This window comes from Pinus tabuliformis, chromosome 5_1 (assembly GCF_031772625.1).
Source record: "Pinus tabuliformis cultivar Carrire ecotype Pingquan chromosome 5_1, CPIR1, whole genome shotgun sequence".
Lineage (NCBI taxonomy): Eukaryota > Viridiplantae > Streptophyta > Pinopsida > Pinales > Pinaceae > Pinus > Pinus tabuliformis.
In genome coordinates, this window is record NC_142305.1 from 352,196,710 (window position 1) to 352,268,798 (window position 72,089).

General features: G+C 35.4%; 1 protein-coding gene and 1 pseudogene across 1 annotated transcript; both read left to right on the forward strand.

The window, feature by feature from the left end:
* The first annotated feature begins 4,903 nt into the window (after positions 1 to 4,903).
* On the forward strand, positions 4,904 to 7,573 carry LOC149164909 (protein kinase STUNTED-like). Its single transcript, XM_089429641.1, has 7 exons — positions 4,904 to 5,077; positions 5,188 to 5,269; positions 5,624 to 5,874; positions 5,993 to 6,142; positions 6,294 to 6,373; positions 6,473 to 6,602; positions 7,325 to 7,573. Exons 1-7 carry the CDS (start codon positions 4,904 to 4,906, stop codon positions 7,571 to 7,573), a joined length of 1,116 nt encoding a protein of 371 aa, XP_089285767.1.
* Positions 7,574 to 10,003: 2,430 nt separating this feature from the next.
* On the forward strand, positions 10,004 to 27,545 carry LOC149164910 (laccase-12-like; annotated as a pseudogene).
* The last annotated feature ends 44,544 nt before the right edge of the window (positions 27,546 to 72,089 follow it).

Sequence of the window (72,089 nt, forward strand, 5' to 3'; positions counted from 1 at the left end):
AGACTTGCCAACAGACGGGAAGCTTCATCCATAAGTGGACAAAGGCGAAGGAGATGATTACCTTCACAAAGTCGACAAGGGAAACGAACCTTCCCTTTTTTGTTACCAACTAGTAAGGTATCGTCGATTTGCGACAGTAAGGGGCGAGTCGGGTCACGGGACCATATGTCTAGGATCCTGGGAATGCCAGGACAATCAGAAAGAAAATGGTCCCCTTTGCATAATCGACAAGGAGACCGAAGCTTCCGGGGAGGAGCAGAAGGTGGTTCCACTTCTGATAGCTTCGTGGTAGAAACGACCTTTCCCTTAGGAGACTTCTTCTTTTTGGTCTTCTTCTTCTTCTTCTTAGCCACCTGGTTAGTGAAATCCAAGGTTTCACCAGGCGAAGTAGAAGATGAGGACGCAGCAATAGGCGAAGAAGGGAAGGGGTCCACCTTAGAATCAACATGGTGTTGTTCGGGTGGAGGAGGTGGTGGTGGGACAGGAGTCATCACACTTGAGACCACCGAGTTTGAAAACAACCATACGGGTAAACCAATGGTCAACCCAGGCAAAGACAATGTTGCGATATACTGAACACCAACATTTCCAACAGAAGGAAATGGGCGAGGGTACCCATCAGGAGGAACACCTTGGCCGGTGGGCACCGGAAAGGCTGCCATTGAACGAGAAATAACCCTACTCAAGCTAACGCAAACAAAAATCTAATTGGGTAATATTATCGTGGCCAATAAATTTTAAGACACTGAACTTAACCTTTTCATTTTTTAAGAGTCGAGAAAAGGATAAAAGATGACTCTAGTCTCCTTCGAATATTTAATGAGCACGAAGTGACAAGACGCTCATAGGCACCTTTTCGTTTAGGGAGTCCGAAAAGGATCAAAAGTGACTGCTCTGGAATTCTAGGTAGAGGGTATGCCGAACTTTTCTCAAAACCACAGAATACTTTTTAGGGTACGGGTGGTCGATCTTCGTGAATGCTGTGTTCACTGCATTGCGAATCGTAGGGCGGCTGACACGGCTTCCTATGGATAAAGGCTTTATTCCTATAGGGGTCTCCCAATATATACTCGACGGTACGTGGGAGCACAGTCCGTATTGGCACCTATCGTTTCACCGTGGAGGAATCACCCAACCACTCGACGATAAACTACCAGGTTTAAAGACGCCGGAACACGTCTCTAACCTAGACCTCTAGAGTGTTTGCGTTATGTTCCAATGCATTGTTATGTTCATTGAGTTCATTTTAAAGTTTATCTTTGATTATGTTTCAGTTTTTTGGTCCTACCGTATGTGATATCTCAAAAACTTTTTACATGCAAACTATATGCCAAAATTAAATCATTTGATTCGATGAATTCTATCTACAGGAGGGTTGAGATCTTTTCACAAACGAAATGATCACTTCAACAAACAACAAAGATCCTAATGCAGCTAATAACAAGAAATGAAATTTTGTCTTTTTCTTTTTAATAGCAACGAATAACAATAAATGCTAACTACTATGATGCAAGAGATTTTTTTATTTTTCTTTCCTTTAAGATGGCATGATGCACGTAAACAAATTCTAAGAGATATGCACAATCCAAATGAAATAGAACCAATTCTGAAACACTAAAATGAACCATGCAAGCAAGGAAAAACACAAAGACTAGTGAACTTCAAAGAGGCTAGAAGTGAAGTATTCAGAGTATAGAAGATCAAGCTTTAACAAAGCACTGGATAGGTGCAGAACACAACCAACAAGTTGACTGGATAATCAAGAGATCGAAACTTCCCACAGAAGGCTAGTCATGCAAAGCCCCTAGATATCCCAGGGCTGAGACGAAAATCAATAGAAATGAGCAAACAGCTGAGGGATACAGGCTAAGACCAGTCAAGCAGAGGTTCAACACAGTTCCAGAGGCTGAGAGAGATATATAAAGAGACTGAAAGAGCTTTCCACCCACACACAGGCAAAATTTACAGAGCTGGCGCGACTGTCATCTTGCAACTTGCGCTACCACAGGATTGGCGCGAGTTGCTTTTGAGCAACATGCGCCAACTGGCGCGACTGTCAAAGAAATAACCGCGCCAATTAAGCTTGCCAACTAGAAAAATAAATGATACGACCTCAGGTCGGGTTGACAGTGCTCAGATGGGTCAAACAGTAAAGAATAATCTCAAAACTGACTCAGGAAGCTCATTCACTCAAGCAAGCAGAAGAAAATTAACATGCAAGACAAAAATCAAATAGTTCCTCCCCAGTGGAGTCGCCAATTTGTTGGTCAGGTAAATCCCCTCTGCGGACAGAGGCGATCCCACTAGCCTATAACAGAACTAGCCACAAACAAACCACGCTGCTACGCAAGTTCCTAGTTATGCATCAAAGGTGAATCAAGAAGACTAACCTGGAGTCCAACGCTATGATTGAAGCAGAGTTGATATCCTCGCTCCCTTGCTCCAACAGATCACAAACGAACACCTGCACATGAAAAGGAAGAGACAGATACCAACATAAAAACTACCAAGGCACAACTATATTTCAGTCAGAAAGGAAATAAATCAACACATCACCATGATAGATAATGAGATTGGAACTATAATAGCAGTCGCTTATCAATTAATAAACAGGAAAAGTTACAACCATTGTTCTGACGTCGACCCTTCTCCTGGCTGGGCGAATAACTATATGTTTCTTGCCATGTATCTCCTCTCCGGCAGCATAACCTCTCTAGCACTCACTAGCATTCCTCCAAGAACTCAAGAACTCAACATCTAACACTCCATGACCAATAATCATCACTACTATCACTCAATCACTAAATCACTAGCACTAACACTAGCTTGTCCAATGCATAATGACAAGCTTATATAGATGAAGAAGGGAGGAGGATACGATGAACCGGGACACCTTTTGCGGATTAGCATTATCCTCAAAAGCCATAAAGATGGATAAAGCTCGACAAAAGACTGATTTTTTATCCTCAGAAAAGCTCCATGTAATGAAGGAAAAAACAGTCGGATGTGCGTTAAGGCAAAAAGCACGACTAAATTTGGTTGGCGTGACTGTTGCTCTAAGACAGAGCGCCAATGGTCGCGCCCTCTTTTGAGGATCTCCACCATTGGCGCGGGTAGAATACTGTGGACTTGCGCCAATGGAAAAAGATCACTTTTCAGGGATAATCTGCAGAAGATGTCTTCAGGGAACATGGAGTACATACTCAGGGGAACATAATGCAAGTGTTTTTAGACTTTGTCACTTCTTATAACTCCCGGGATGGGTCCTCCAAGGTACGACAAGAGGAGTAACAGGGATGGTGACAAATTACTGTGTAACAATCATCATCATCATTTATTTGTTTATTTATTATTATTATTTTTTTTAAAGAAGTTTCTTGAATAGAAATAAATATGTTTGTATGTATTTTAAAAATATTTTCTCATACTTAATTTTATCTTCAATAAAAAGATCAAGCGAGATGAACTATTCCGTTTATGGCGATAGCCTTTGCCATGAGAATTATGATATATTGAAATTTATTGTGAACTAATATTCTCAATCAATAAGGAATAATTTTCAATATATTATTATAATGATTGATAAATGAATATTTATTGTTTTCCACATATGTATGAAATGCATATATTTTTTTCCCACATTTTTTCTTTTGTATTGTGTAATAAATTATTTATATTAAATAAGAAAAAAATTCTAACACATGCTTTAAAGTTGTACTTTCTATAGCATAAGACCATTTTCCCATTCTGTTTAAAAGTTTATGTAGACCACTGCAAAAAGATGGATAGTTTTTGGCTTTCCAAAAAGTTTATGTAGACCACTGCAAAAAGATGGATAGTTTTTGGCTTTCCAAACAACTACAACAACTATTTTCCCATTCTATTTAAAATATGATGTAGACTATTATTAAAAGGATGGATTGATTTTCATATTCAAGATAACTATAAGAAGAGAAAGATGGATAAGATCACTATGATATAAAACTGTTGGGAAACATAAAAATATTTTGTGAATTTTTGTCCCTTTTTTGTGTTGAATTATATAGGGAAAATTAAAGCATATTTCTATACATTTATGAAATATATCTTTAATAAATTTATTAATGTAAATTAATATGCCTCATCTAAAAAAATTCAAATGAAATACTTATTAATATAAAATTAACTAAATATCCAACAACATTAACCATAAAAATATAAATTAACTTTATAAAAATGAAAAAAATATAAATAATTTGAATTATATAATTCAAATAATAATAAACATACAAATACTTTAAAAACCTTAACAAAAATATCCATAACAAAACTTAATATTGTAAAAGTACGGTTTTCTCATACGTCATCTCTTTCTCATTTCTTTCTCGTCATGACTTAATAAACCTTTCTAGGATTTTCTTTTCTAATTACGTCATTAGGCATGTATTAATAAACCTTTCTAGGATTTTCTTTTCTAATTACGTCATTAGGCATGTATTTTCTGTAATGTAATTTTTAGAATTTCAAATTAATTATTAATAATATTTGGTAGGAGATTAAGATTTACCCTATATGAAATATTTTTAATAGTAATAAAAAATAAAAGTTGAAATATATATTTCATTATTTAGGCCGATAAGCTTTTCTATCCATCAACAATCCTCAACCCATTTATCTTTCTCCATTCGATCAGGTGAGACACTTTCAATCTTTGGTTTAAAGTGTGGTTTCTGCTACCAATTTTATAGCCAGTTGTTATGCATTTTACGTTGGAGTTCCAAGACACCACTTGGGTGCAGCACAATCCCAAGTCCAAGTGCATGCACCTGTCTGCACAAACTCCTCCCTCTACATTCGAAACTACCCTCACTCCCTTCATTGCTTTTCCAACCTCCCAAACCCTCCTCATAGGCGGTCCAGGAAAATGGGAAGCACTGATGCCAATAATCCTCTCAAGATCATTGCAGGAGCTGATGAATTCATCTGCGTGCTCAAAGATTCCCTTATCGAACACCTCCAATCGATGCCTCGATCGACACCCCTTTCAAGGCCCCTTGCCCTGCCAGTGAAGGGAATCCATGGCTGCCTGAGATCGCTGGCTTTTTAGAAAATTTCTTGCAAGAAATGCCTAAAATACTCGAACACAGCAAGCCTCAATCTGAATCCTCCTGTGCTCTCTGTTCATTAAGTAAAACGAGAAACTTCTAGGATGTGGATATCATGCCCGGGGGATCCATGAGCATCGTGCAAGAAAGCCCTACTACTACCATTGTCAAATTCAAGGCTGGAAGTATTGAGCGAGCCCATCACCATACCTTTGGGCATGATCTTCTTGTTGTGTCTGGGTCGAAGAGAGTGTGGAATCTCACTAAGAATCAGTGCTTCGATTTGGGCCACGTGGATTATCTCTATACTCCTGCGCCATTTATTGCACTACAAGAACCATAGAGGTGATTTCATCCTCTCCAACTTGTCTGGGTCGCCTTCTATGAGTCAGGACATATAATGAATGTATATGAATCAACACATATCATGAATGTCTACGAAGGTGGCATGCAGGTTTTATAAGGGCTGCCTTTTATGATTCAGAGAGATGTTTGAATATCTTGCTCACCTACCCTCATCATTGCCCTCTGCCATGCAGAGAACCTCATAGGAAAGGGAGGCTGCAACGAAGTGTTCAAAGGGGTTCTTCCTGATGGGCAATTTGTGGTAGTTAAATCACTAAAATATTCTAGAGAAGTAGAGCAAGAACTTCTTTTGGAAGTTGAAATTACTGCTACCTTGCAGCACAAGCACATTGTTTCATTAATTGGTTACTGTGTTGAAGAGAAGGAGTACTTTTTGGTCTACAACTTGTTACTGAGAGGAAGTCTGGAAGAAACTCTTTATGGTATGTAGTATGCCAATTTTCATGCATTTATCATGTTACGTCCTTGGAGATTTTTATTATTTTTTAGTGTTAAGTGTTGTTCCCAGTTCTCAGAAAAAGTTGGGTTACAGGAGGAAGGACAAGCCACAGGCTCATTGGAAAGATAGGCTGAAAGTGGCCATTGGAATTGCTGAAGCTTTGACTTATCTGCATGAAGGTTGTTCTCATCCTATCATCCATAGAGATGTGAAATCATCTAATATTTTTCTTTCTGAAGACTTTGAACCTCAGGTATCTTGATCTTTGTGAGAGAAACAAGTTCTCAAGCTTCTGTTGAATTGTTTGTATTTTTTGGTTGGAGATGTTATAATAAGATTTGCTTGATCATTAACTAGCAAATCATCTTTCGATGGATCGTTAACTAAAGATATTCTGTGAATAGTTGTCAGATTTTGGGCTGGCCAAATGGGCTTCAACAACATCTGCATATATCACATGTAGTGATGTTGTAGGTACATTTGGGTAAATATCCATTTCTTTCTTTACACCAACTCTTTCCTTAGGAAAATAAATGTCATTTATAATCAAGACTTCATAAAACTAGCTGCTATCATATTTCAGGTATCTGGCTCCAGAATATTTCATGTATGGCAAGGTTAATGAGAAGACGGACGTGTATTCCTTTGGAGTAGTTCTTCTAGAGCTAATAACTGGAAGAAAACCAATCAATGACAAGAATCCTAAAGGCCAAGTACAACATGTTGTCTAAGACAGGGAACTCAGTTTCGACCTCGAATGAACATAGTAATTACTCTTATTCTCTTTAGTTGCGTATATATGTTTCAGTTTCTGATCTTATGTCAAATTTAGTTGCTTGAAGAGGTTTCCTTTCCTGTGAGGAGTTAGTGCTAGACTTGTTTTTGCCCATAACGAAGAATGGCACATGAATTATCGAGTTGATATCCTTCTCACATAGAGTTAAGGGTGTTTAGATCTAGTGTTTAGGGTAGTAATCTAAACATTTGTTCAGTAGTTCAATTTTTAAAATCATCACCCTTAAACACGTTAGCCCTGAATGCTGATGGTGGATTATGGCAAAATATTATAAGCCTCAATTGCCAATAATCTCTTTTTCCATTAATGAAATATAATATTCTTTGAATATTAGCAAAAGAGATTATCATATCTCAAACCAAAGCTTCAGTATGCAAATTACCCCTCCCTGAATAGGCAAGAAGAGCCAGCATATCTGCTTTCACTCTAATATCAAGAGAGTATATATCTTTCTTGAGAATCACTATCCTAGCTGAAATCTGGATTGCAAGATTTGAATTAAAAGCTTTTGTTTCCCCAAAAAAAGTGGCTTACCTTTGCATTAAACTGGCTTTGTCAAATTTCAAACAATGGATAAATGTTAATGAAAGAATGTGAACTTATTCTTCCTTATTGTTTGTCTGTAACTTATTATTGCAGATTTTGAAATTACTACGAGGAGAAGGAGATGACCTACCTTATTGGACCAAGAGGCAATTGACAATGTCCATGGAATTAGATGAATTGATTGACGATGAATCTAGAAAAAACTCTCGGAGTTGTGACATCCAAACTCATCTATCACTTGCAATGCTTGGAGTTGATGATGATTTGGTATCAAACAGTAGTCTAAATCAAAGTGTAGATCTTGTACATGAGAGAAGAACCTTGGAAGATTATTTCTATTGACATTATAGCCGTTCAGCAAGCTTTGATTGATTTAAATATACTTCTCTGAGCTTCATAATTTTTCTTACTCCTTGCTTCTTTTTATACTTGGTGTATTGCTGTGAGCCAATGTCACTACTTAGCTGTGTTCAATTTCAATCACTCTGCATATTGGCTGAAGTTGTGTCTGAAGTTGAGTGGAGTCCGTCTAAAATCCCTTGCCATTCCTTGTATAAATGTGAAAGCCATTAGTGGTCACTCATTTTAGTGACCCACTGGTGCTCACTAGAGCTGAAAATTTTCTTGTCCTTGCCTTTGGAGCAATTTTATGTATGTGGAAGGAAAAGCAATTATGATATCGCTATTGATTTGCCAAACCATTGTTATGTACTTTTTCAGGCTTGAAGATGTGTAGCTTGTGGTTTAGCTTGGTACATTCTCTTGTATACCAGTTTACTTTGAATTTGTCAATATCATAAGCCCAGTAGCGATTTAAGTGTATGTCTGCATGGTAGAACTGCATTGGGCTTGAACTTTTCTAAAAAATTAAGTTGTATTTAAAGAAATATGGTGTCCAAAAAGCAGAGAATTCCAAACATCAATTCTTTTTGCTCCTTGTAGGCTTGAACCAACATCTCTTCTAGAGAAATTCAACAATTCTAATTTAATAATCCTATCGGCCTTTCTTTGTACCTTTTGAGACAATTGCTAGTTTTAATAGTAATAAAAAATAAAAGTTGAAATATATGTGAAAAATAATTATGTCTTTTTGCTTTCCAATTGAATTAATTTTTTTTTATATATATAAATATTTTACCAACTATTTAATTTATATAACTTTATTAATATAGAAAAATAAAAAATAAAAAATAATTATATTTTTTTATTTTTATTTTTTTTATAATTTTATTAATTTTTTTTATAATCTTATTATTATAAAAACAACCATTATTTAATTGTTAAAAGGAAACGACTCCTGAGATAAAAAGAGAAAAATATTGTAAACAATATCGAGCAAAACATAAAAGCTTGGGTAAAGGATGATTCAAGAAAACAATGATATCCTAGGTATCTCCCTAGGTATCTACAAAACCCTAGGTATCCTTTCTAGATATATATTTTTGTGAGGATGCTCTGGCTACGGGATCCTTCAACCAAAATTAGAAATGTCAACCACTTTTGTAAATCAATAGTTAGTCATCCATTCATCTCTTTACTTTGTGATGTTTGATGTTTAGTTAAAATAAAGGTGATATTATTTAGGGAAAAATGGAAAATGATGTTGAATTTTAAGGCGGCTTATAGATGTTGTAAATTTGTCTGACAGCATATTTTTTTTAAATGTGGGAAAAAATTCAAAAAATAAGAATGTTGCCGCGTTTGAATTATTTTTATTCTAAAAATCAATTTAAAATTATTAAAAACTTCTAAACACGCAGAATTTTTAAGTTTAATTTCTATAACTTAAATTTTCAAAAAATTCTACCAAATTTTATCCTAATCTTTCCAAAATTTCCATTACTTTTTAAATAATTTGTAGATTTTTTATACCAGGCTAACTTTGACAGGCACATAGACATAATTATTCCTTTTGCTGCTCATTGGTGAATGGCTGACTACGCAGCAAAATTCAACGTACATCCCGACAGCGCCCCTAACTAAACCTCATTGACCTTGCTTTGAGTTCAGTGCTTACCTCATCATTCAAAATTGAAAATTTAGCTGACGCTTTGCGTGCATGTTATTTCGCCCTCGGGCGTTTTGTATTTGGATGCCTCTGTCACTGAACTTTCACATTTTCCCGTCTTGAAATCGTATTAAACCATACAATATTGCGGGCAGTTCTGGAATACACAGGGGTTACAGCTATAGATATCACTACCAGTACGAGTAGCTGAAGAGGTTGCCTTTTGACTCACCTGCACCATCATTGCAACCTTACTGAAAACTGCTTCCAATACAGTACACTATCATCCAAACTCCACCGGCTGTTTGTCAACTGCTTTTCCAAACCCAGCACTATCAGTATTCAGCGTTAGTGGGGCGCGTCATCCTTCAATCTAATCCCGTCCCGCAGTGGCACATTCAGTATATTAAGGACAGAATAATCCTGCATTCTCATTGCAGTTGACAGTGAAAAATCACATCAGATTTTTTTTTTTTTTGAAAAAGCTGGCTTGAAAACTCCATGAGTTTGGAAAATTTTGATGGAGAATATTGCAGATTCTGATCTGCAGTAAGGTGGAGAAATTGGTCCTTGGCCGAACTGTGCTCCAATCACAAACAAGTGGGAGATTTCACACACTGCCTAAGTTTCAATTTCCATCCGATAGTGATCTCGCATTTTATCTTCGAGTTTTCAAATCAACATCTCCCCGTAATGCAGTTCTGGTGATTTATTTGATTATGATTGAAGTCTAGCTGGTTTCTGAGAAAGAGACCATCAAATATATGGCTCCATATTGTTTGAGGACTGCTCTAGCAGCGATTTCCAGATTTGTCATTATTCTGATCAGTGTTATGACGATAGGATCCAGTGCTACAAACGGAGGAATCGCAAGAAATTATAAATTCAATGTATGTTTACCAGTCCTATGGTCCATCATCTCCTGTGAAAGTTCTTTGCAAATCATTTGTCAGATAGCATCTTTGATGGTTCTTTGCGTTGCAGGTGGTTTACAAGTCAGTCACAATGTTGTGTCACACGAAAGACATTGTCACAGTAAATAGAGAATACCCGGGACCTACAATCTATGCAAGGGAAGGAGACAGGCTGTTTATCAAAGTGACTAATCACGTTGAGTACAACGTTACGATTCACTGGTAAATTTTCTTATGGTTTGTTAAATGATAACTTAACTGTGTTAAATCTCGTTTTCTTTCGTAGTTACCATGTTTGAATTCAAAATTTTATTTTATCGGAATATTATAGGATATGGAAATAATTTGATTCAAATATATTTAATTGGAAAAAATATTGTCAATATACTTACAAAATTTATTTATATATTTTATAATTTATCAAGTCTACTTATATGCAATGTAAGGGGTGAGACAACTAATCTTAGGGATTAAGTTTGTGTTACTTTAAGTGGTTATTAAAGTCCCAAAAAAACCTTTAAATCTTGATGTGTTTGTATAATAATAATAATAATAATATCCATTTTTAAGGTCACAGCCAAGCCAGACACCAAATTGGTGTATGAGACCCCCTTGTTTGTGGGACAAGGGACCCACCTCCGCGCAGCGATTTGACTGCTAAGTCTACGAAGGCATACATACTCTACCCCCCTCTAGTTTTGAACCTGTGACCTCTTAGGAGGAAACACATGCTCTTAACCATTAGGCCCACTCAAGCTGTATACATTGTGTACATTCATTGAGATCAAATCTTAATATATTTTTGAGTTTGGTTTTCAGATTTGCGTGTTTATATTTTTGAGTTTGGTTTTCAGATTTGTGTGTTTATAGTGGTACTAGAGAAATAGTTTATCCACCGAATTCATTAAATTGAATCAACACTTTTGTGGCCTTTCAAAATTCAACCACTAATTTTGTGGCTTGGGAAGCATTGTAACTTTCCTGAACTATGTTCTCGATAAATGAGTTTTGATCTCTTGTCCTCAACTTTGATGCCTTCGATAAATGAGTTTTGATCTCTTGTCCTCAACTTTGATGCCTTCTTCTGAGTATTGATGCCTTCTTCTGAGTATGTAATCCTTCTGAGTATGTGATCTTTGTGTATAGTCATTAATTCAGATTTTTTAAATTAGTAATTATTTTTGAATTTGGTAACTATGGTTTTGTTTGTCTGGAGAAATCAATTCCTCAAATCAAATACCTTAGAATATGTAATCTTTTTGTATAGTAATTAATTGGAATTTTTAAAAATTGGTAATTCTAATTGAATTTCATAAGAAATCAATTCCTCGAGTCAAACACCTTTTTTTCCGGATTTGATCTTAAATTTACTTCAATGTAGCCCAAAGTAAGTGTTAAGCTTATTATAATCGCAAATTCTAGAAATATTTTAAAATTTTATACCCGGAAAAAGTCAATTATTTGATGTAACTTTTTTCACATATGATCTTAAATTACTTCAATATAACGCAAGTAATTGTCAAGCTTATTATAATTACAAATTCTAAGAAATATTTTAAAATTTTATGCAGTAAGAAAGGTCAATTGTTTGACCTAACTGTTTCACATGGATTGGTTGACTTCACTGCTGAGATGCCCCATCTCGACTACTAAGTCATAGAAGAATATTAAACAAAACACTGAAACTAATTTAAAGTCATTTTCGTTCCTCCGAATATTTTTTTGAAATTATCGCACTTTTTGTGTTTTTTCCAAGTTGAATATCTCTTTGTGGAGTTTTCGCAAATTTAATGACCTTGCCGATTCAACCCTCTTAATTAGAATCAAGACTATTAAAAAATCTCAAAGCAACTCACTTCTAATTGTCACTTGCCAATATTGCAGGCATGGGATAAGACAACTACGCACTGGTTGGAGTGATGGACCATCTTATATTACACAGTGCCCCATTCAGCCAGGGCAGTCTTATGTTTACAGGTTTACCATTACGGGACAGGAGGGAACTCTGTGGTGGCACGCTCATATATCATGGCTCAGAGCAAATCTACATGGAGCGATTATTGTTTATCCAAAACTTGGCCTGCCCTATCCATTTCCTCACCCAGAAGCCGAGATTCCTATTACTTTAGGTTTGGATACAATTAATGATTTTTTTATAAAAAAAATTAACTGAATCGTGCACTCAACTGTGAGGGAAATAATACAACATATAACGTGTAATATACGAATTGTTTTGTTTCAGGAGAATGGTGCAGAGCAGACGTGCTGCAGGTTTTTGGTCAATCAAATATTACTGGGACATTACCCAACATCTTTGATGCTTTCACTATAAATGGGCTCCCAGGAGCTCTCTACAATTGCTCAGGGGAAGGTATCGCCGTTAAACAATAGTAAGAGAAATATAATCCATGTTTCGATCATATAATTTAAAACATTGGTGTAATTTTACCGTATTTACACATTCGATATTACAGGCGAGTTTAATTGCTGGATTATTTTTTTGGTAAAATTCCAAAAACAATTATTGAACAGAGAGACAATGTTCTTTTTAACCCAGGAAATAACACTCTGTTTTAGCACAGGGTAGCAAAAAAAGTTTGTTTGCTGAGGAACAGAGTTTCAGCAAAAAAAAACTTCAGTTCATTAACAGGAAACCAACCATTACATAAATCATCTTCCTCACATAGAGGGATTTTCACAACCGCGGTTACAAAAACATCTTCCTCACACAGAGGGATTCACCATAGATTATGCTGAAGAGCATCTTCCTCTTAACCAGAGGGATTCACCAGTCTATGCTGAAAAGCATCTTCCTCTTGACATAGGGATTCACCAAAGACAACAGATCTTCCTTTTAACAAAGGGATTAATCTGACACTGCGCTGAAAAGCATCTCCCTCTTTAATAGAGGGATTCACAAGAGCTTCCAAAAAAACAAAATTACTCTGCCTCCATTTAAAAGGATTTACACTGCTGTGTAAATTTTTTTTATTTACATTTACTAATGTAAATAAAAAAAATTCTTACATAGATTTACTGCTGTAAAAAATTACATCATACCCTCATGCGTATTACAAAAAAATTTTATGTCTCTCTTGGAGAGATCAACACACTGCTGTGTGGAAATTACACATTCACCAAACCAAAAAAACTTACATTATCCTTTTCACTGCTGTGTGAAAGATTTCAAGATTTGCACTGATGTGTGCTTCCCTTCTCCTCATTACATTCCGTTTCTTCAATAAAAAAATATCTTCATGCTGCTGCATTATAAAATAAAACTTTTGTCTCTGCTGGAAAGATCAACACAGTGTTGTGTGGAAATTACACATACCCACTGCCATGTGCTTCCCCTTTTGTTTTCACAACAAAACAACTCCTCCGCACTACGTGCTCCCCCTTGGATTTCATATGTGTTTTCAAAACAATACACTCGTGCTGCTGCACATTTCACATTTTTTTCAACAACAAAAAACTACCTCACACTGCTGCGTGGATTTTTCTTTTCTTCAACGAACTACACTGTTGTGTATATTTACTGCACGCTTCCCTCACATTACATTACACTTCATATGCCATAACAAAAGACATTCCATTTTTTAACAAAAAAAAACTACACAAAAAAATTACCATATTACATGTCGTGTAAAAACAAATAAACTTAAGAACTTTACCAATAACTCTACGACCATAATAAATTCATTTACTACTTTGGCATGGTGAGGAATTAATTCAGTCAGGTTTACATACGGTTTTACCAGACATATGGAGGTCAAACAAAAATTTCACTCCACGCAATCTCCATGCCCTGCAGACCTGTACACAGCTTTGAATTTGATCAACGACTTCAAACCTTCACTTTAATCCAATGATCATCGCTCGATCAAGTCACCCAAACATTATGTCCCGATAAAAAGTGGTTTTGAAAAATGCACTGCGGACGCGTGTCAAGTTTTGATTGTATTGGGGGCGTTTGAGGGAATACCAGTCCTTTAGCAAAAGCGGTCTGATGGAGGTTGATGATTTTCCTGAATGGTTTTGCTGGAAATAAAATAGCGGCAGATGAAATTACATTTTTAACACTCCCCTTTAATTTCAACTGCTGGGCGTTCAGTCATACCCAAACACTTCCTCAAAAACTCAAAACTTTTCTTCCTATTCGTATCAGCTTTCCTTTCAACGCTTTCACTGCTGTGCTCAGGCGCTCCAGTCATGTAATATCCTCTTTCTCTCTGCCTCAGACAAGATTTCCAATCTTTTCATCTCCAAGCTATCCTGCAACCTTTTCTTCTCTGCTCTTATGGCATATTTAATTCCATATCTCTCCCCTATAAGAAGATCTTCAAGGGACTTCAATTCCTTTCTCCCATTCATGGGAAGAATCACTCTTAATATAGTTCAGCAATAATGATCAAGAATTACAGGCTTCCCCTAAGTGTATACATTGTCTCCTTTTGGCAGAGTCTTCTCAAAAGAAACTTAGATTGACTGGGGAGCTCGAAGGACTTTCGGACTGTATTTCCTTCCTTCTCCATACTTGTATAACTTTTTTCTTTTGCATGGGTCTAGCTTCTGTAAGAGCCCATGTTAAGCTACAATCACGTGCCATATGCCCAATGTTATGACACTTGAAACATTCTACATTGTTCATGAATAATTTCATGATTTCTTCCTGTAAAATTGTTTCTTGGAGGTTGTCGGAGACCATAACATCTATCTCTATGAAATGCTCTACAGTATTTTGCCATATGACCAAAGTTTGAACAAGAATAACAATAACCAAAAAATGAACTTTGGTACCTGGGAGATGGAGGTTTCATTGATGTACTTTTGAAGCCTTTTTGCCTTGAGATCCTTTGATGATAACCATTACCTCTTGCCTCTTTGACATCATCTACATTTCTTTTTGGCGTTGGTTTTCTACTTGGAGTAGGATTTCTTCTATTGTAGCCTTGATTTTTCTCCTTGCCTTTGCTGGAACTAGGAGCATCACAATTTCTTTCTGCCTTCTTCACATCTCCTTTGCTTAAAGCATTTTCATTCTTGTCTGAGGGTTCACCTACATACCCGAGTCCTGATTTATCAGATGGAGATCTGTTATAGCTGAGCATGTCATCCAAGGTTTGAGAGCTCTTCATGATTTTGTTCATCCCTTCAACCTTTTTCTGAGGAGGACAATCTCTTCTTCCAATGTTTCACACTCATTATTCTTCTTTGTAAGTTGTTCCTCAGTTTCTTCCTTGCTACAAGTAGCTTCAGCTGCTACTGTTTTAAGGGCGATGATATCTAACTTCATTTTGAAGATTTCTTCATTCTTTGCTTGACTTCTCTCCATTTTCTTTTCAGCTCCTTGTGCCTGCTTCCTGGGTTCTTGTAAATCAGACTTAAGGGAGGAGACCTCTACCTTGTATTGTCTAATCTCTTCTACAAGTTTGTTCACTTTCTTGTGCCTTTGTTCAAGTTGACTTGACAAGGTATCTTCCTGCTTCTTTTCTTTATTCAATTGATTTGTCATGGATATGACTTCTTCATGATGTTTTCTTTTGCTTTGATCAAGTTCCTTCTTAAGCTTGGCGAGCTCTTCATCCCTTTCTTGTACTTGAAGCTTGATGAGGTCAACCTTCTCATTTTCAGCTTCTATGATGGGTTCAAAATTTCCTTCTTGACTGATGGTCATGGTCAGTGCTCCCTTTGAGTGAAGGTCACGAAGTCTGTCCCATACATCCTTTGCTGATGAATATTTTCCTAGATTCTTCTTTACAGAATCAGGTAGTCCATCCAAGATTGTCTTTATTGCTTTTGCATTGTACTCTTTGGATTCTCTATCCATCTTGCTATCATCAATCACTGATTCCCAAATTTCAATCCCTTGAGACTGTAAGAAGGTCCTCATTTTTACTTCCCATATATAAAAGTTCCCATTGAACCTTGGAGCCTCAAATAGAATGCTTTCAAATTGATTGTCTTCTATTTTAGTAGTAGAGGGAGACACATTTTTAAGAGGATTGGAGACTTTCTTCTTTGACCTCGCCATTTGACTCTGTTTCTAAAATAACTGACTGTCTTGAACAGTGACACAGAAAAAAAAATCTTTGAGAAATACCTTGATTGAGTCTTCACTCTGCTGGAGAAGCTGCTGCAGCCAGAAACCTTCCTTCAGCTTCTTTGACACCTTCAAAGAGCCTGGATAAGCTCTGATACCACTGTTGGCAATTTTTCTGGTAAAATTCAAAAAACAGTTACTGAATAGAGAGACAATGCTCTGTTTTAACCTAGGAAATAACACTCTGTTTTAGCACAGGGAAGCAAACAAAATTTGTTTGCTGAGGAATAGAGTTTCAGCAAAAAAAACTTCAGTTCATTAACAGGAAACCAACCATTACATAAATCATCTTCCTCACATAGAGGGATTTTCAAAACTGCTGTTACAAAAGCATCTTCCTCATACAGATGGATCCACCAGAGATTATGCTAAAGAGCATCTTCCTCTTAACTAGAGGGATTCACCAGTCTATGCTGAAAAGCATCTTCCTCTTGACAGAGGGATTCACCAAAGACAACATATCTTCCTTTTAACAGAGGGATTCACCGGAGACTGTGCTGAAAAGCATCTTCCTCTTTAATAGAGGGATTCACCAAGAGCTTCCACAAAAACAAAATTACTCTGCCTCCATTTAAAAGGATTTACACTACTGTGTGTAAATTTTTTTATTTACATTTACTACTGTAAATAAAAAAAATTCTTACATAGATTTACTGCTGTAAAAATTTCATCATACGCTCATGCGTATTACAAAAAAAAATTTTGTCTCTATTGGAGAGATCAACACACTGTTGTGTGGAAATTACACATTCACCAAACAAAAAAAACTTACATTATCCTTTTCACTGCTGTGTGAAAGATTTCAAGATTTGCACTGATGCGTGCTTCCCTTCTCCTCATTACATTCCGTTTCTACAACAAAAAAAATATCTTCATGCTGCTGTATTACAAAATAAAACTTTTGTCTCTGCTGAAAAGATCAACACACTGCTGTGTGGAAATTACACATACACACTGCCGCGTGCTTCCCCTTTTTTTTCACAACAAAACAACTCCTTCGCACTACATGCTCCCCCTTGGATTTCATATGTGTTCTCAAAACAATACATTCTTGCTGCTGCACATTTCACTTTTTTTCCAACAACAAAAAACTACCTCACGCTGCTGCGTGGATTTTTCATTTCTTCAACGAACTACACTACTGTGTATATTCACTGCATGCTTCCCTCACATTACATTACACTTCATATGCCATAACAAAAGGCATTCCATTTTTTAACAAAAAAAACTACACAAAAAAAATTACCATATTACACGCCGTGTAAAAACAAACAAACTTAAGAACTTTATCAATAACTCTACGACCATAATAAATTCATTTACTACTTCGGCATGGTGAGGGGTTAATTCAGTCAGGTTTACATACGGTTTTACCAGACATACGGAGGTCAAACAAAAATTTCACTCCACGCAATCTCCATGCCCTGCAGACCTGTACACAGCTTTGACTTTGATCAACGGCTTCAAACCTTCACTTTAATCCAACGATCATCGCTCGATCAAGTCACCCGAACATTATGTCCCGATAAAAAGTGGTTTTGAAAAATGCACTGCGGACGCGTGTCAAGTTTTGATTGTATCGGGGGCGTTTGAGGGAATACCAGTCCTTTAGCAAAAGTGGTCCAATGGAGGTTGGCGGTTTTCCTGAATGGTTTTGCTGGAAATAAATTACGCGGCAGGTGAAATTACATTTTTAACAGATTATAGCCATTTTTCAAGGTCTAAAATTCTTATGAAGATAATAATTTGTAGAACGTTGATGTTTCAGTCTCAACATTGAAATTACGTTGTTTTTTGAGCGGCTGTAATAATAATAATTTAAGAGAATTATAATAATTTTTTTATAAGTTTACTCTGAAGTTAGACATTAAATTGGTATATAGGAAGTTAGAAAGAAAATTTGTTTTAGCTTGGTTATTTGATTACAAAAATCAATAAAAAATCTAGATTATATTAGTGTTTTATTGTGTTTTTTTCATGTGTATTACAGATTTTGGGAATATTTCTAAATCTAATTGTTTGGAGAGATGTCAAATAATTGGCCTCTCTGCTGACAGTCACATTCTAGAATATTCCCAAAATTTGCAATCGGATTGGAGATACCTGGAATAATTATAATACTTTATTTTTAAGTTATTGGTGAAGATGGACATTGAATTTGTATATAGAAAATGAGAAAAAAGACTTGCTTTAGCTTAGCTATTTGATTACAAAAATCAACTAAAATGTCTAAAAATCTTATAGATAATTTAGTTTTGGCATCCTTATGTCTATTGCACATTCAGGAATATCTGGGATGTCAGGAGAGAGGTCAAACAATTGGCCTCTCTACTAACTGTCTGATGGTATAATAGTCCTGGAATCTACAATCCACATAAGTTTTGTTGATTGCAGATTCCAAGAATATCTTGAAATTTGAGAGTCACGAGAGGGGTCAAATAATTGACTTCCCTCTTGACCATCAAATTTCAGGGGTCAAACAATTGGCTTCTCTCCATCAAATTCTAAAATATTCCCAAAATCAATTGAAAAATGTTTAAATTTGAAAAGATTTACCGACAAGTGTTGGTAAACTTTCCAAACAGGTAACTAGGATTCAAATGGTGGAAATTAAGGATTCCATAAAGGTACAGTGATTCCTCCAACACGCCCTAAGATTCCAATGCTGGAAATTACGGATTCCATAGAGGTGCAGTAATTCCTCGATCACCCCATAGGATTCTAATGGTGGAAATTACGGATTCCATAGAGGTGCAGTGATTCATCCAACACCCCATTCCAATAATAGAAATTACAAATTCCATAGAAGTACAGTGATTCCCCAACACCTCCCTCAAAAGTAAATTCCCCAACACCCCTCAAAAATAAATCAGGAAATCCAACCTAGATTCAAACTCAGATGCCATAAAATGGTACCCTAAAGTGTGGGTGAACTTTCCAAACTAGTCACTCACATCCCAAAATAGAAATTACAAATTCCTTAAAGTGCGATAATTCCTCCAACAAAATTTCACACCTCCCACTACCTCAAAAAAAAGCGCACATTGCTGATCAAACCTATACCTTGCCATCATCAACTAGGAAACCAATTATTTCATTAACAATTATACATATAGCTAGCAATCATCAATTAACAGAGCAATTATTTCATCAATGGGCAGACCAATTCTTTCGCTTTTCTTATTAGACAACTCCCATAACACAATTTCTGCCAGCTGGATGCTATGATCAATTAGCAGACCTGGCATACCAATTATTCACTTTTTCTGATTTAACAATTTCTACAACATAATTTCTGTGTGTTTGAGTTGATTGGCTGGACTGCATTTCGTTTATATTTCGGTCTATTTGCTTAAAAGGAAGATTATTGGTATAGTTTTCCGCTTAAACTGAAGATCTCAGCACCAGATGAGGCCATTTCTGAGAATATTTTTAATTAAAAATAGCTATCATATCTCCTGTAATATAAACACATTTTACCTCAAATGTTTTTGGTTTGGTGTGTATTTTATGTTATACTGGTTTATCGTTCATTTAATATTTAATTAAGAAAAATATTAAAACCCGTGCGACCGAGAGCACTGTAATCTCTGTGCATCTTTCAGTATATGCAGTTTTTAAAATATAATAGTTTATAGATTAAAAACAGAAAGTATCTTAAAGTAGTAACAATATTATTTTCTAAAATTGGAAACTTTTTTGGCCAATCAACTTCGGAAGTGTTCTCGGCCTCTGTAGCTGCCAAGCCGCCTTCTTCTACGAAAATAGAAGATTGGGATTTCAGGATTGAGCTTAAGATTATCTCCAGTGAATTCCATCTTCTCTTTTTATGGCTTCCTGGATTTTCTCCTTTTCCAGAATTCAAACATTTAGCTTTAGCTCATAGCTTCTGCAATATTAAGATAACTCTGTCTTGTCACATTGAGAACTCTCTGGCATGCATGTACTCTATGTACTCCATGTTATTCTAAACAGTGAAACTGGAGAGAACTAGTTAAGATAGGTTTGTTAGCCAATCTGCAATTCTTATTTGTCTAGTCTCACGTTTATAGAAACACTTCTTTGCTTGTTCAATCCATTTAATGATTTCCCAAGAGGGTTTTATCAAAGAAAACCATTACAAATATCATGACCATCTGACCGTTTAAATTGAATTTAACTTGGCACTGAGAAACTGAACTCCAAGTCTAGGTGCATGCTGCCTCTGTTTGCCCTTGAGAGACAAAATTATTTATCTTCTCTTTTCTTATTACTTAACCCTTTTATTGGTTATTCAGTTCTGGTATATATCCAACTTTTTCTTTCTATTGGTAGTATAAATTATATCTGTATTCTTATGACAATGGTAGATATTAGGATTTTGAAATTCATTATTAAAACTTACTCTAACTAAAATATTCTCAAAATCTGCCATCAATATCTCCCAATCTCATATCTCCCTATATTTCCCTATATGGTCATACATATATGACCATATATTCTCGTTAGTGTTCAAAAACTTCACATACCGCTTCCATAGGTGTAGAAATCCCATACAGAATTCATATTATAAAATTCATTGCAGGGTTTCAGATTCAATATTCAGAGTACAAGTCAACTGGGGAAAAACATATCTCCTGCGGATCGTCAATGCTGCACTCAATCACGAGCTTTTCTTCTCTGTGGCCCATCACATTCTCATAGTTGTTGCTATAGATGCTACACAAAACCATATAAAACAAATGTCCTCTTGATTACTCTTGGACAGACAACTGATGTATTACTAACAACAGATAAACCACAGGGCCAATACTTCATGGCAGCAAAGGCATACTTCTCAGCAACAGGAGTTCCCTTCGATAAGACGACCATAATAGCTATACTTGAATACCAGGATAGTCCAGCTGAATCATATCCAGCGCCCATCATGCCATTCCTTCCTGTTTTCAACGACTCTCACACTGCAAATGATTTCTCTGCAAGTCTCAAAAGCTTAGCAAAAGCCAAGGTCCCACAAACTGTAGACAGAGATCTCTTGTTCATTCTAAGAATGGCTCTGCAACGTTGCCCACATGGGCAGTTCTGCAATGGATTCCATGGTCAAAGGTTTCTAGCTACATTCAGTAACATCTCCTTCATACGCCCCAGCACTGCGATACTACAGGCTTACTACTATGGAAACCATGGCACATTTACTACAGGTTTTCCAGATAAACCAATAATTGAGTTTGATTACAATGGAAAGGGTCTGCCTATGAGTTACTGGGATGCAGATATCGGAACAAAAGTCAATATTATCCCTTTCAACTCCAATGTACACTTAGTCCTGCAGGGCACTAACATTGTAGGGACTGAAATGTTGTATGAATAACTGAAACAATGAAGAAAACAAGAAAGCTCAACAGAATAACCAAGACAAGAAACTGAATGGATTGGAATTTGTTATTCAACAATGATTCTCCGCACATTACATTTCATGGGCATTTGTTAGTTTTATATCATCGACCGTCGTTACATAACTAATATTTCGGTATAAAACTATCTAGTTACATTTTACCCAAAGTTACTAATTCGTTGTCAAACTAACAAAATCCACCTTGACAACAATTTTTATAATCCCTTGCCCATGCCCATTCATCATCTTTTCTGCAAGCCAAGAGAAGCTAAACACCACCACAGCTTCTCTACTGTAACTGGCTTTGTGAACATGTCTGCACATTTCTCTCACGTGTGGACCTTTTGAAGAGCTACTTTTCCGCCATCGATCACATGTCTCAGAAAATGATACCTTACATCAATGTGCTTGGTTCTGCTGTGATAAGCAGGATTTGTAGCCAAGTGAATAGCACTTTGACTGTCGGCACTTTGACTGTCAGAAAGTACATTCACTTTCTCCTGCGTCCTTCCAATCTCATCAAGCAAACCCTTTAACCAGATTGCTTCTTGACTGGGATCTGAAGCAACTATATATTCAGCTTCGGTAGTGGACAACGCAACTGTTTCTTGAAGCTTTGACATCCAACTAATTGCTCCACCTGCAAGAGTAAAGAAATAACTTGTAGTAGATCTTCTTTTGTCCAAATCACCTGCATAGTCAGCATCTACATATCCACAGACTGATCCTTCACTACCATTAAAGATGATGCAATGGTCACTTATGCCTCTTAGATATCGAAGCACCCATTTCACTGCTTGCCAATGTTCTTTACCTGGATTTGCCATGAACCTACTGACAACTCCAACTGCATGTGAAATGTCAGGTCTTGTAGATACCATCGCATACATTAAGTTGCCTACAACATTTTCATATGGTACATGAGACATATGCTGCTTTTCTTCATCAGCTCTAGGACTCAAAACCGAAGAAAGCTTAAAATGGGAAGCTAGTGGAACATTAACATGTTTCACATTGTTCATAGAGAACTTTTCAAGTACTTTCTCCACATACTTCTGCTGTGATAACCAAAGCTTACCATTTTTCCTGTCTCTGTGTATCTCCATGCCCAAGATATGTTTTGCTACTCCAAGATCTTTCATATCAAACATCCTAGAGAGTTGAGCCTTTAACTTGTTGATCTCTTCCATGCTTTTGCTTGCAATAAGCATATCGTCAACATACAAAGCTAAGATAATGAATATGCCATTGAAACTTTTGAAGTACACACAATGATCATACTCACTTCTTATAAAGTTCTCGCTCACCATGAAGGAATCAAACTTCTTGTACCATTGTCTGGGAGACTGCCTCAGACCATACAATGATTTCCCGAGCTTGCAAACTAATCTTTTGCTGCGACCTCGTACAAAACCTTCTGGTTGTTCCATATATATCTCTTCGTTCAAATCACCATGTAGAAAAGTTGTTTTAACATCTAACTGTTCTAACTCAAGATTAAGCAACGTAGTTAGTGCCAACACAGTACGTATAGAAACAAGTTTTACAAATGGAGAAAAAATCTCATGAAAGTCTATACCTTCAACCTGAGAATACCCTTTTGCTACCAGTCACACCTTATACCTTTCGATACTTCCATCAATTTTCTGTTTCAGCTTGAAGACCCATTTACATCCAACAACACTTCTCCCTTTAGGAAGCTCTACAAGATCCCAGTTATTTTTCTTGGCTAAGGAGTCCATTTCTTCTTCCATAGCAGTTTTCCATTTCTCGCTATCTGTATCATCTACTGCTTCCTGATAACAAGAAGGTTCCCCATCTTCAGTAATCAAAGCAAAAGATGAAGCAAAATGTTCATACCTTTTGGGAGTTTTCATTTCCCTTGTAGACCTTCTTAGAGCGACGTGTTACTGAACTGGTTCAGAAACTTGCACTGGTTCAGAAGCTTCAACGACTTCCTTTGTGTCGTCAACACCTTTTTCTCCAGAAGTCTCTCCTTCCTTTCTACTGTCACTGAAAGGTCTAGCCTCCAACTGAACTTTTTGATTCAGCGATACCTGTTCCTGTTCAATTCTTTCAACATTTGATTTTAACAGAGATGATTAATCAAATGTTACATCTCTACTAATGACTATCTTTCGCAATGTAGGATCCCACAACCTATATCCTTTCACTGCATAGCCATACCCAACAAAGACATAACATTTCGACTTTGGATCTAATTTTGAACGCTGATTTTTCGGAATGAGAGAATAAGCATCACAGCCAAATATCCTCAAATGTGAATAGTCACAACACTGACCTGTCCAAACTTCTTCAGGAATTTTACAATCAATTGCTACTGAAGGTGATCCGTTAACTAAATAACAAGCAGTAGATACTGCTTCTGCCCACAACTCCTTTTGCAGGTTAGCATTGCTGATCATGCTTCTGGCTCTTTCCATAAGAGTCTGATTCATACGCTTAGCAACACCATTTTTCTGAGGAGTATAAACAACAGTTTTGTGTCTAACAATTCCCTCATCCTTACAGTATTGTTCAAATTCAAGTGAAGTGAACTCACCACCATTGTCAGTTCTTAGACATTTAATAGATTTGCCTATTCTTTTCTCTACCATTACTTTAAATTGTTTAAAGACATTTAATACATCAGCTTTCCTTTTTAGCATATAGACCCAAACTTTATGAGAGTAATCATCAATAAACGTTACAAAATACAATGCACCTCCATATGACACAACAGGGGCTGGACCCCACAGATGAGAGTGAATATAGTCTAAAACATCTTTACTATTATGATTTCCAACTTTAAATCTCTGTTTACACTGTTTTCCATACACACAATGTTTACAGAAATCTAACTTCAAGGATTTCAGATCAGGAAGAGATTTATGTTTCATCAGTATCTGAAGACCTTTCTCGCTCATATGACCTAATTGCTGATGCCACAGATGAGTACCTGCTTCTTCCTTTTCTGACGCAACCGCTGCTTCACTGACCTGAGTACTTCCTTTTAACCTGTAAAGATTTCCGAACTTTTCTACTTTCATAACCACAAGGGCTCCTTTAAAGACTTTAAAGACACCATCCTGACCTGTAAACTTATAAACATCTGAATCCAACACTCCCAAAGAATTCAAAATTTTCTTCAAATTAGGCACATGTCTAACACTAGTTAATGTCTTCGCTGTGTTATCATACATCTTAATCTTGATATCTCCCATCCCAACAGTCTGACATGACACATTGTTACCCATAAACACAGAACTACCGTTTACATTTTTATACAAAGTAAACCAATTTCTATGTGGACACATGTGATGCAAAGCACCAGAGTCTAACAGCCAGCTATCAAAACCCTAAGAGACATTACATTCATGTGAAGTTTCATCTATCATACATAATTCTTCAGCAGATAAAACTTCGTCTATCATACTTGAATTGACCTGATTCGCTTCGTTCTTTGGGTTTTCGGATTCCTTTCGTTTCCAACAGTCCTTCTTCAAGTGTCCAACTTTACCGCAGTTCCAACATTTTTCCTTACACTTCTTTCCCTTCGATTTCGATCTGGAAGACCCCCTTGGTTTTTCTCCTCTTTCCTTTGAGTGTCCTCTAGCGACCATGGCTTCTGATGCAGCTGTTTCAGTGCTGGATTTCCTTCGTACTTCTTCAGACAGGAGAGCTCCCACGACTGATTCAAACTTCAAAGAATCAGCAGTGCTCAAGCTGATTGAAGTTACGAAGTGATCCCATGATTCAGGCAGAGAACACAACAAGGTTATGGCTTTATCTTCTTCCTGTATTTTGACTTCCAAATCTGTTAATTGATATATTAGTGTATTAAAAACATTCAAATGTTCTGCAACGTTTGAACCTTCTTTCATTCGAACACTATATAACTGTCGTTTCAGATAAATTCTATTGGTTAATGATTTTTTCATATAGAGATTTTCAAGTTTTTCCCACAATCCTGACGCTGTAGTCTCTTCAACAATATTGAAGAGAACTTCATCTGCTAGGCATAACCGGATGGTATTGAGAGCTCGGGCATCCAAGTCCTCCCAGTCTGAAGTAGTCATGGTTGCAGGTTTTTTAGTTGCCCCATCCAATGCCTTGTGCAACCCTTGTTGCACAAGCAGATCCCTAACCTTCAGTTTCCAAAGAGCAAAATTGCTCTTTCCGGTGAATTTCTCCACCTCGAATTTTGCATTCGACATCTTGGCCATTTTCTAAGACTTTCAATCTTCAGTCTAGGGTTTTAAAAAAAATATTTCAATTGTCTTCTTTCAAAAATTTTTTTCCAATGCCAACAAAGGATTTCCAAGTTTTAACTCTCCCTAGTTCAGTTACAAATAAATAAAAAAATTTGCTGAATATTTTTCAGGGAAAAACCTTTGTTTTTTTTTCAATTCAAAGAAAAACCCCTTTAAAAAAGACTTCTTTTCTCCTTTGCTTTAAAAAAAAACTGCCTTCTTTTTCCTCATTTTCTCACATTCACCACTTTATTCAAAAAAATTTTTGAAACAAAAGTTTCTCTCAAATTTGACCACAAAAAAAAATACCTGGATTGAACACGCAGGTCTAGTAGCAATGCTGGCAGCAACTGTGGCAGCAAACAGATCAAACAGGCTGAGTATGCACTTCCTCTGTAGACTCTGCACGCAGACAGCACACGCTCTTCACGAACCTTTGTGCAAACACGTAGGGTTTTCTTTGCACGTAGATTCTGGACAGTATTCCACATCGCTCTGGTCTTAACCTCACGCAGATCAGGTCCTCACACAGCGGTTTTCTTTACACGCAGATTCTGGACAGTATTCCATAGCGCTCTAGTCTTCACCTCACGCACATTAGGTCCTCACACAGCTGCCGATTCTCACCTCACGCAGATCAGGTCCTCACACAGCCGCTGGTTCTGGATTCACGCAGGCTGGATTTTCTGGACTCTCACGCAGGCTGGATTGCCTGGACCCTCACGCAGGCTGGATTCCCTCTTCTTCAACACCGGCTCTGGACGCTTCAACCTCGACTCACGCCGATACAACCACCACGCCTGTTCTTCAACGCACAGCCGCCTTTTCCTCAACGCCCATGCTCAGAGCTCTCATCCAACGCAGGGATTCACGCTGAGGCAGATACACGCTCTGATCACGCTCAGGGAGATTCACGCTCTGATCAAATGCAGGTTGCCTTTTTTTTTTTTCTCAAAGGCAGATTGCTCACTCAGATTCAACTACCTCGCTCTAATACCACTTGTTGTATGAATAACTGAAGTAAGGAAGAAAACAAAAAAGCTCAACAAAATAACCAAGACAAGAAACTGAATGGATTGGAATTTGTTATTCAACAATGATTCTCAGCACATTACATTTCATGGGCATTTGTTAGTTTTATATCATCGACCGTCATTACATAACTAATATTTCGGTATAAAACTATCTAGCTACATTTTACCCAAAGTTACTAATTCATTGTCAAACTAACATAAAAACCATCCCATTCATCTTCATGGATACAATTTTTATATTGTTGGACAGGGACATGGAAACTATGATCCAAGACAAGATCCTACTAAGTTTAACCTTGAAGATCCTCGAGAGCGCAATACTGTAGCTGTGCCAGCAGGTGGTTGGGCTGCCATCAGATTGAAAGCTGACAATCCTGGTAAATAAAACTATTTCAATTTTTTTTTTGAGTCAATTCATAAGTTTTACAGATAGCAAACACTTAATTCCCATAAAAAGTGTGGTTTTAGTAACCCTTGACTTATTTTTCCAATTTCGGGAATCTGGTTCATGCACTGCCATTTAGAATTTCATTTGTCTTGGGGTTTGGCAATGGCTTTCTTGGTGGAGAACGGAATTGGACCACTCGAAACTGTTGAACCTCCTCCGTATGATCTGCCACAGTGCTGATAAATAAATGAATAATTAATCCCATGTGCATAAACTGACTGTACTAGGTCCTTCCATTGTTAAATTAAAATAAGGGAGACCATTCCAAATTCGTATCAGGTCCCTTAATTGAATGAAGGTTTTTCTTTATGTGGAAAGAAGGGGAATTGGATGTAATCCTCAGATTTTCTCTGAATGAAACTTTTTGTGTGGATGCACAAATTGCACCTATAAAGTTCTAGCATTTGTGTATTTTTTCTAACTAATCAAATTGACAATCCATTCCGAAACAACGTCACTGGTCTCTGGCTTCCTTTCCTTTTGACCTTTTAAGCCTATGTCTAGGTAGCTTTTCTAGGCTATGATATAGTTGCAAATCCATGGGAGTTTATCACAAGTGGTAAAGGTTCAAGATACCTTTAAGAGATTAATGGCACTGTTCTCAAAAGAATGACAGTTTTATGTTTGATTACTTTGGGGTGTTTATTTTGAGTTTCAGCTTTAATTACTTTACAGTGTCTGTTACAGTATTATTATGAGTTGAATTGTTACAAGGTTATCAATAGGATCTCTACCCATAATATATTAATACTTTCCAGATACCTCAACTTCAATATATTTATCAAAAACTCAAAGTGAACCACCAGGCTCACGAGTTACAAATTATTGACCTTCCACCAATCAATGGGGCAACATTCTGGAGTTGCCTTCTGCATATACAAATATCCAAAGACGGGAGGATACTGATCCCACTCTGTCCCCAAAAAGAATAATCCATAAACGTAACGTAAGCATACCGACAGCTTTGCTTATCGAGTTTTGGAGGAATTTTTTATTTAAAATCATTGCGCCAGAGCTTGATTGCGACAAGGTAGTGTGAGCTCCACTTATGCATTGTGAAGATTTCATCACTTTTCCCCATCAAACAGTTTCATTTGCGCGATGTACTATTTTGAAGATTTGAAGAAGAGAGTTAGCAGTGTTAATAGTGATCAGCACGGCCCATGTCAGACCACAAAGCGTTCAGTGGGGCTGCCTTGGAGCGTTAAGCTTATTGTGCCTTTTGATACCAGAAGAAAAAAATAAAAAATTCACAAAATTCCTCTACATTTTCATAGGTTTGATATATTTAAATTCATTTTGTGAAATTTGTATATCCACTTTCTCTCGAATTAGAAGAGCCGGCCAGGTGGCAATGTGACTAGCGGTTGTTGAGGCTTAAATAATTCAGCATTTTCAAGTGATTTTCGAGCCGATTAGGTGGCAATGTGACTAGCGGTCGTTGAGGCTCAAATAATTCAGCATTTTCCAGTGATTTTTGTTTGGGCTGGGGTATTAGTGGGAATGTGTTTGTTTCTGGTTGGTGTATTATTGGAAATTTTTAGGTAATTTTATTAAGTGGTTGGAAAAAATGCAATTTAGTGTAATGTATATATATAGTACTAGTACAATTACATTTATCAATAATAATAATAATAATATTATTATTATTATATTGTAGTGTGATTACAAAATATTATAATAATAATAATAATAATATTATATTATTGTAATAATTATATTATATTTTTATAATAATAATAATAATAATAGTAATATTAATTAACAATAATAATTTTAATAACAATAATTATTTTAGTAAATGTGATTGATATACACATAAGGCTTCATTTCCGGCTATGACAAAAACTATTGATAAATATATAATAAAAATAAAAATAATAATAATTTATTACTCATTTTTCATAACAAGTAAATAAATAATTACTTATTTTATTTTATCATTGCTTTTAGAAAAAATATATACATATTTTTATTTTATAAGTTATAATAAAAATAATAATATTAACAATAATAACAACAATATTAGTAATTTACTAAAAAAATGAATAAATAATAGTAGAATAGTTAGTTATTGTTAACAATATTAATATTTATTTAATTTAATATTGGTAAATAATAATAATATGCTTATTAATTAATTGAATAATAATAATAATAATGATAATTAATTCATTTTTACATAATAATAATTAATAATGATAATAATTAATTCTTTGTCACAATGTGACATTGGATCATGGTTGACCGTGGTTGAATTTCATACGGAGACAATCTTTGTCACAAAGTGACATTTGAGCATGCTTGCCCATGGTTGACTATGATTCACCATGTTTGACCCAAAGGAATAAGAAACCATTGGGATTAATACTAAAAACCCAAGATTGACCATGTTTGATTTTCTAAAACATGGTTGGAAATGATCAATAAACCCAATAGATTTATATTGTAAACCCAAGGTAATAATAAACCTAAGGGATAACAATTATAAACTCAAGGGATATAAACCCTAACATCAATATTATAAACCCTAAAATAAGCATGGTTGACCATGGTTGATTTCCATATAGAGACAATACTTGTCACAATCCAACAATTGGGCCATGGTTAACCATGGTCATAGAAAATTTTAGGGGCGAATGTTCGCCCTTTGGCGAAATTAAAGGGTTTTAAATTTTTAGTGGGCAAATATTTTGTATCATAGCACATTTTTACAAATCACCTCAAATAGCCCACCTTATTTTAAGGTAGAGGGTAAAAAAGGTAAATTTAGCCCTTGAAACTAGGAGTTACAACCTTCCATTCGCCCATTTTCAATAATAGGTTTTATTTAAGTGAATCCATTTGCCCATTTTCAAGGATAGGTTTTATTTAAGTGAATCCTATTGGCCAAATACCATATTTATAAAAGAGGTATGGTAAATTAATAAAAATACAAATAAATGAGAGGTATGGTAAATAAATAAAACATTTTTTATATTTACTCCATAAGTCACCTTATATACATGCAAGGGTGTAAACAAATAAAAATATAAGTAAAGTGGAGGTATGGTAAATAAATAAAACGTCTTTTTATACTTACTCAAAAGGTATGGTAAATAAACAAAAATATAAATAAACTAGACGTATAGTAAATAAATAAAACCTCTTTTTATATTTAGTCCATAACCCTCATTCTATTTATGAAGGCTCAAGAAAGAGGTTTTATTTAAGTGAATCCTATGGGCCAAATACCATATTTGTAAAAAAGGTATGGTAAATTAATAAAAATATAAATAAACGAGAGGTATGGTAAACAAATAAAACATTTTTTTATATTTACTCCATAAGTCACCTTATATTTACGAACACAAAAATGCGTTATATTTAGGTGAAACCTATGGGAAAAATACTATGGGACAAATACCATGGACTAGATTGTTATTAATACCATGCAAAAAAACATTATTAACCCTAATATTAGTATAATAAAAATAAAAATGGCACATGGTATTGACCCATGGTATTCAACTCGAATGTAGCCTATTTAAATGGGGGAAATAAACCAGCATAGATCCATCTTTACTTTGGATCTACTAACCCCCGAGAGGTATCAAATATCATGATATGCAAACTAGCATAGAGTGAAAAAATATTTGATCCCTCTCGGGGTTTGGTGGATCAAGAGTAAAAATGGATGTTGTAATTTAATGTATGTTAAACATTTTAGCTTGGTTAAAATAGAAAATAAAATAAATTCAACTATTAATATTATTAATTTTTATAAATTACTAATAGTAATTTTTAAGCTCCATGTTTATGATAACCCATGGTATTGACCCATGGTAATACCATGGTATTCATGTGAGCATAGACTATTTAAAGGGGAAATTCTATCATCTTAGATCCATCTTAATTCTGGGTCTACCAAGTGCTCATAGGGATAAATAGATTTCATCCCCCTAAGAGTGGTAGATGTGGAGTTAAGATGGATATAGGTTGGTTTTTATGATAATGAAGATATTAAATAGACTTAGGAAATTATATTGTAAAAACATCTTAAGGTGAATGGTTAAAGCATATACATTGGACAAGTATATTTGTATACTTATGTTTTAAACTAAAACAAATCCAGGGCTAAAAGGAATGGATTGGTTGCACTAGTCATCCTTCTATAAATTTCCAACATATGCTGGAGTAAACAGATTGTAATTTGGGTAATTTTTCTAACTGCAAACAGGAACATACTTGTGTATTGGCAGGGTGGTTACGAGGTCCTTAGAAGTGATGAATTTGAATTTTTCTTGGTTTTATATATAGTATTAGGTTTTTTCTCATGCTTTCTGTGAATGACACAAGTGAATTTTATCCTACACCCACTAAGTTATCGATAAGTAATTTCAGTAATTTTGATTTCAAAAGATATTTTGAAGAAATGCAATGATTTCATTTGTGTATTCAATAAACAAAATATTCTAATGGAATTCTGCATTTGTGGTTTACCTATATAGATTCCATGGAGAGGTGTTAGTGGTGTGACATCAATTCTCCTCAAGCAGAGGCTTTAGTTTTACTCTTTTTGGAAGCAAATACTTTCTTCCAACATTTTTGAGTTCCATGAAAAATTTGAAAGTCCTAATAGTATTCAATTATGGGTTCAAGAGAGACATAGTATTCAATTATGGGTTAAATAGATCCACACTGAATGATCTATCAGCCTTATCTTCACTTAGTTTAAGACTATTCACTTGGAGAGCCTGCATGTGCCCCCACTTCAAGAGCATAGTAAAATCATGTAGAACTTAGAGAAGCTATCTTTAAGCTTTTAGTGAAGAATGGAAAAATGTCTTGGTTCAATAACCAGTCGAGCATTAAGCTTCCAATAATGCTAGATTTTAACCTGGAGGACTTTTGTGATTTGGAGGAGATGCCGCCTCGTATTTGTGACACATCTTCAGTTGTGAATTGGACTATTACTAATTTTCATTTCCTTCGAAAGTTACCTGATGATTTGGGGAACATCAACTCTTTAAGAATGTTAAGGAAGGAAAGAAAGTACATTATGCTAAGTTCTCTTATGATTTTCAAGTTTTTCTTGGATATCTACAATGTTTCAGGTAGGAAAGTACATTCTGTTAATGAAAATTTGTCTTGATAGAAAGGCCCAATTTCAAATTCTAATGCTTTCAAAAAACACTGTATAACTGTAATGTTTCTAAAAGGAAAGCATATTTTTTCAATTTAAGTATCATGATCCCATATTCCAACTTATTTTTTAGTAACCCATTAGGATTTGTAGCTTTGAATAAATCCATGTCTTTTAATAAGATCCTCTTCCAAATTAGAACGCAGTTTCCTTTTGGCAATAACCACATACAATGTCTTGATTTTGTTATTGATAAAATAGAGGTTGTGAAACAAGCTTGTGCCATACAAGGACTTGATTCATTGATTATGTATCAATTATGGCTCTTGATGTAACAATGTCTTGATTTTGTTGCTTGAAAATAGAGGTTACGCTTTACTATTTCACAGAATTTCTTACAATCTTTCCATAAGTATTGATTTGTAATCATAGTCACCGAGGGATGATAGTAATGACAAAGGTAATATTCCATGGTTTGAAGTTACCCTCTTACTAAATATTTAAATATATCACCACAATTTAACTGTTAGTTAAAGGAATTGTATTTGATTTGTAAACAATTCATTGCTTGATTTATAGATTTTGATTTTTTCCCTTTTTAATTTTTTTCTCAGATTTGGTATGAGATATCTTCCAATATTTGGGTTCCCTAGTTTCCCCACCATAGCTATGAGGTTCAGATGCTATCATTAAATATTCTCAGAACGTTACAACTTTTCTAGTAAGTGTACTTCGAAACATTGTTGTTGCTTTTCCATGGTGTTAATGCAAATAAGCACTACAACTAGTGCCATTATTTAGATTAAGTGCCGAAATCTAGGTGGTCTTGTAATGATGGAGTGATTGTTTTCTAGATACTAAGGCCGTATGCATTTTTATCTCTTATGTTGTCCTGAGATATTCAAATTCAAAATAAGAATTGAGGTCTCATTTCCACTGTAGATTGCAGTCAGTTTCTTGAACATAATATATAGGAGATTATATTTTACTAATCAACTGTGGATGTGATCCCTCGCAGGAAAGGAAATTCAAAGTGACTTTGATTTCACATTGATTTGTCAAAACATCCACACAGTAAAGGAGATTCAAAGTGACACTGATTTCACATTGATTTGTCAAAATGGAGGCAAGAGAAAAGGAACTTTGTATTCAACAATGCTCTTAACTTCATATGTACATGCACAGACATATTAGTAGAAAATATTGAAGGGTTGCCTAAGTAATATTTTCCATTCCACTACATTCTTTACAGCTTGTAAATAAATAACTCGGAACAATTCATTACACTACTTGTTATTCTTTATTAATCAGTGGTTAAGATTTTGATATTGAACTGGCTAAGATTTTTCTTCCTTATGTGAAATTGTGTGTTCTATAATTCTTCTTTTCCATTCACTATGTATACCATATAAAGTGTGTCTAATGGAGTAGGAAGATTGGAAAGTCTTGTGATCCTTGAACTATGTTACAAGGTAGAAACCCAACGGGGCAGGGTAGGTGCATCCCCACAAAGGGTTCACAAATACCAAAGTTGGTATTGGCTAGTGCCTTGAGCTAGAAAATTTCCTTTACCCTTGTATTAACAGTGAATTCGGAGAGGATTCTAATATTATCTTTATAAGATTTATATTAGTTAAGATTTATGAATAAAATTCATGAGACATGAGCTAGGATGTCCTTGCAAGGTAGTTGTTGATTATTGGAAGCTATGATGGCCATTATGTGAGGCTAGGTGGTCGCACTCCCTTGATCGTGAGCGCGATTGTGATCAAGATGGAAGACTTCATAGTCTGGATTGATTGTTTAGAGTGATAATTAGTGGGCTCATTCACAAAAGCTTCTATTTCACTAATCCTTTTCATAGAGTTGTCAAATTCAATTTCCAAAGGTTTTAATTACACTATAGAGTTGAGTTCTGAGAGAGTTGTGATTCACAATGTTAAGTATAGTAGTTATGACACTTGAATGAAGACAAACATTGTAGATGTATCAGTCTGTGTTATAAGCTTACCTGCATATTATAAGGGACTTGGTTGGCTTTTTTATAATTTTATAAACAAGTTCCATTTCGTGGAAATGTGAAAAAAACAGTGATATTGCTACCATGTGGCTCTTGTCATATATGGTTTTATACTTTTTCAAAAAATTCTCTAAGAGTTCACAATGCTAAGATTCACTAGGACCTTACAAAGTTTTATTATTTAGTGAAAGACTCACCAAGATCTTACTAGATTTTATAACTGAGTAAAATATTCGCCATGCCTGGTGAGAGATTCACCAAAAAATTATATATACATATTATATTATTGATAAAATTGCCTTCCACTTTTCCTATATACCATGGAGATTCGCCCATTTATTATACATATAAATTTGGGGGGGTCCTTAAAATTTTCCCTGACCATGGTTGACCATGATTCATTTTCATATTGAGACAATATTTGTCAGAACACAACGTTAGGCCATGGTTGACCATGGTTGATTTTCATATCCAGACTTGCTTGGGCATGGTTGAACATGGTTGAAAATGATTAATATTATAAACCCAATGGATTGATATTATAAACCGAAGGGATCAATACTAAAACCCCAAGGGATTATGAACCCAAGGGAATAATATTAAACCCAAGGGACTAATATTATAAACCCAATGTATATAAACGTTAAGATAAATATTATAAACACTAAAATAAACATGATTGACCATCGTTGATTTTCATATTGAGATAATCCTTATCATAATTCAATGTTGGACCATGGTTGACATCATAATAAACCGTGGTTGAGTGGGGAATAATAAACCCAAGCGATTGGTATTATAAACCCAAAGGAAGAATAAACCTAAGGGATTAATACTAGAACCCTAAGGGTTGATTTCCATATAGAGACAATCCTTGTCACAATGCAACGTTGGACCATGGTTGACCATGATTGATTTTCATATCGAGACAATCTTTGTTAGAACACAACGTTGGACCATGGTTGAGCATGGTTGATTTCCATATCCATATGGTTTGACCATGGTTGAACATGGTTGGCTATGATTTACCATGGTTTACCATGATTAATATTAATAAACCCAATTGATTGATATTATAAACCCAAGGGAATAACAAACCCAAGGGATTAATACTAAAATCCCAAGGGGTTATGAACCCAAGGGACTAATATTATAAAATTAATGTTTATAAACACCAAGATAAATATTATAAACACAAAAATAGACATGATTGACCATGGTTGATTTTCATATCGAGACAATCCTTATCATATTGCCATGTTGGACCATGGTTGACCATGGTTAATTTTCATATCCACGTAGTCTTTCTCAAAATGCAACATTGGACCATGGTTGATCATGGTTGATTTTCATATTGAGACAATCCTTATCACAATGCCATGTTCGACCATGGTTAATTTTCATATCCAGACAATATTTTTCACAATTCGACATTAGACCATGGTTGATCATGGTTGATTTTCATATCAAGACAAATTTTGTCAGAATGCAATGTTCAAACATGTTTGACCACGATTGACCATGGTTGACCATGTTTGATTATATAAAACATGTTTGACCATCATCAACCATGCCTGACCATGGTTGATCATGATTATCCATGATTGTCCTTGACTTTTATATGGAGAAGTTTTTTGTCATAATGCGAGATCCGAGTATGATTAACCATAGTTGACCATTATTGGTTATGGTTGACCATGGTTGACCATGATTGATATTACAAACATTATAATTTAATACTAAACCGAAGGGGTTGATATTATCAACCCAAGGGAAACATAAACCACGGGGATTAATACTAAAACCCTAAGAGATTCTGACCCGAAGGGAATGATATTAAACCCAAGGGACTAATATTATAAACCAACATTGGTAAACCCTAATGTAAATATTACAAACACTAAAATAAACATGGTTTATTTTCACAGTGAGACAATCCTTATCATAATGTGACATTTAACCATGGTTGATCATGGTTGGCTATGATTGGGAGTGGATGGCCATGATTGATATTATAAACCTAAGAGAATAATAAACCTAAGGGATTGATATTATAAAACCAAAGGAGTAATAAGCCCAAGGGATTAATACTAAAACCCAAATGATTTTGAACCCAAGGGAATAATATTAAACCCAAGGGAGTAAGATTATAAACCCAAGGTGTAAACACCCTTAAATAAATATTAAAAATACTAAAATAAACATGGTTGAGCATGGTTGATTTTCATATTGAGACAATCCTTGTCACAATGCGATGTTGCACCATGGTTGATCATGGTCGAACATGGTTGTTTATTGTTGACCATTGTTGAATAATATTAAACCCTAGGAATATGAACCATTAGATCAATAAACTGAAAGGATTGATATTATAAACTCAAGGGAATAATAAACCTAAGGGATAAAAATTATAAACCCAACACATATAAACCCTAACATGACTATTATAAACCCTAAAAAAACATGGTTGACCATGGTTGATTTCCATATTAGATTAATCTATTGTGATATTGACATAATCATAAATAGTTGGAAAAATATTTAACCCTTAATATTGGTGTTTTATAAAACCAAGGGATTACAAACCCAAGGCATTAATATTATAAAACCAAATGATTAATAAATGCAAGGGATCAATATACCCAAGGAATCAATAAACCCAACGAACTAATATTAAAAACCCAAATGATTAATAAACCTTAGGAATTAATATTTTAAGTTGTGGGAATTAATAAAACCAAGGGATTAAATTATAAACCAAAGCAATTATTAATATTAAAAACTTGAAGAACAAAAAAGCCCAAGCATTTGATATTATAAACCCAAGGGAAAAATATTAGAAACCCAAGGGATCAAAAATTGCAAGGGATCAATATTAAAAACAGAAGGGATTAATAAAGCTTAGGAATTAATATTTTAAACCCAAAGGATTGATCAACCCACATAACTATGAATATTATAAACCGAAGGGATGAATAGCCCCTAGGGATTTGTTAATATTTTAAAACCAACAGGTTAATAGATTGAAGGGATTAACATTGTAAACCTAAGGGGTTAATATTAAACCATATGACTATTATTTAAACCTTAATATTGGGGATTAATAAACCCAAGGGATTAAATGATAAACCCAAGGAATTATTAATATTATAAACTTAAAGGAAAAATAAACCTAATAATTTAATATTATAAACCCAAGGCAATAGTAAACCCAACAAAATAATATTATAAACACAAAGGATTAATAACTCCAAGCGATTAATAAACCCGAGGAAACAATAAATCCAACAAACCAATATAAAAAATCAAGGGCGTTATAAATCCTAAGAATTAATATTCTAAACTCAATGGATTAACAAACCAAAGGGATTATTAGTATTATAAATGTAAGGAACTAGTAAACCGAACCGTTTAATATTATAAACCCAATGAATTATTGAACCCAAGCGATAAATATTAAAAACCTAAGGTATCGATAAGCACAAGGTATCAATATTATGAACATAAGAGATTAATAAAGCCTAGGAAATAATATTCTAAGAGCAAATGATTGATAAACCTGTATGATTATTAATATTATAAGCCCAAGTGATCAATAAAACTTAGAGATTGTTAGTATTATAAACCCAAAGAATAAATAAACTAAAAGGATAAACATTATAAAACTAATGGATTAAACCATTAATATTGGGGTTTAATAAATAGAAGGGATTATTATTATTGTAAATCCAAGGGATTATTACTATTATAAATAAAAGGGATGAATAAACCCAATGCATTTTTAATTTTATAAACCCAAGGCATTAATATTATAAAAGAAATGATTAATAAACCCAAGAAATCAATAAACCCAAGGAATAAATAAACCCAACAAACTAATATTAAAAACCTAAACGATTAATAAACCCTAGAATTGCACCCGGATGCGGGTGTTTTCCAAGAGAATTAATGGGCTCATTAAGTTTCGCCGGCGCAAGGACCAGCCAGGTGATGAATGGGGTCTGGATCAAGGCTCACAATAGCCGATATCTATCCTGCATGCAGATGGCAATAAAGAACTCCTCAGACCGAGAGATGGATATCAGAATGGCGCCTCCTGCTCCCATTGTTCGTCCCCCGATCCGCAGCTCTTGTCCGCTGCAGGAAAAGTTGGCTGGTAGCAGAACAACCATTGGAAAACGTTGTTGGCACCTTAGTTGCATAGACTTGGGAAATGGCCTCCATTTCTCCCACTCCATGCTTTGCCCTCTAAATTCTGCTCAAAAACCCTGTTTCTGCAATCAATCCCCATCCCCTGCTAATTCTCCGGCTGATCTGCTTCCGGTTCTCACCAGGATGGTTAGGGAGCGTATGAGGAGTCATTATGGAGGCTCTCGGGGAGGCAGAGCGAGACCTCAAACTGTGCGAAGCTTGACTCCCCCTTCCTCTCCACAGAATCAGGAAGATGAGCCTCAACCCAGACCTCGGCTCAGACACTATTCTTATGCAAGCAGAAGGCGCGGGCGTGGAATGGCGTCAAGGGATTCGCACAGAGATGTTGGGCTCCATTCTGTAATTTCACAGCAACGTCCCGGCTCTGCCTCTCACGCCACCCATTTCAGGTTCCATAGTCGGTTGAACAAACCCACTATCACTGCCAAGGTAACCATCGTCTTCACTGAAGAAGAAAGGTCGGATAGTGATCAAGGGACAAGTTCTGAGGAGCATTCTCCGGACATGAGTGACCAGGATCTAAGTGATGCGCAGGGGGAAAATTCAAGGGAAGCTAGTCAGGAAACCAAGCTTCGGAGACTGTATGGTGACGATGAGCATGCAGACGACTCTCAACGGGCGGGTGGCAGCTCTGCAGGTGTGGCTTTAACGGTGGAGTGCGCTGGCAGCACAAGAGACACTCAGAAGGTAGAGGGGCCTACAGGCGATGCTGAGAAGAGAGCAGTGGAAAACACGGAAGATGATTGGGAACTGTATGCGTGTCCCGTGGTCGAGGAACCTCCTGAGGAGGAGCCAAACAACTGAAGCCTTCTGGCATCTGCAGCCACACATGAACCAAATCGGCTTCAGGCAGATCACGGGTTGGTCCAATCGCTTGATATTTTTGCGTATGATTAGTAGTATAGTAGTTATGTTAGTTTGCTGTTATGTCCAGTATAGCTGAGAAGCACCATCTTGCTGGGTCACATGGTTGAATTTTGGTGTCTGTTATGTTAGTACAAAGTAATATGGTAACTGTTTTTGTAAACTCAAGCTGGTTTCCCCAATCTGGGGCAGTTTCAACTGTTTCGATGAACACCAGAAACAGAGTTTGAGGCGGAGCCTCGGTGTATTATATTTTTACTTTTTAATAGAATTAGTCTTACTTAGAAAAAAAAATAAACCCTAGAATTGAATATTTTAAAGTCAAGGGATTAATGAACTCAAGGTATAAAATGATAAACAAAAGGAAATGTTAATATTGTAAACTCAAAGAATAAATAAACCCAATCCTTTGATATTATAATCCCAACATAAAATATTATAAACCTAAGGGATCAAAAAATACAAAGGATCAATATTAAAAACAAGAAGGGTTGATATTATAAACCCAATGGATTAAAATTAAGAATTCAAATTGTTTAAACCCTGCGATAAATATTATAAATCAAAAAATAAATATCAATAACCTTCCTTAACCATCGTTGATTTTCATATTGTGACAAAACAAACATGGCTTATTTTCATGGTAAGACAATCCTTCTCACAATGCGACATTCAACCATGGTTGATCATGGTTGGCTCTGATTGATAGTGGTTGACCATGATTGATATTATAAACCTATGACAACAATAAACCAAAGAGATTGATATTATAAAACCAAAAGAATAATAAACCCAAGGGATTAATACTAAAAATCCAAGGGATTTTGAACCTAAGGGAATACTATTAAAACCAAGGGAGTAATATTATAAACCCAAGGTATAAAAACCATTAGATAAATATCAAGAATATTAAAATAAACATGGTTGAGCACGATTTATTTTCACATTGAGTCAATCCTTGTCACAATGTGATGTTGGACCATGGTTGATCATGGTCGTACATGGTTGTTTATTGTTGACCATTTTTGAATAATATTAAACCCTAAGAATATGAACCCTTAGATCAAAAAACCGAATGATTTGATATTATAAACCAAAGTGAATAAAAAACCTAAGGGATAAAAATTATAAACCCAGCACATATAAACCATGACATGACTATTATAAAACCTAAAATAAACATGGTTAACCATGGATGATTTCCATATTAGATTAATTTATTGTGATATTTACATAATCATAAATAGTTGCACAAATATTTAACCCTTAATATATGGGGTTTTATAAAGCCACGGGATTATTAATATTACAAATAGAGGAGATCAATAAACCCAAAGCATTCTTAATATTACAATCCCAAGGGATTAATATTATAAAAATAAATCATTAATAAATGAAAGGGATCAATATACCCAAAGAATCAATAAACCCAACGAGCTAATATTAAAAACCCAAACGATTAATAAACCTTAGGAACTAATATTTTAAACCCAAAGGATTTATCAACCCACATGGTTTGAATATTATCAATAAACCCTAGGTATTGTTAATATTATAAAACCAACATCTTAATAAATTGAAGGGGTTAAACATTATAACCCTAAGGGATTAATATCAAACCTTAGGACTATTATTTAAAGCTTAGCATTGGGGATTAATAAAACGAGGGGTTCAAATGATAAATCCAAGGGATTAAATGATAGACCCAAGGAATTATTAATATTATAAACTTAGAGGACAATAAACCTAATAATTTAATATTATAAACCCAAGGAAATAGTAAACCCAACAAAATAATATTATAAACACAAAGTAGTAATAAATCTGAGCGATTAATGAACCTGAGGAATTCTATGTGATAATACAAGTGCCATCAATATTTCAAAGAATCTTGTCATGCACTCCAAGACCAAGAACATACCCATCAAATATCATTTCCTACATGAGCAAGTGCTTGAACAAAAGGTCAAATTGGAGTATGTTCCCTCTAAAGAATAGGTTGCTAATATATTCACTAAACCACTGCCTAGAGAGACATTTGAATATCTCAGACAAAATCTTGGAGTAGTTTCTACATCATCCTACTATTAAATCCTATTCTTCAGAGAAATTTGGTTATACGCGAGTTTCATGAAGCGTAGTCACGTATATACGTGAGTTTCTGTGGGAACAGTCGCGTATATGTTGGTTTAAAGAAAAGTAGTAGGCCAGACTCAAGAAAAATGGATCTGTTATGGTTCTGTCAATTACCTACTTTGTTTGATGATGGTTTTAATCTACTGATAACATGTGGAAATATATTGGTCCTCATAAAGTTGTTGATAACTTGATGTATATCTAATTGATGATGATGCTTTGATATCTCTTACTGACATATGCAATGATCAGATCTGATAGTGAATAGGTGGAACAGGTTCAGGGGGAGAAAATGGTTGATGATATTTTGGGAACTAATGATAGACATATACAGGTTCTGGTCTGGATGCTATTGACAAATGCTACTGGTGGTGCAGATCGTATGACTGTTGCTGATGACTATAATTCTCTTGTTTAAGATATTTTGTCTCTGTTATATATGTCATGTATATCTTTTAATGTAATGGTAATGAAAAGACCTAATTTGTAACCCCACTATGCACGGGATGGATGAGGTAATTTTTCTTGTTTTTGACATGTATAAACAATTGATATATCCCCACTTGGTTTGGTGGATGAGTCAAATTTGGTATATCCCCACTTGGTTGGGAGGTGGATGCATGTATGAGTCATTGGTGATAGGAAGGTCATGTTTGATGTATGTATAGAGTCATGTTATTCTCTTAGAACATATTTTTGCAGACTTTGCTTATGCTCAGGGGGAGCATGGATTCTATCATGGGAGCTCCATCAACACACTTCAACATATCAAAGAATTCAGCATGACCCTTTGCCCTTGATGTCAAAAGGGGAGTGTGACTTGGTGTGGTTGTTGCCATCAAGTCCAAAGGGAGAGATTGTTGGCATTATGATGTATGTGTTGTACTTGATGGCAACCCACTTATAACAGAACAACTCACTTGTATATGGTAACTAGATGAATCTACAGAAGAGATATCAGAAATGACAGAATGCATGACATAAGTGTTTACAAATGTGATGAAATGTAGGGAAACTTCAAGGAATTAGTTCAAAAGCAACTCACTCAGATGACAGATCATAGTACTGCAGGTCAACAACACAAAGTTACAGATTAGGCTACACAAAATGAAGAAAGAGGGTTATACGCAGGTTCACCATTGACCAAGATGCGTATACATGCAGATTCACTATATACAAGTTGCGTATATAGACACACACACACTTTCACAAGAGGAAAAGCACGTATACCTTGGAAAACTAAGTGTTTGGTTCGAAGAATTTGGTCCATGGTATTGGTCGAAGGTATCGGGTCTGAGGTATTGACCCTAGGTATTTGGTCCAAGGTATTGGTCCTAAGTGGTTTTGGTCCATGGTATTGAGTAAGGCCTAAGACTATAAAAGGAGGAGAAGATCATTACACCAAGTGTGCAAGTATTGAATATCTGATGAAGTGTGAGATCTAATATGCAGGATATTGGCTTATGGTGCTGTGTTTGATCTGAACCAAGGATGAACCTTAGCGTTTGATGAAGGATAAGATCTAATGATGTATCAGGATTGTAATGTCCCTTAATAATAGTAATAATAATAATAATAATAATAATAATAAAAAAAATAAAAAAAAAAAAAAAAAATAATAATATAATATAATATTAAAATACAAGAAAATAAATAATAAACAATAAATAAAAAATAGTAATAGTAAATAAATAATAAATAATAATAAAATAATAAATAACAATACTAAAGCTCTAAATAAATATAAATAAAAATAAACAGAAAAAATAGTAAAAATCAGTAACGCTATCAAAAAGTAAAAACAAAAGAAATAAAACAAGAAAGCAGTAAAGTTGCATGTTGACACTTGGAGTGTGTGCATGTGGTTCCCCTTCCAATGTTTGCTCTATTTAATATATGGTGAGGAAGATGAGAGGCATTCCATGATTCCATGATTCAATGATTCCATCATCCATTCTCTTGGGAGAATAGTGTTGTGAGACAAAGGATTACCTGGCAGTAGTACGTTGATTGAGGGCTTGGGGGTGGCCAGTTGTAGCAAGATTTTGTGCAATTGAACCTACGGTTGGGTGGAGAGTCGTCCCCAAGACTTTGTTGCAGTTAGCAGAATTCAACTAGCGTTCAACCCTGAAATCACAAGTGAGAAACATCATCGCCATAGGTAAGTTGTCCCTACTCATATCTCTGAAATTTGATGTTAATTAGTTGATAAATTGCGTGTTGATTATAAATTGCATGATTAATCTAATTAATTACATGTTTTTATTTCGGGTCTAATACATATGGTGTCAGAGCTTTAGTATTGTTATTTATTATTTTATTATTATTTATTTACTATTACTATTTTTTTATTTATTGTTTATTATTTATTTTCTTGTATTTTAATATTATATTATATTATTTATTATTATTATTATTATTTATTACTAAAGGACATTACATAGTCCCCCACCTTAAGGAACTTAGTCCCGAAGTTAAGTTGAATTATTTAACATTTCATTTTGTTATTTATTAATCGCAACATTATGAATAATAATCAACTGTATGTTCATGCATGTCATAAATTTGTATGCAACTATCACATGCTTCACCTCATGAAATACCATCATGAGTTATAACATCAACATATTTGGATCAAAGACATATCATGACTTCACATAATAAATGAACCACATGTCAATAAACCTCATATTATAGCATCATAATTCCTATGCCACATTATGCATATCATATCCATCATGAGTATTCAACATTAAATACCTATCATCACGTAGTAAATGAATATGTCAATATACCTCGACATAACATCATAATGCCTATGCATATCATCATCATCATAAGGATACATCATCACTATAAGAACCACATGTGCATCATTATCCTCCTACAATTATATCACGAAACCTCATGTAACAGTATATTCAACATCATAATAGCTAATTAAACTAAACTGAAATCATAGTGTATGATTTAGATGTATCATAAATTTTAAACAATAAAACATGATTTAGATGCTCCATAAAAGTAATATCTGGGAAGATGCAGATGTTATTTTTAATGACTTTCCTTATTTACTTGATTAAAATGTGTGGTGAACTAATTAGGAGTGCTTACTTAGCTAAGGCAGATACTTTTATGGAGCATCTAAATCATGTTTTATTGTTTAAAGTTTATGATACATCTAAATCGTACACTATGATTTTAGTTTAGTTTAATTAACTGTTATGATGTTGAGTATAATGTTACATGAGGTTTCGTGATATAATGGTAGGAGGATAATGATGCACATGTGGTTCTTATAGTGATGATGTATCCTTATGATGATGATGACATGCATAGGCATTATGATGTTATGTCAAGGTATATTAACATATTCATTTACTATGTGATGATAGGTATCTAATGTTGAATACTCATGATGGATATGATATGCATAACGTGGCATAGTAATTATGATGCTATAATATGAGTTTTATTGACATGTGGTTCATTTATTATGTGAAGTCATGATATGTCTTTGATGCAAATATGTTGATGTTATAACTCATGATGGTATTTCATGAGGTGAAGCATGTGATAGTTGCATACAAATTTATGACATGCATGAGCATGCAGTTCGTTATTATTCATAATGTTACGATTAACAATGATGAATGTTCTCATGAAGACATGCAAGACTTGGCATGTGGATTATTTTCTATGATACTATGATGGTATAGCTAATGCATTGGTTGCATGTTGAGGTGTGATGATTGATAGGACTCCACAAATGGGCGGAGAGGGCTGGTTTATTCGATGATCTCGTGTGATCCCATATGCACGAGGGAGAATAAGTAACACCATATGGGCTGGGGACAAGCTCAATCAACACTATATATGTCAGTGGTTCCTTTGTCTTGTATAGCTCTTGATGGATAGCTCTTGAGGGCTATGGGACCATCTTGAGGAGGCAAAGTGCCTGATATTGAAGGCTAGGTGCCTAGTATTGTATTGGGATGCCAAAGTCTGGGAGGAGTGTAAGGACTTCAATGCCTAGGGTTGTGCACCTTAGTAAGTTGTGGAGGGAGTGGGCCAAGCTTGCAAGATTCTCGGAGACATTGAGCACTGTACTAGATGCCTACCTTGGGCTAGATGAGTTTTGAGTCAGGCGCAAGCCTTGGGGCCAACATTGGACTAGGATACAGACCGAGGAGGCTTATGCTTGGTTCCGAAAGTGGGAAAAAGGTCAGAGATTCCTTGGGATTTCCTAGGTGTTGTGAAACTTTTGATGCCTGCTAGTTATATTAGTTCAGCAGAGGGTGTTGGCGAACATGAAGTAGAAAATAACAAAATAAAATGTGAAATAATTCAACTTAACTTCGGGACGAAGTTCCTTAAAGTGGGGGTGTATGTAATGTCCCTTAATAATAAATAATAATAAATAATAATAATAATAATAATAATAATAAATAATATAATATAATATTAAAATACAAGAAAATAAATAATAAAAAATAAAAAATAAATAGTAATAGTAAATAAATAATAAATAATAATAAAATAATAAATAACAATGATAAAGTTCTAAATAAATATAAATAAAAATAAACAGAAAAAATAATAAAAATCGGTAAAGCTATCATAAAGTAAAAACAAATGAAATAAAACAAGAAAGCAGTAAAGTTGCATGTTCACACATGGAGTGTGTGCATGTGGTTCCCCTTCCAATGTTTGCTCTATTTAATAGATGGTGAGGAAGATGAGAGGCATTCCATCATTCCATGATTCCATCATCCATTCTCTTGGGAGAATAGTGTTATGAGACAAAGGATTCCCTAGCAGTAGTACATTGATTGAGGGCTCGGGGGTGGCTAGTTGTAGCAAGATTTTGTGCAATTGAGCCTACAGTTGGGTGGAGAGTCATCCCCAAGACTTTGTTGCACTTAGTAGAATTCAACTAGTGTTCAACCCCGAAATCACAAGTGAGAAACATCATCGCCACAGGTAGGTTGTCCCTACTCATATTTCTAAAATTTGATATTAATTAGTTGATAAATTGCGTGTTCAGTATAAATTTCATGATTAATCTAATTAATTACATGTTTTTATTTCGGGGTTGTTACAAGGATCTCAAGGCTTGAAGTGAATTATATTTATGTGGATTGATCATTTATCTGAATAATTGACACATGTTGTAGTCTGTAAATATGATGATATGGGTATGACTGAAGTCTGGAATAGTTGTAATGTTTAAATCATCATTTACAGTTCTGTACGTAAGTTCACTTTAGACAAAGAGCGTATACACGCTGGTTCTACATATCAAAGCGGTGTATACATCATAAATTTAATTTTAAGATATGTACGCTGGTTCGCCTTGAGGAAGGCGCATACGCACGCAGGTTTGACACATGCAAGTAGCATATACCTTATAAAATGTGTTTTTGTTGCTTCTGTTTGTTGTTGCAGTGTTTTGGGTTCTGGCTTGGGTTCTAGTTACTGTATTCTGGTGACAACATTCTGAATGATCAGATTGATGGAGTGATTGATTGATTCGGTTGTGGTTGTTTCAAAAGGAGATTGGTTGAAGATTGATGTTGTTGATGGATCCAGTCTGAAAATTTATGAAACGTGGTCCTTGGAAGAAAAGAGAAGGTTGTAGCCTTCTGTAGGCCGAGACCTACATACTAGTAAACATATTAGCTAGTACAAGAGCTAGGGGGTTGCAGCTCCCTTCCAGTAGAAGCTGCAGAATGAGAGAAGGTTGTATCCTTCTGTAGGTAGAAGCCTGCGTACTGGTATAAGACTACACCAGTACAAAAATTGTAAATATAATTCTCTTATTATTAAAAGACGATAGAGACGATTGCAGTAGGTGGTTTTCACCACATTGGGTTCCACCTTATATCTTAGTGTCATGTGTGTTACTTATGTGTGATGCTCTATTTTGTTTTTACTGCATTGTCTAATGAATTCGTGATATACTGGTTAAAGTTCAATGCATGATAATTTGGGTAAATCAAAAGATCTCTTCATACACGTTGGTTGCATTAAGTACAATTGCGTATACATGTTAGTTCACTAAGCTGAAGTAGCATATACAAATCGGTTTTTTAAAATTAAATTATTGATCGGATAATATTGATTCACCCCCCCTCTTAGTATTATTTCCAACATCCTGCCTCAAGGAGCCGATATGGTTTGTAAACCTTGATCTATAAAAGTTCGGGTCTGGGTTCAGATTTAAACTCTGATCACTTTAAAACCTAATATCACTTGGATAACGAGTTCCTCAAGTCCTTCGGCTAGTTGTTCTTCAACTAACATACAACTTAAACACATGCCTAACCCCACTGTTGACTATGATGTCAGTAGTTGAACTTTAGATGGATGGTTAGGATGGAGTATGGGCCTTCAATCATGATCAAGCCTTTCTATGCTCTTCTACCCCTGTTATTAATTTCAATGACCGTGATTAACCATAAATATTAGGATTTACAATTAAAACATGAAAACAGGGAAAATACTCGGATGCGCTTCATAACGCAGATTCACAGAGTAAACGAGAGTTTCCACCAGGATTAACACACAAATGCACACTAATCAAATTCATTTAATATAATAATAGTTACAGAGTCTCAACCCTCTTGGCTCGGTTACAAAAAATTAACAAACCTCTGTTTCATTCTCAAAACCCTCTCAATTACTCAACTCTCACCTCTCACTCAATCCTCAATCATCTCAGCTAATCCTTCTTCATTACATTTTCTTCTTTTTATGAATCAAATCCTATTCTAACTGTACGAAAAAATTGATCTCTATTTTTAATCATCTAACAATCAAATCTCTATTTTCAAGCTCCATTACACATCTACGCTAACAACTTATATCTTAATCCAAAATAAGATAATTTTCTAACTATTACAATAATGAATTACAGATCATTTTCGAGAGATCCAACCCTCTTGATTAAAACTTACTTTTGACTACTCAGGTCAGTGAAATTCAACTCCCTTAGCCACAACATGTGAAAAAACCTTCACATTGCTGGCTAAGTCGAGATTCTCCTGCATGAGACTCCTAGGGAAGAAAAGAATCATCCCTCAGACTTTCAGGGTTTACTCCATACTTCTGCAACTCTACTGTTGTCAACCAACTAGCATCCTCTAATGGTTGTCCTTTCCATTTGACTAGATATTGAAAATAAACCTATCCTCTGGTTCGTTTAGATACTATTTTCTCCAAAATAGTTTCCACCTCTCCCTTAAATGTCTTTAGCATTTGTTCTTCCCAGTTCAGAGTTTGAACTTCATATTCTGTAGTTTCCTCCTATAGCTCTATCTCTGTCTCTTTTTATGGATACAAATTGCAACATTAAAGATAGGTGATATTCAAATCCCTTCTAGCAATTCAATTTCATAAGCATTAGTTGAAAACTTTCTTACAATTCTACATGGTCCTATCATTTTCATTTTTATTTTATTGTAAGTCTTAGTAGGAAATCTTTCTTTTCTCAAATACACCATCACTAAATCTCCCACTTGGAATTATTTCTCTCTTCTTTTCATATCTGCTCTCTGTTTGTATTTTCCACTGCTTTCCTGCAATTTGCCTTTGACATCTTCTTGTAGTCTCTGCATCTGCTCTGCAAACTCTTCAGCTTTTTCTCTTCTTGTCTCCTATTTACCCAAATTTCTGAGCTCATATACACATCTTCGATTCATTCCAAAAACAATGTGAAATGGACTCATTCCAGTACTTCGGTTTGGAGTGTCATTATAAGCAAACTCAGCCTGAGCTAGTGCTAAATCCCACTCCTTAGAATTTTGATACACTAAACTTCTCAATATGTTCCCCAAGATTTTGTTTACTACTTCGGTTTGTTCGTCTGTTTGAGGATGGTATGTTGAACTAAAACTGAGGTTAGCTCCTAGTTTCTTCCAAATGATCCTACAAAAATGTCGTACAAAATTTGTATCTCTATCAGACACAATACTTACAGGCAATCCATGTAATCTTACAATTTATGAAAAAAATAGATTAGCAATATGTGTTGCATCACTGGTCTTTTTACATGCAATGAAATGTGCCATCTTCGAAAATCTATCTACCACAACATGAATGGTCATTCCCCCTTTGAGTTTTAGGTAACCCCAAAATAAAATCCATGCTAACTGCATCCCATGGTCGGTTTCGTATTGGCAATGGCTGGTACAATCCTGTATTCTGTCTTCTCCCTTTAGCATGATGACATATCCTGCGCTTCTCAACAAATATCTTAACATTAGTCTGCATCTTTGGCCAATAATAAAAAACATTTACCTGAGCAAAGGTTTTGTCTTATCCAAAGTGACTAGATAATCCTCCACTATGTTTCTCCTTTATTATGTTTTCCCTCATAGAACATGTGGGAATGCACAACTTATTGCCTTTAAACAATAAATGTCCTTAGATAAGATAATCTAATCAGTTACTTATGTTATGAACTATTGGATTTTGCACTGCTATGTAAATATCCTTGAAATCTGCATTATCTTTATACATTTCAACATTTCTTCAAATCCTACAACACCAAATTTTAATTCTCGCACAATGAAATTTACCCAGCTTAAAGCATTACCAACTTTATTCAGCTTACCACTTGTGTGATTTATCACAAAATCAAAGCTCTGCAAAAACTCTATCCACTTGGCATGTTTCTAGTTCAATTTCGGATGGTTTTTTATGAATTGCAATGCATGATCGTCATGATATAATATAAACTCCTTTGGTAGCAAATAATGTCTCCATTTTTTTAAGGCTTGTACAATAGCATAAAATTGTTTATCATAAGAAGAACACTTCTTCTTTGATTCATTTAATTTCTCACTAAAGTATGCTATTGGTCTCTGTTCCTAACTCAAAACTGCTCCAATTGCAACTCCACTAGCATCAGTTTCAACTTGAAATACTTTTCCAAAATCGGGTAAAGCTAAAACTGGTTTCTTTGTGATTCTACTCTTCAAAAACTTAAAATTCATCTCTTCTACTTCTGTCCACATGAACAACTGATTAGTCTCCTTGATTGTTTCAATAATTGGTGCACAAATCTGACTAAAAACTCTGATAAATTTCCTATAAAAACTTGCAAGACCATGAAAACTTCTTACCTCAAATATATTCCTTGGAATAGGCCAGTTCCAAATTGCTTGGTCTTTCTTTGGATCCATTTTCAACCCTTCTTTAGAAACTACAAATCCCAAGTAAATTAATTCTTCTTTCATGAAACTACATTTCTTTAGATTTATCAATAGCTTCTCTTCCTGCAGAGTTCTTAAAACCAACTTAAGATGCTCTAGATGTTCTTCTTTACTTCCGCTAAAAACTAGAATATCATCAAGATAAACAATAACAAACTTGCATGCATATTCCTTCAAGACTTCATTCATCAATCTCATGAATGTGCTAGGTGCATTACTGAGTCCAAAAGGCATCACTAACCACTCATACAACCCACTGTTTATTTTAAATGTAGTCTTCCATTCATCTCCTTATTTAATTCTTATTTGATGATATCCACTCTTCAGATCTATTTTAGTAAAATACTTTGACCCACTCAAACAATCCATCAAATCATCCATGCGTGGCAAAGGAAATCTATGCCTAATAGTGATATTGTTTATGGCTATCGAATCTATGCACATATGCCAATAACCTCCTTTCTTTGGACTGAATACTGTTGGAACAACACATGGACTAAGACTCTCTCTGATTAGTCCCTTATCCATCAGTTCCTGCACTTGTCTTCCAACTTCTGCATTCTCTTGAGGAGCTAATTTGTACACTTCTTTATTTGGAAAACTCACTCTTGGTATTAGATCAATATGATGACTAATACTCCTGATTGGTGGTAATGTATTTGGCAACTCATCCACAATAATATCAATGAAATCATTTAACATAATTTCGATTTCTTCAGGTAAATCATCTAAGTTTTTGGAAGTTAGAATTACCTTAGGTCTCCCTACAATAGCAAAATGAATTTCTTCACCTTTTCCTACCTCTTGCAATAGCTCCTTTCCACTCATCAACATAACATTGTTTCCAGGTGCTCCTTTGTCAGTGTCATCCTTCAATGACAACAGTGTATGTTTATTTCCATTCTTCTCCAAAGTATAAGTATTTTTCCTCCCATCATGAATAGCTTTCCGATCAAACGTCCAAGGTATTCCCAGCAATACATGGCATACATCTATTGGCATTACATCACATAATATTACATCCTTATACGTACCAATTTGTATCTCTACCTTGCATTGTTGTGTCACAATAATATGATGACCTTTCTGCAACCACGACACTCTGTAAGGAGTAGGGTGTATTGTCTTCACCAATCCTAGCTTGTCCACCATCTCTGTAGAAATAAGGTTATCAGTGCTTTCATTGTCAATTATCACTTTACAACATTTACCTTTGGATTTGCATGTAGTTTTGAGTAAACTCTTCCTCTACGTTGGTTCTTTAGTCTCTTTCTCTGGCTTAAGCAATGACCTTTTCAACAACAGGGATTCTCCTACTTTAGGGGATTCTTCCTTTTCTATAATTTGAGGTGTTTCTTGCTTTGTCTCAGCCACATTCGCATTCCTCTGACTTACTGGTTTATTATGAGGATAGTCCCACAATACATGTCCCCATTCTCCACACGTGTAACACCGAATATCTCTCCCTCAACCTCTTCCTCTGGGCGCAAATCTTCCTCTATTAAAATCTCCTCTTTGTGGTGGTCTTCTACTTGAACTTCCTACTTTGTGCTGATGTTGCTAAAACCTTTGTTTAGTAGTTCCTCTACCTCTTACTGAACTTTTCCCTCTATTCCTCTGATTTTGTTTTCTCAACATCTTCTCTTCTGCCTTCAAACCTGCTTGATAGGCATCTTCAATAGTCTTCAGACTTGGCAAGTTGATCTCATCCTGTGTGTTGTATCTTAAGCCTTTGATATATCTGGCTACCTTCTCCATATTATCCTCTACATGTCCTGCTCTAATACTCAATCTTTAAAACTCTTTTGTGTATTCTTTAACAGACATTCATTTTTGCCTTAAATTTTGTAACTGTTTGAAAATATTTAACTGATAATATTTTGGCATAAATTTAGCTTTCATTTTACTCACCATTTTATCCCATTGCTTGATCTTGGACTTTCTTTTTCTCGTTCTGGATGTTTGTAGCTCATCCCACCAAATAGTTGCATGACCCTTCAATCTGGTAACTGCAAACTTCAACTTCTTTCTGTCATGAACCTCTTCATAGCCAAAATATTTGTCCAGTGAACTGATCCAATCCATTAGCTCTTCTGCATTGAGACTCCCTCCATACACAAGAATTTCCACCTTTGGTTTTCCACCTACTTTAGCTAACATCTTGATAACTTTGGTAGTTTCATTTTCCTCCTCTTCTTCCTCCTCAGAAGATTCTTCTGCATCAATTTTAACCCCTTCATCAAGTGCTCTCCTCTACACAGTCTCCATTGTGTCCATCCTTGTACGCAGACTCTGAATCTCCTCCAACAGAACTACATTTTCTTCAGGTCTTCCTCAACCTATGACAGATCCTCTCCTTGGCAGCATGTTTACTGCAGTCAAACTCAATCTGTGTACTCTGATACCAAAAATGATGCAGGAGGCCAATTGAATGGCAATTGATTAACAATTGAACAACACCTAAACAATAATTGAACATCAAATGAATAGCAATTGAACAAAAACTGAGCAACAATTGAACAACAACTGTACAACAATTGAACAACAACTAAACAACAACCGATCTCGCGTTGACCTCCGCATTAACTTTCCATTTTGAACAACACTTCACTCTACGTTGTTGATTTCCTCTCTCCAGATCTAATGGTTGGCAGTGACATCGTAGATCTCAAATTGTGGTTTCTCCAGTCTAGGGTCATTCACTCATGAATGATGCGATACGATATAATCCAACGGTCAGCAATCAACAATTATCCAACGGTTGATGCGATATCGCATAGGGAACTTGCGTGACGCTTCCCACCTCACGGAGCTGATATGGTTTATAAACCTTGATCTATAAAATTTCGGGTCCGGGTTCAGACTTAAAATTCGATCACTTTAAAACCCAATATCCCTTGGATAATAGAGTTCCTCAAATCCTTCGGCTAGCGGTTCTTCGACTAACACACAAGTTAAACACAGGCCTAACCCTGCTGTTGACTATGACATCAATAGTTGAACTTTAGATCGATGATTAGGATGGAGTATGGGCCTTGAACCACGATCGAGCCTTTCTATGCTCTTCTAACCCCATTATTAATATCGATGACTGTGATTAACCATAAATATTGGTATTTACAATTAAAACATGAAAAAAGGGAAAATACCCGGATGCACTTCAAAATGCAGATTCATAGAGTAAACGAGAGTTTCCACCAGGATACACACACAGATGCAAACTAATCAAATTCATTCAATATAATAATAGTTACAGAGTCTCGACCCTCTTGGCTTGGTTACAGTGAATTAACATACCTCTGTTTCAATCTCAAAACCCTCTCTATTACAACTCTCGCCTCTAGCTCAATCCTCAATCATCTCAGCTAATCCTTTTTCATTACATTTTCTTCATTTTATGAATCAAATCCTATTCTAATTGTACGAACAACTCGATCTCTATTTTTGATCATCTAACAATCAAATCTCTATTTTCAAGCTCCATTACACCCCTACGCTAACAACTTATCCCTTAATCTAAAATAAGATAATTTTCTAACTATTACAATAATGAATTATAGATCATTATCGAGAGATCCAACCCTCTCGATCAAAACTGACTTTTGACCACTCAGGTCAGTGAAATTCAACTCCTTTAGCCACAACATGTGAGCAAACCTTCACATTGTTGGCTAAGTTCAGATGATCCTTCATCAGAAAGACAAATTTTATTTGAAGGAAATGGTGAATCTTTATGAAGGTTTGGCGAGTGAACCAAAAATAAAGATAAAAATAAAATAAAAAATATATTTTTAATCCTCGAGAAAGAAAACCCCATCTAATTTGGAAAATATCCACAAGTGGCACATGATGGCTGGAGGATAGAGAGAAAATAATATTTGGGCTTATACCTTGCATGAGAGCTTTTGAAGGTTGGAAAGAATTTGCCAGGCTAAGGATAAGGGGGTTTTGAGCTGGACATAGAGCCAGTGGAACCCTTAGAAAAATATCCTTGAGTATAGAGTTCTAGACTTGACTAGTGTGGTCTTCAGGTTCATGAAAAAGCTAAATCAGAATTGTATTTCTAAATTGCTTGAAAGGGAAAAATCTTGGTGGAGAAATCTTGGGAGAAAATTTGATTTGATTTCTAGTCTCATGGTACTATCCTTCCCCATTAATCTTCTCGGCACACTCGATAGGACATATAAGTACTTTTGTGACATTTAACTGATCCGGATTTAAACAGGAACACAATAAAATACAGAGATAACCATAAAGGCAAATATGCAGCGGAAATAATACTTCATTTCATTACTCTAAAATACTGAAATATGCTTACAAATAGAGATGGAAATAACCCAGATAGGGTGATGGTAGCTTATCTCTGAGAAGAGATGTGTCGGCTACATGCCTCTGAACCGTTCTCCAAAAACTATGTTATAATGGGGCTCGAGGGCCTATTTATTGTTGAGAAACAATGGAAAACCCTTCACATTCCAAAACCTAACCCTAGAAGATGAAACGCCAAATTGTGGGCCCTGTTTTTGGGTAACTTGGTACATCAACTTCCCGGGGTCGTGAATTGGTCGTACTATCTCCATTTGACGCGCATGATATCCCATTGGAAAGATCTCTCCGAGGACTACGACGGAAAGCATGATTTTTAGGCAGAAAAATCGCTGGCGGTGGATTTCCAAAAAAACGTCGTTTAGGGCCTCAAAACGGCTCCGGAAGTTTAGGACCCAAAAAACTGCTAAAAATAGTAAACTTTGCTATAATTAAGGAAACAGAAAAATTGAAAGAGATAGTTGTGGGGGTCCAAATGGGATAGGTGGGTGGCCACCAACATCCACCTGTATCATTCCTCCCCCCTTAGGAAGCAATGGTCCCCATTGCGTTGAGTTCCTCCCTGAGATGAGGAAGCTTCTGCTGAGTTGGGTCTCTGGTGAGTTGTTCTACAATCTTTGATGTGTCCAGAAATGGTGGGGAGCATGGTCGACGACGGTCCACATTGAACACTCGGTGCAAGCGAAGGAATGGAGGAATGTTGTGCTTCAAAGCATTGTTTCCCGTAGCCTTGTTACTGGTGTAAGGACCATGTCGAAGTGGTCTGAGTTTCTGATGGGTTCTGGTAAGGTGCTCCCTCTGCAAATGTAACCAAACTTTGTCACCCACCTGAAACTTGTGTGGTACCCCTCTGGGTAAGGAGAAGTTGTTCCTGTGTTCTGTCACGACTGTATTCCTCTGTTGCTGCTGCTGTGTGGAGGAACCCTTCGCGGGGGTCATGGATGTAGCAACGATCTTCCCCTTACTTTGCGAGTGAACCAGATAGAAAATAAATTTCCTAGTTTGTGAGATGAGCTTGCTGCCTTTCTTAGCAGTGGTCAAAGAGGTGGCGGTAGGTGGGGCTACCTCCGGTATCCTGTATAATGAATTATCCAAAGAAATGATTACAGCGTGAGGCCTTGACTCATACACAACATGTCGACTCCACAAGTATGGCTAGCCTAATAGTACATCACAAACATCTAGAGGTGTAACATCACACAATACCTCGCCTGTGAAGGGCTTGATGCTGTAGGGAAGGCGGCACTGCTGGCGAACTTTGAGATCTCGTCCTTCATGAAGCCAACCAATACTGTACGACTGTGGGTGTGGTGTAGTTGGTAGGCCCAACCGCTTCATGACCTCTGCTGAAATGAGGTTCTTTTGGCTGCCACTGTCGACAATGAATTGTAGCGGTGAACCCTTCACCCACATCTGTGAGTGGAAAAGACGTTCCCCTCCTCTGGATCTTCGGGTTTTTTTTTTCTGGATCTTGGCAGTAGCAACAGTGGCACTGGGATCCGCATCAATGATTTGCTTCCCTTTGTCATTCCCCTTGTCGGGTTCTGACTCAGAGTCGGAACATGCATCTGATTCAGAAGCCTTCAACTCGGCCACCAGCGACTGCTTGGTCCGACACTCACTTGTGTTATGAGTGGGACTCTTGTGGAACTCACACCACTTTCCTGTGTCCTTCTTCAGCTTCGTGGTGTTGTTCTTTTCTTGCGGCTTCGACGGGTTGTCTTGGGTCACCCCGCCTTGGCTTTGTCCTTTGGGCTTTGGATTCGTAGATCCAAAGTCTCACTTCTTCTGTTTGAACTTTTGCTCGATTTTGACAGCGTATCGGTATGCTGTGCCGAGTGAGGAGATGTTCAAGAACTCCATCTCTTCCTGGATGTATCTGTGTAGGCAGCCGCGATATTTGAGTACCAGATGCAGCTCAGAATCTTTGATACCCAATTGTGTGCGGAGGGTATGAAAATGGTTTGTGAACTCCGGCACATATTGGTCTCGTCCCTGCTGCAGTGTGGTCCATTTGATGTATTTGTCCTCATAGCTTTTGACAGGATAGTACTGCTCCTTGATGGCATCCCGGAAGTCATTCCAAGTGGGCGCGGCTGAAAACAGTGAGCCTATACTTTCATCCTTCTGCTCGCAGTATGTTTCCCACCAGTCCTTGACGTGGGGGGCTGCTTTGAGAAGAGCGAAAACAATCTTTTCCCGACTTGAAAATTCATGAACAGAAAAATACCCATCTAGCAGATTTAACCATTTATCTATGGCATCTACGTCTATTTGACCCTCGAAGATGGGGATTTCAAAATTAACTTGTACCTTAAACGGTGTGGCGTTTCCAGAGTAGCTGTTGGAAGCCGATGCGTCACCTCTGGGTAGCCGCTGAAGGATCTGCGCAAAGCTATCCATCATCGCGTTCCTTTGCCGCTCGAGGGCTTCTTCGAGCAAGATTATGATAGGATCTCCTGGCCCCTCGTCTTTCTTCTCATCCGCTATGGGAGGTCGTCGAGATTTGCGAGGCTGGTCATGCAAAGGTTCGACCAATTCAAGCCCTAACTCCTTATATCCCGACCTCGTTGGGGACATGTAAAGAAAAACAGAGAAAAAGCAGACTGCTCTGATACCACTGATCCAGATTTAAACAGGAACGCAATAAAATACAGAGATAACCCTAAAGACAAATATGCAGCGGAAATAATACTTCATTTCATTACTGTAAAATACTGAAATATGCTTACAAATAGAGATGGAAATAACCCAGATAGGGCGATGGTAGCTTATCTCTCAGAAGAGATGTGTCGGCTACATGCCTCTGAACTGTTCTCCAAAAACTGTGTTATAATGAGGCTCGAGGGCCTATTTATTGTTGAGAAACAATGGAAAACCCTTCACATTCCCAAACCTAACCCTAGAAGATGAAACGCCAAATTGTGGGCCCCGTTTTTGGGTAAGTTGGTACATCAACTTCCCGGGGTTGCGAATTGGTCGTACTATCTCCGTTTGACGCGCATGATAGCCCATTGGAAAGATCTCTCCGAGGACTACGACGGAAAGGATGATTTTTAAATAGAAAAATCACTGGTGGTGGATTTCCCAAAAAATGTCGTTTAGGGCCTCAAAACTGCTCTGGAAGTTTAGGACCCAAAAAACTGCTAAAAATAGTAAACTGTGCTATAATTAAGGAAACAGAAAAACTGAAAGAGACAGTTGTGGGGGTCCAAATGGGATAGGTGGGTGGCCACCAACATACACCTGGATCATTAACTCCTCTTATGGTTTCTTTATAGAAGAATTTACATTCTAATGAAAAAGGATTGTTATTATGTTAAAGTAAATCTTTGTGTCATAAGAATAAAGCGAATTTAATTCTTTACAGAAGTATTTTTGTAGTAATAAGGAATGGAAATTGTTGAGATAGTAATGTTGTTACAAAACAAAGAAGAAAATTCATTTAAGTTATACCAATGAGATAATGGAGTTTTTTTTAATAGGAAAAGGAAAGAGTTAAACAATGTTTATTATGACAGTAAATATCTTGGGTATTTTCCTTAAAAGTAAAAAAATGTCTTCCCTATTATGGGTGTGAGAGGAAATATATAGAACCTCATAAATAGTTGATCTGTGTTTAACGTTGAAAGCTTAAAGTATACATAAAAGTATTGAAGGGTATGGTTTGTGTGCGCACTGGTTAAGCCTCAGATTAACAACTGATGTTGCTCAAAGAATAGTCCAGAAACTACGGAAATGATGCCTAGCTAAACACCCTAGGGCGGAGGGCAAGTCGTGAACAACCTTGGTCCCGCCTCACGTCGAGCGTTGCCATGGTGGAAAGTATAAGAGATATTAACAAGTCATTTTTTCAAATTGAAATAATCTAATGGCTATACCAACAAACACAATCAATGAGTATATTCAAGAAAGATTGTGAGAAAGGAATTTTACTTCTTGCTACTACCATTACCATTTTAACCCAAAAGAATAGTAGGGAAAATAATTATTTTTCATCTAAGAAGTCTTAATCATAAAGTGAAACAGTAAATATATATGTGTATTATGTAAGCCTCAAGGTTATACCCAGTACAAAGGTATTTGACACTGTCCAACAGAGACTTCTAACTTAATTCAAGAAGGACCAACCCTATATGGGTTGTAGTGTAGAACCAATCTTAAATTTACAGTAAAAAATGAATAGTAACCAACACTGGAAATTTTATGTCAAACTACAAGACTTAAAACTATTATATAGAACCCTAGTCAGTCGACATAAATAATGTAGTAGTTCATGACTACCTAGTAAAAACCATATCCATACTAAGATTAAGAAATTTTCATCCAACAGGGTTCCTCCAATGCATGTGGAAGGAAACCCATGAAAAAATCATAGGCTGAGAAATGGAAGACTCTGGAATATTGTGCACGTTTCTTAGCAGATAGAAGCAGAGACAAACCCCTTCAAGTCATTCCAGTAATCCTTTCAACAGATTGTAATTAAAATTTCTTGGCTTCAACAATTCCAGCAACCCACACACTAAGAAATTCATGCATCCATGGATGTTATGAAGCTAGCTCAAGAAAAGATAGAAAAGATAGATCAATGCCTTAGAATTCAGCCTCTTCGAGGGGGCAACCTCCTTTAAATTACATAAGTGAACAATTATTGGATTATACAAATGACAAAACCTCCTTTCTATATATAGGAGTATAAGGAGTCACAATATAATCCAGCCGACCTAACAATAATAATATAAAGCCACAAAAATAACAATAGAGGGATTCTATGGGGCACAGAAATAACAACACGGGGGTAATAGGGGCACAACAATATAAATAAGGGGTATAACTACAATAGTAATGGGGTAATCACTAGTATTATAGGGACCCAACATGCCCCTCTCCTTCAAAAAAGTGTTGTCCTCAACGCTTTAGTAGTTCTGGATACTTCTGCATAAAATTCTCATCCTCCCATGTGGAATCTTCAGCGGATAAGTTCTTCCACTTGATAAGATACTCTAAAATTGATCGATTTCGTAGTTGTCGAGTTCTTGTTTCTGTGACTGCTTCCGGTTCCAATATAATTTTTCCTTCCTCGTCAAGTTCTGGCAATATTGTTTGAACTGGGAGCTTGTCGCCTATAACCTTCTTTAAACATGAAACATGGAAACTGGGTGCAATCGAGAAGCTGCAGGAAGCTCCAATTTGTATGCCATAGTACCAATCTTTTGCAACACCTTGTACGGACCATAATACTTTGGTGATAATTTATTATCCTTCTTAGCTTGCTTTAGGGACATTTTCTTATATGGTTGTAGCCGTAGGAATACCCAATCACCTACATCAAAACTTCTTTCACTGCGATGTTGATCTGCCTGTTGTTTCATTCTATTTTGGCCAACACGAGGTTATCCTTTAAGAGTTGGAGGACTTGTTGTTGATGTTCGATGTGATGTTCCACTGCCTGAACCTTAGAATTTTCTCTTAAATATGATGTGATGGATGGTGGTTGATACCCATAAAGTGCCATAAATGGGGTCATTTTTGTTGCTGTATGGAAGGAAGTGTTATACCACCATTCAGCCAGAGGCAACCATTTGACCCATTGTGTCTGTTTATCAGATACAAAGCAACGAAGATATCCTTCCAAAAATTTGTTTACTATCTCAGTTTTCCCATCAGATTGAGGATGATAAGATGAGCTATGAGCTAACTGAGTACCAAGACAAGAAAATAATTTTGTCCAAAAATTTCCAGTGAAAATGGGATCTCTGTCACTTACAATAATCTTTGGGTTTCCATGTAGCTTTTGAATTGTTTCCATAAATGCAGTAGAAACTGTACTGGCTTTAAATGGATGTGATAATGCACAAAAGTGTGCATACTTGGTAAGTCTGTCAACTACCACCATGATGACACTCTTTCCCTCAGACTTGGGTAAACCTGTGATAAAATCCATTGAAACCTCCTCCCAACGTTGGCTTGGAATGGATAAAGGTTGTAATAGACCTGGTGTCTTAATTGTTTCAACTTTATTTTGTTGGCAAACCAAACATTCCAACACAAACTTTTGAATATCTGATTTAAGGCCATCCCAAAAAAATTCCTTCTTAACCCTGTGGTAAGTTTTTAAAAATCCTGAGTGCCCTCCTAAGGGAGAAGTGTGCAATTCCATAAGAATCTTTTGTTTTAGCTGGGAATTCTTACAGAGGTATAAGCGATCTTTGTACCATAATGAATCATTTTGCCAGCTAAATGTATCAAACGTACTGGAATCTTGTTGTAGCTTTTGAATAAGTGCCCACACTTCTTCATCATTCTTCCATTCCTCCCTTGCTTCGTTTATCCAATCTGGTTGGATAATAGAAATGGCGCACAACAATGCTTCCACATCCTCATCCTTTCTTGAGAGTGCATCTGCCACCACATTTTGCTTCCCTTTTTTGTAGATGATTTCAAAGTCATAACCCAACATCTTTGTGACCCACTTTTGTTGCTCTTCAGAGGATAATCTTTGTTCTAAAAAGTATTTAAGGCTATCATGATCTATTTTTACCTTGAAGTGTCTTCCCATTAGGTAGGGTCGCCATTTCTTAAGTGCATGGAGTATTGCCAACATTTCCTTCTCATAAATAGCTTTGCTTAAAAACTTTCCCTTGATTGGACGACTTTCAAAAGCAATGGGTCTTTCATCTTGCATTAGAACAGCACCAATTCCATTTCCTGAAGCATCACATTCCACAATAAAGGTTTTTGTGAAGTCTAGTGTAGCTAAGACCGGTGCTTGGCACATTGCCTCTTTAAGATGTTCAAAGGCCTTTGTTGCTTCCGGAGTCCATGAAAATGCATCTTTCTTCAATAATGTTGTTAGAGGTGCTGCTATTCTCCCATAATTCTTAACAAACTTGTGATAATACCCTGTCAACCCAAGAAATCCTCGCAGATGCTTTATGGATGTGGGGATTTTCCATTCCTTAATGGCTTTAATTTTGCTAGGGTCTACCTTAACTCCTTCATGAGATACAATATGACCCAAATATTCCACCTCCTGGACTCCAAAGAAACATTTGGATCTTTTTGCATATAATTGTTTCTCCTCCAATAGTTGTAGCACTCTGTCAACATGTTCAACATGATCCTTCCAAGACTTGCTGTAGATTAGTATATCATCAAAAAATACTAACACAAATTTTCTAAGGAATGGTTTGAAAATTGAATTCATCAAACCTTGAAATGTTGAAGGTGCATTGGTAAGGCCAAAAGGCATGACCAAAAATTCATAATGACCCTCATGAGTTCTAAATGCTGTTTTCGGAATGTCTTCAATCTTCATTCTGATTTGATGATATCCTGAATGAAGATCCAACTTGGTGAAGTAAATTGATCCATGCAATTCATCCAGTAATTCATCAATGACAGGAATGGGGAACTTATCTTTAATAGTGAGCTTGTTGAGCTCCCTATAATCCGGACACATGCGCCATGATCCATCCTTCTTGTGCACCAATACTACTAGAGCAGAGAAAGACATTTGACTTGGTTGAATTATACCAGCCTCTAGCATTTCTGCAACCATACGTTCAATTTCACTTTTTTGGACATAGGGATATCTGTACGGCCTGATGTTTTGAGGAACACTTCCTGGAATCAGATGAATAGCATGATCATGATCACGCATAGGTGGGAGACCTTTGGGAGTCTCAAATACCTTGGAATGATTGTCCAGGACTTTTTGGAGATCTGGAGAAATAGATGATTCTGATGTGGAAACATCTAGCGAACATAATTGTGCAATTACACCTCTTTGCTCCTTTTTTAGAAGCTTTGTCATACCATTAGAGCTGATTATCTTTCCTGGTTTCCCTGCAATACCCCTTAATTCAACTTCCTTTCCTTACGTAGAAAATTTGATGAAAAGTTCTTGAAAATTAAAAGCTATTGTACCCAACCATTAGACTCCTAGTACAACATGAGCACCTCCCATTGGAATGGAAAGCATTGGGCTAGTCAATACATATTCTCCCATGGATAGCTTGATATTATGGCACCTTCCAGAGCAATTTATTGTTCCTTCATTTGCAATCATCACTTGACACTCTGGTGCTGGATATAGGAAGCAATTCAATTCTTTTGCTACCCTACAATGAATAAAATTGTGGGTGCTTCCTGAATCAATCAACACTATTACCTTTTTCTTCTTGATTTGTCCTTCTATCTTGATGGTTTGAGGAGTGGTAATTCCCGCCAATGCATTACAAGATATGGTCGGATTTATTTGTTCTTCATCTAGGCTTTGTTCCTGGAGTATATCTTCTTCTTTTGACCTTTCTTGCTCCTTTTCTTCTTCCTCTTCACAATCTATGTAGAATAATTTCTTCTCAGCACACTTATGACCTTTAGTGTATTTTCTATCACAACTGTAACAAAGCCCTTTTGCTCTTTTTTCTTCCAATTTTTGTGGTGTCAACCTTATAGGTTGTGGAAGACTAGGGGCAACAACACTTCCGTCTTTATAGTTGTGAGTGGTATGCTTCCTGGTTTCCATAATTTTGCTTTCCATTTTTCTTGCTAACCTGAATGCCTTCTCTAATGAATCAGGTTCCCAAAGGCGAACATCATGTTGGATATTATCCTTTAAAGACCCTATGAACACATCAATCCTATGCTCCTCTGGAATATCTTTTACCCTTATGTTCAATTTTTGGAACTCCTCAATGTGCTCCATTACTGAACCCTTTTGTTTGAGACTTATCAATTCACTAAAAAAAGTGTTGCTTTTTGTATCTTCATAATGTGCTATCAATTCTTCCGTAAAAATTGCCCAAGTGATAAATTGTTTACGAGAGCAAAGCCATTGATACCATACAAACTGATTTGGTTCCAAATATACAGTTGCCATATGTACCTTTTGTGTGTTTTGCACATTATTGAGATTTAAGAACTGCTCCATCTGTAATATCCATGTGGCGGGATCCTTGCCATCAAACTTCCTCATATCGATTTTTGGAATATGGTGGGTCTTCGATCCAACATTAGAGTCTATGGAATCATGATTAACATTACTTTTGTTCACATCATGAGTTTCCTTTACAACCGTTTCACCATTAGTAAGTATTTCTTGTAGAAAATTTGTCAAATCTGTCTTCAAATCTACCATGTCTGTCTTCAAATCTGTCTTCAAATCTGTCATGTCTCTCTGCAAATCTGTCTTTGAATCATCCATCTTAGCTTCCATGCCCTTTATCTTAGATTCCATGCCATTTATCTTAGATTCCACGCCATTTTTCTTAGCTTCTGTTAGCTTTTGTGAGCGTGACATTTGTTGCACTTGTTCTTGTTCATGTAGCATTTCTTCCTCTTCTTCATGAGTCATGCTAGAGCTTTCAGGTTCCTTACTAGGTGTTTGCATTTTCTTTCCTCGGGGCATCAATTACCGATAATAATGCTTTACTATGCCCTTTGAATTTTGTTAAACAAAGCTTACACAAAAATAAAAAAACTACACACCTTTTTTCACTTTATAGAAGCCTGATATTGAATCTGATGTATCTCTGTAATTTCAGATCATATAGTTCTGAAATTGCGACCTGTAGTAGCCTTCTGTGTCCTCTTTCCAATGCCACAAGTCTGACCCAAATTGGATTCTCTAATGAAGAGTTATGTGAAATCTCCCACAGTGACATTCTTTTAGACTAGTTCATTAGAGTGAACTTGTACGACGTGCCACGAGTCACTGTTTCAACCTTTGGATCCGAAAAATGCATAGAAGAAACTATAGTCCGTCCTCTTTCTATAACTTCTGATGAAATTTTAATCCGATCCCCAGAGAGAAAGTTATGACAATTTTCCCCAGGTCACCTGTTTTGAATGTAATTCAGGAGTTTGCAAAAAGACCAACTTCCTCAGATCATATCTCCGCAAATATCACGCGAAAAGCTCTGAAAGTCGGACCCAAGGTTCAGCACGATTTCTTCTCAAATGGGTTTTTTTTACGACTTCTGAAACGTCACAAAAAAAAAGTATAGCGAAAATTCCACGATGACGAGTTTGGAGCAGGGAAACCCTAGAATCCAAAGCTCTGATACCAAATGTTATGAAACTAGCTCAAGAAAAGATAGAAAAGATAGATCAACGCCTTAGAATTCAGCCTCTTCAAGGGGGCAACCTCCTTTACATTACATAAATGAACAATTCTTGGATTATACAAATGACAAAACCTCCTTTATATATATAGGAGTATAAGGAGTCACAATATGATCCAGTCGACCTAACAATAATAATATAAAGCCACAAAAATAACAATAGAGGGATTCTATGGGGCACAGAAATAACAACATGGGGGTAATAGGGGCACAACAATATAAATAAGGGGTATAACTACAATAGTAATGGGGTAATCACTAGTATTATAGGGACCCAACAACGGAGCACTTCTTTTCTTATAATAGATGAAGTGGTGATGAATAACAAGTACAATATATATTTAATGACAATTTGAAATGCTCAACCAAGAAACCTTGCTCTTATTCCTCCACGTTACAATCCTAGATGAAGTGGCAGAGTAATAAAACATAAAACATAATATTTAACAACATGGTGATGAATAACGAGTACAATAGATATTTAATGGCAAATGACCCATAACGGGGACAATAAATATTAGTATTGAAAACAAGTACAATAAAAGAACCATCCTCATAATAAAAAGTAATATATGGAACGAAAAATACCTATATCAATATTAAAGTAATCTTAGTATTGAAAACATGAATATTATATTACAAATTTAAATATAGAATTCAAAATCATAGAATAAATTTAAATATTAAAAGCCAAAAAATATTATAAAAGCCTATACTAAATTATTTTTATCAAAATGATCATATTTGAAATTATTGAATTTTTTAATAAATTTAATATGTATGGAAAATTAAGCTAAAAAGATGAACCGATTAAGAAATTTTATTATTATATGAAAATATATGAAATATATAAGGTCTTATATCATACTAGGCATCTATGTAAAAATTCTTTTCAATTGAAATATGCTTCACAAATGAATTCTAATAATTTTATTTTAATTTCAAGAAGGTTCTTTCATTTAAGAATTATGTGTTAAGTTTTTTCACATATTTGAATATAAAAATCTATATTATATTCAATTAAGTTTATTTGATTAGAGAATTATATGTTATATAATAATTTAAAGTCTCGGTTCTTGTTACCATTATTAACCAGGATTCATATTAAAAGGTTTTATGTTGTATTATAGTTTTATGGCTTTCATAATATAAGTTGTTAGGATTTTCACTTGATACACAATATTCAAGGGATTTAATAATTTATAGTTTTGAATGGTTATATTTAAATTCCTAATGAATTTCCTTAAGTCTGATTTGGGTACATTATAAACACTAAATAATTTTATGGTGGTGGCAACTACTTTTATATTTTTCAAATATATTGCTATTGGTTATGCCATTTTTTAAGCTTTAATATTCTATTGATATTTAAATTGTTAGATATGGCTTTAGTTTCTGAAGGATGTTGATATATACCTCACCTCACATTTTCAAAATAGGGAAAAAGGAACATAAATACAAAATCAGCTATAACCCCTCTGTATTGAGACTAACCAAAATTTGAAGTTTGAGGATATCTAATGTTTTGTGGTTTTGAGTATGGCAGGTGTGGCTTTTGTACACAATATTATTGTATGTAAGAATGAAAAAAATGATCTATATTTTTTAAACATTATTTTCAATAAATTAGAAAGCATAATAATTTATTTGTTTTCAAGATTTTTTTTCTCAAAACCCATTATTATTTTTTTAAGAAAGACAAAATAATTTTAAATTTAAAAATTGATTGAAAATAAAACTCAGAAAATGAAATTTTAATATATTTCTATTCTAAATGATAGTCATGCCAACATAAAGAAGAACACTAAACCTGAGAATTATTTATACATATTATTTATATGTATTTATCCTTAATGATCCATTTTGAGTTTCTTGAACATTTGGTAAACTTGTTTTTGGTAGCATAAAAATGACAAGAAAAATAAACTAAAAGTAATTGAATATACATATAAAAAAACAATGTGATTTTATACATCCGTATATATAAAAAATTATATTTCAACATTCAAATTCACATTTTTTTCTAATAAATATCATTTCTAATAGTCAATCATAAATATCATTGCTAATAGTCAATCTATATGTCACTTCACTTGAGCATGAATATACAGTTATTTAGGTTTTTTTTAATAGTGACATTGTTATATCTACCCAATAGACTTTGATAGTAGTATAGTGTTGCAAAGAATATAATTTATTTAACATTGCATACAAATTGGGGATGTGAAATTGTTGTGTAGTTTTCAATGTTTTACAATACATAAATGAATTTTTCACACAAAAACAGACTTTGATAGTAGTATAGTGTTGTAAAGAATTTAATCTATTTAACATTGCATACAAATTGGGGGTGAGAAATTGTTCTGTATTTTTCAATGTTTTATAGTACATAAATGAATTTTGCACACAAATTGGCCCTATTGCACTTTTAATTTTAAAGTTATAAAGACTGAATGAAACAATGAATTTATTTGGATAAAAAATTGCTTTGTTCAGGTTATCTCTCTAGAAATTATTATTAAGAACATGAAAGGGTGAAATTGATGGACAGGTTAATGAAACTGATGGACACCTATCATATTATTCCAAAATACACCTTTCCATTACCATGACAAGTGTATGTGTAATTTTTTATAATCCTCCTATTTCAAGTTTAATTACTTTACAGTGTATGTTACAATATTATTATGAGTTGAATTGTTACAAGGTTATCAAGAGAATCTCTACCCATAATATATTAATACCTTCTAGATACCTAAAGTTCAATATATATATCAAAATACTCATCAAATTACTGACCTTCCACCAATCAATGGGTGTACACTCCGGAGTTTCCTTCTACATATAAAAATATCCAATACAGGAGGATAGTGACCCCACTTTGTCCCAAAAAAAAAACCATGAACATAACGTAAGAATAATGACAACTTTTCTTATCAAGTTTTTTGTCTCATTTTAGGAATTTTTTATTTCAAATCATTGCGCTGGAGCTCGATTGTGATAAGGTAGTGTGAGCTCCACTTAAGCATTGTGAAAAAGCTTGATTTCATCACTTTTCCCCAGCACACAGGCTCATTTTGGAGATGTAATATTTTGAAGATTTGAAGAAGAGAGAGCATGTTGCATGAGAGTTAGAAGTGTTAATAGTGAGCAACATGGACCATGTCAGATCACAAAGAATTCAGTGGGGGTGCCTTGGAGTGTTAAGATTATTTTTCCTTTTGATATGAAAAGAAAAAAATATCACAAAATTTCTCTACATTTTCATAAGTTTGATATATTTAAATTCATTTTTTGAAATTTTTCGGTCCCCTTTCTCTTGAATTAGAAGGGCTGATCAGGTGGAAATGTAAATAGCGGTAGTTGAGGCTTAAATAATTAATCATTTTCAAGTGATTTTTGTTTGGGTTGGTGTACTATTGGGAATGTTTTTGTTTTGGGTTGGTGTACTATTGGGAGTGTTTGGGTAATTTTGTTAAGTGGTTGAACAAAATGCAGTTTATTGTATTGTATATATGAAATACTTGTACAACCACATTAAAAATATTAATGTGGTTGATATAGCCAAAGGCATCATTTGTATCTACAATTGATAAATATATAATAAAAAAAATTATTGCAACAAAAATATATTCTTAACTACTGCAACAAAAGTATTATTGTTAATTTTGATTTTACTTAATCCTTTTGAATCTCAATTCTTGATAGAAAATATAAGTGTTGGAGAGTTTCCATCCTTTACAACCAAGATATAAGGCAATTTTTCTAAAATTAGGTATGCTTTGAAAATATCTAAGAAATTGGTGGGTGTTTAGACATCATATTTTTTAAATTTATTAAAATTCAATGCAACCTAACAAACTCTGTAACACACTACAATCATTGATAATCATTGAGACAAATCATATGCTGAGCATATTCCTTGAGAATCATTCTAGGTAGTCAATTAAAAAAAATAAAAAAGGTCAAGAGATCCTCATCCACCTTAAGTTGAAAGAAGAAGGCTTTGGCTAATTAAAATGTAATGTAAGATGTTATGGTTAGTTTGAAATAAAAATAGTTTTGAATAAATGATAAGCTACTATACATATAGTAAAAGATGACCAAAAATAAACAAGTGCTATCTAATAGTTAGTATCTTCCTATTAGCTTAAATATCGCTAAATTAAGGTAAAAATATTGAATTCATGTTAGTGTTAAGGTTTTGAATATAGTAAAGTTATGTTTTACTGATTGTTAAATTTAGATATTTTGTTAATTATAATTCTGCATTGTGCAAGTGGAGAATCGAATCTTCCCTAATGACAATAATAATGTCTTATTCTAGTGATAATGCTTTCGTTGACAAGGTTGTCTAGAAAGTTTTACATTTGTTGTGTAAAGTATCTCTCTCTCTCTCTCTCTCTATATATATATATATATATAGATATAGATATATATGGTAAATGATACTTGTAACACCCCAAAATTAAAAGTTCATGTAATAAAGTTAATAAAGGCAAACTAAGACCAAGGTTATGGGACATGTATTCCAAGTTGAATGTTGGGCAAAACATCCTAGTGGTCATCACTTGTTATTTATTATGGCTAAGGGGTAACTGGAAAAGGCATTGTTGAAGGCTTTGAAAAGGAAAAAATACATTATTGGCATTTTATTTATGAGAATAATGAAAAATACGAGAAAAGGGAGGTGAAAGGTCACCGGTTGCATGTGAGGAGGAAAATGAAGGAAAATAGAGAAAAATGAAGGAAAATAGAGGAAAATGAATAAATTAGGGTAATCAATAATAAAAAGACATCAGAGCATCAGTTTGGGGCTTTTTTTCAGTTCACTTTTGGAATTATTTTGAGAGAGGAGAAGAACACCAAGGAAAGAAAGCAAGCAAGGGAAGGAAAAGGAAGGAAAATTAAAGTAAAGGAAAGCGAGTGAAAGTAAAGGAAAGCAAGGATCAAGCAAGGATGGGTTGGATCAAACGACTTAAGCAGGAATACTTGCATGTAATTGGTTGCATGTATGATTCACTAGCTTGTTTTGGTATGCATGGTATTTGCATGTGCGTATTTGGTTAATTTGTTTTCTTTGGCATGGGTTTTGTTGGGTTTCAACAATGGTTTTAGCGTTGCCTTTCCATTTTCAAATAGCCATGGTGTGATGGGATTCATTCTTGGTTGAGCTTTGGATTGCTGGAAGGTTTTGGATCTTGGTGAGGTGGTCTTAGGAAAAATCCCAAAGGTTGGGTTTGGAGGTGGTTTTCTCCAAGAAGCCCTCAATAGGTGGGTGGATAGAGAAAATTTACTCAAGGGATGGTGAAGGAATTCTGAGAAATCCAAGCTCAGTTTGGTTTTTTGATCTCGGGATCAATTTAGGTGAGATCACGATAATGTGAGGGTAGAGACGATTTAACCTTTGGATTCCCTTGGTTGTTTATGGATTGATTTATCCCATGAGATCCCACATTCATGCTTGGAATATGGTACGAGGGTGATTGGTTGAAAGAAGTATTTTGTTTAGGCCAATCTATGGTCGGGTGGTATGTGGAAGTCCTTGATTTGGTTGGATTTTGCATATTGCAATGAGAGATCATTTATTCATTTTATATTATGAGTAGTTGTACTTGTTATTATGTGGCTTTAATGGTTTTTCTATCATTGTTATTTATCTACTTATATGTTGGTATAATCATGGTTTTATGGAAGATCCAAGTTATGGCTCTAATCATGTTTGATTGATAAATGAATGGATAATTAATGCATGACCTAATGGATGCTATTGTAGCTATTGTGAGAGGGAATTAGTCCTTTTTGGTAAACATCATATAAGATTCAAATCTCTATGTTTAGATATGCATTCATGACCTATAGATCTTTTGTTCTCAATGTGTTTCACAAAATGACAGTCATGGTTAGACCAGGCTAGGTCAATACCTTTATGAAGTTTTGTGTTAGAGGATTTATCTCTGTGTTATTTATCATTTTTGGGAGTTTCATTTAGTTCTGGGCAGAGGTTTGGATCCTAACCCAGAAAAAGCCGCTTCGATCTTGTGGTCACTCGCAAAAAACTATGTGAAAAATACTGCAGTCGCTAGGAAGCAAGGATTGTGGGAGGAAATGGAGGGTTCCATTCACATGGAAGTTTTTTCATGTGAGTGATTAAGCCTCTAGGTCAGTGAAAAAGAAAGTTAACCGAGGGGTTGGGCACATGAAGTGATTGGTTAGCTCCTTGGGGTCTTGTAACACCTGAAGGAAGTGAGTATGGTCTTAATTTATTGACTCCATTTCCTTAAGGTTATCTAGGAGGTTGAGTCATGTCATAGTAGCCCTTAGTTAATGTTTACCCTGAGCAGACCGGTTAAAGTGGGTATATATGGGAGGAGGTAGTTACAGAGTGGTATCAAAGTATGGTTCAAACACTTGGACTAGATATGGTTATGGTTACCCCTTTCGGCCTATGCGGCTAGATTCACGTGGTTATGCATGCATTGTCATGGTTATGGTTGTCATGCAGTAGGTCATGGTATGTAGTTGGAATTGTCATACGTGATGTTGACATATTGATATGATTATGATTATACATGTATCTTTCTAATGTGGACTAATTTTGCAGATGAGATAGGCCTCCCCTAAACATCATTGAGGTATGATTTTGGTATGGTATATATTTGGTTATCTAACATGGTATACTTGCAGGAAAAAGAG

What these genes read in the sequence shown, in the direction of transcription:
- LOC149164909 (XM_089429641.1), top strand. Translation starts at nt 4,904, where the DNA reads ATGGGAAGCACTGATGCCAATAATCCTCTCAAGATCATTGCAGGAGCT. An exon ending in TGTCAAATTCAAGGCTGGAA is followed by an intron (nt 5,270 to 5,623) that starts GTATTGAGCGAG and finishes TCTGCCATGCAG; the next exon opens with AGAACCTCATAGGAAAGGGA. An exon ending in CTGAAGACTTTGAACCTCAG is followed by an intron (nt 6,143 to 6,293) that starts GTATCTTGATCT and finishes TTCTGTGAATAG; the next exon opens with TTGTCAGATTTTGGGCTGGC.